Here is a 72,089-nt window from a genome sequence, read left to right as displayed (position 1 = left end):
GGTACAGCTGCCATCGACGCAGTATAATGGGGATGGGGTGGGGTAAAACCCCCCCTCCCAATAATTTTTTCTATATATATCCTTTTTAAAATTAAAACCAACGGCCTTTTTTTTTAAAATCAAACGTTTCTACATTCCTTGCAATAACAATTTTCTTTTAATGATTTTGAGATAATGAATTTGGTTCTAAACTAAATTTATTTTAAAAGAATATATATATATATATATATATATATATATATATATATATATATATATATATATATATATATATATATATATATATATATATATATATATATATATATATATATATATATATATATATATATATATATATATATATATATATATATATATATATATATATATATATATATATATATATATATATATATATATTCTTTTATCAAAACTTTGAAATAAATCTGATAGACGAATACTAGGTACCCATTCTTTATTTCTTTATTATTATTATTTTTAAAGAAGATTTTTCAATAAAATTCAACCCTTCTTGGTAAGTTTTCTCACACTATAATCTACTGGAGAGAAATTATATTGAACAATTAAAACATTCCATGTACAGAATAATTTCCCAATATCCAGAATCCACAACATGATATATATTTTTCACCAGAATTATCTAGACAATCATCTAACAAACACGAAGAAGACAGGAATTAAAAGAACATATTTAAATTATGCAAATTTTTCACAAGCGTCTACCTGGACACTAATGCTAATTTGCTGCGCTCCATAAATCTATAGAGAACAATTCCCCTTTCAAAACTTTCTCCTTCTCTAAAAATTTCCTTCTCCTCCAAAATTCCCAGTCCCTTGAAAATGAACCCCCAAATTGTGATAAGGAGTTCTCTCCCTAAAATCGGGGCACTAATTGTGTGTTCACCCCAGAGAACTCTTTGCTCACACCTTCTAACTCATTATTAACTTTTATTTGTCTTTCTTTTATCTTTTCCATGCACATAGAATAATCCATTAAATTACTTTATTTGATTTATAAAAGACCTTTTTAAATTACTTTATTTAATTTAGTCTCATGCACGTATTATGCAATCATGAAACTTTTAATAAATTAATTTCTTTTCCCACTTCTAAATTTATTTTTGAACATTAATTTTGATAACTATCTATTATTTTAAATAATAATATTATTTAGCATTTATTTAAAAATGTACTCCAAATATGTATATTATTATTAAATTAACTAAATATTATCATGCCCCAAATTAAAACTTATATATTTATCCTCAAATTAATTTTAATTCTTTTTATTTAATTAATTTCTCAATTAATTAAATAAAATATTAACATTACATATAATTTTCCATTTAATTAAATCTTTTTAATTAGACTTAATTAATAGAAAGTTCACCAAAAACTCATAAAGTAAAATACAAAAACCCATCATAGTAAAACACATACAAAATCAAACTAAGGGTTTAAAATCATGAATTTACGTCATCTGATGCATTCGAAAGATACACGACTCAGATACTTGTCCTAATTGTCAATTAGGATAAATGGCTCAAAGGTTTAGGATTTGGACTTAAGAATTTATCTCCCCTCTCTTACTATTGAGATAATGTGATAGGGTATGCTCATCCTGACAATTCAGGGAAGTTGATACTCGGTACCTACAACTTGCATAAAATCCACGCATGTACATACACAATATAAACTAAGCTAAATAGGCAATGGCAGGAAGTGGTGCATCGTGTAGATTCCAACTAGCAAGTGACTATGACTCCCTTCCTTAACCACATCATAAACACCATACATAAAGAAAACAAACACGCACACCATTCACATACAATATGGGGTAAGTATCCATAAGAAAACACATATGATAATCGATCTAACTAAACATCATGCATAATTTAACAGCATTGTAATTAATCATCATGCACACATGAAGTATAAAGTACCAAGTAATCTCATCATTTATCAATTGAGTCTGAAACAATATCTAATAATCTCAAGATAATGCTACTAATCATCAAACATAAAACTGGCCTTAAAAAGTTTGGCAATAATAGTAGAAACGTAAACTAGGCAAAATGTAGACTAGGGGCAGGCACTATAGTTAAAGTTAGTAATGTTAGATGTTAGAAAATTATTTAGTATTATTATTTGTTTAAATATTTAGTTAAAGTTTATGTTAGGTGTTGAAATATGTTTTAAAGTTAGTAAAGGTTGGCTTTATTTTGTGTTAAGTTATTTTAATTAGTTTACATTATAGTTGATTTGTTTGTTTTAGTTTAAATAAAGTTTGGTCAATTTATAGATTTATCATAAAGGTATTTAATTTGTTAAATGTTAGGGTATTATTAAAGATCAGATGTTAATATTAGTGTGGTTAGTTATTTTATTTTTATTGTAATATTTTGATTGGTTAGATTTAGATTTGTTAATTTGTTACTGAAGTAATTTAATTATGTTGTTAATTAGTGTCTTGTTTAATTAATATCACATTGGTTAAGTTAATATTATTTTGAATTAGTTTTAGTTTTAATTTATGTTTTAGTAGTTGGTTAGTTTGTAAATTTAGTGTATGGTTATTTAACGTGTGTAATAATTTAGAGGTAAGTAAAATTAATATTATTTTAGATTAATTGAAATTTAAGTTAAAATATATATTATTTTTGCCATGAAATATTTAATTAATATTAGTGACTTTTTAAAAGCAATTGATAACATAAATCTTATTAAAGCTATTTTAGTGAAAATTAAGATTGATTTTGAAAAGGTGAGCTAGTATGCTTAAATCGTATATGATTTGAAAGTATGATGCTTAGACCTTTTAATTAATTTTATTGGTTTGCATATGTTAAATGATCAATTAAATAAAGAATGTTTAAATATAACGAATTATTCCTATACGATGGTTACAAACTAAAATGAAATGTCAAGGTATTGTTAGAGGAACTTATATTCACCCTTCAACGTACCTATAGTGCAATTTATGAAATATATATATATATATATATATATATATATATATATATATATATATATATATATATTCTATCACAAACCTTTGAGTCATGTAAGTCATAGTCAACCATATATCAAACTTAGAAGATTAATTAATTTATAAAAAAAAAAAAATGTTTGTTTTTGCCCCAATATTTTGGGCATGACAGAGAGAAGGCACCATAGAAAGAAAGAAGGTTGGAGTATGTTAGCACTAAAGATCAGATTGCAGATATCTTTACGAATCCTTTTCCTAAAAATACTTTTGAGTACCTAAGAGGTATGCTAGGGATTATGCCCCTACCTACTTCAGAATAGATAATGCAAGGAGTGCATCAGTTTAGTGGTACAAAGCACTATGGTTAGACTGGACTGAATGCTAATGCTTCTTGAATCACGGATTATCTAGTATATACTAAGTCATAAAGGACTCTTGATAATTAGTATTGAACAATGTCTTTGGACACTCAAGTTGGTTGATGATTCGAGCAGCTGATTAGCAATTGGTATATAACAATTGGTATTATGATTGACACCTTTAACATTGATGTCAATGGGGGAGAAAATGTACATGAAAAACATATTGAGAGAATGTACATAAGCAATGGAAGAGAAGCACCTATTGAGATGGAAATGGGGGAAGTTATCACTCTAGGGAGATTTAGAAAGATTCATGTAAGTGCACAGTCAGAAGTGCAAATGCGTAGATGTAGCAAGAAAGTATTGTATGTTGTTCACTGTGAACAACTATTGCTAATCCTAAAAGAAGAAGAAGAACAATATAGTGTTCCACAAGATTTCAAGTTGATGAAGAGGATTTGAGAAGATGACAACAACAAAGTACAATTTGGTATTCTTGGAACTTAGATATTTTTCATCTATGTTTCCATCAATGCCAAAGGACGAGATTGTTAGAATGAATGTTGATCATACTACATTGGGGGAGTATCCTAAGCATTATAGAGTATTGATATGTTGCATTCATGACTATACTTATCATTGATGTCAACATAGCAGTAATTTTGTTAAGACTAGAAAAATAACAGTCAATAATCTTACTATGCATAAAAGCTTATGAAATTTTAGATGATGCATAGTGGAGGACATGTTCTTGAGGTTGTCTTGATGACATGGTTAAAAGGACTAAGTCTGATTCAATGTTGTACGTAAGTTACAATTGTTTTATTGGAAGCAATGCAAAAATAGAGCATTGGAAAACAAAGTTCTGATGATCTATCGCTATCTTTCATCTGAGATGTAATGAATAGATACATAGTTACACAGTGATAGAGGATAGTCGTGTAATGACGCCAACATATGCACAAGTTATGGTTTGACACGTATGAATTTTTTTAGTGTTGTTACAATTGTGAATTAATTAATTATCTTATTTTAATTAAGTGGGAAAGCCTCAAGGCTGACTCAAGGAATTATTATAAAGACATGGTATAAAGGAAAGTTGTTTTCCTTATTTGTATGAGATCAAAATAGAGAGGATCAAGTGGAATGTGAAGTATTAGTGCATAGTTCAAGAAGGAGCATAATGCTTACTGAATGTGTGTAAGCAATCCAAGGGATCATTAGTTGCACAGTATGAGATCTGGTTAGAAGATCTAAAGGAGCAGAAGTCAGGTTGATAGGAAAAATACAAAGGAAGGAAGTAAATTTTAGTTCTATTATTTTGCAAGGAATAATATAGAGATCATTTGGATAGTGGGTTCTTTGATCTTAACCTTGAAGCTATTTGGGCAGTGGGTCCAATTGTCTTCCACAACTCTTAACAAGGATTCAAAGTCTCCTAACAGGGACTCATATGTACTGAATGTTGTAATAGAATCCTAATAGGGTCTATCCTCTAACAAGGAATATTTATATTAGTACATCATCTTGTGGGTACGATCCCCACCAAGGTTTTCCCACCAAGGTTTTAGTTAACATATCTGGTGTTAATTGTGTATGAGTATCTTATTGTGGTTTCAATTAATATTACTCATATGGTTAAGATTGTTTAAAGTTAATGATTGTGATAATAGTTGTGTAACTGATTTACTCTAATAGACTATATATTCTAACAAAAATAGATAGGGTACATCTTCTCACAGAGTTCTTTTAGGTAGACAAGCCTATGAACTCAAAATTGAAGTACCAAAATTTAAAGTTATATAGTTTTTGAATTTTTTTATTCAAATACTAAATATCCTAAAAAAAAATATTTACCTAACCGATGTAGGAGTTGGTGTTGATATAATATTTAGAATTAATGATCACTATTTATATTATTTCATTGTATATTTATAAAATATTTAAACATAAGTAAAATGTATTTTGTTACCAAAAGCGATCTTAAATCACAACCCTTCATAGAACATTTAGTTTCTAAGGTGTGTTTAATTTTTAATTTTTAACTTAGTATTAGCATAATATTATTTTTTAAATTTTTAAAAATTATATTCTTTATAAAAAAAAAGATTAAAATTATCTTTTTTTGGTCGATTAAGAATATTTTTATTGTTATTACTTTTGAATCATTAATTATTTTTATTGTTCAATCATATTTAACATTTTCTTAATTAGTTAAAATATTAAAAAAATCGTGATTTTTAAAGATATACCATATATCCAATAATTGATTATTATTTTATTAGTATATATTAATACTGTCTAATTATATTTCAAAATTTAGATTTATAAATATGGTTGTTCAACCTAGCAAAGATTTAAAATAGTTAAATGTATATAACACAATAATATTACATCATTAAAAAGTGTGGCAAAACTATTTTATTTTCTACATTTTCATGGAAAATATTTCTTATAGGTAGGAAGTTGTACACATCTATCCATAATAACCATGGAAAAGATGTTTGTAAGGTTTTAATAGGAAATTGAACAGGCCTAAGACATGGAAAATAGAAGAATACCAAGAGATGTTATAAGTATTTTGAGTGACATTTATGAGACAAATACATCGACACCAGTAGTTGATGGGAATGAGGCACTTGGAGTTGATAACACATCCATAAATTGGCCAAGAATATAGTGAATTAATATTGACTATCTTGCTAACAACATTAGTATGAATTCCTAGGAGCTAATAAGGGAGGTGAGTGTTGGAAGGATCTAATGGGACACAACATACTGAGAGGGGGGTGAATCAGAATCTTAAACTTTTACTTGCAAAAAGAAATTACTAATTTCACACCTAATTCATCTCATATCTTAGGTCTAACATCAAAACTATAATGTTGAAATGTAAATTTAAACATCACATCCATGAAATTATTCAACACATAACAAAAATGATTTAGTTACCCAAAAACACTTCAATGTGAAGGTAAAATTGGGGTGGGGATGAAACCCACAAATCTTCACTGTTGCAATAATAAAGTTAACCTTTTAGGGTTACAATATTTGATCATAATATATGATCTATCTTGTGAGGGGTCTGCCCTGTTAAAATATAAAAAATGCTAGGTCTTACCCTATTAAAGGATTTTACACTTACAATCAACGAAGGAATTTGTTAGGAAATTTACATAGATCTATTAGGATCACTCAGTTCAGAGATTTACCTTGACTCAATCCTATTAAAACTTATTCAATACCTGATCCTCAGTTTTCTCTATAAGATGATTTTGGATCTCCTCTATACAATGTCTCAATCTGATCTTTTAATCTAAAATCTTTGTTATGTCCTTTATTGCTTGAATTGCTTTGTCTGGCCTCTTTTCAGATTTAGCCCTTCTTGCCCTATTCACAATTCATTTCTTTTGTCATTTCCCTTTTGATTTTCTGATTGGTTGATCTGCTTTCCTCAGGATAATTACCTTCTATAAAGATGTGTAAACTACATCTTAAATTTCTCTATAATCATTAAATGTATATAGAAGTTGACCAAAAATAGTATACATGGGTGTCTGTGTGATTACAAACTCATATGAAAAAACTAGTTTGCTTGGCATCTAAATATTCTAACACTCGATTGTAACTAAAATTCATGCTGGCACTTAGATTCTATACACTTGATCTATTTTTTTCACTCGACAAGAACTGTTTTACAATGTACTTGGTCTTAACTGTATAGCTCAACTTTTGTGTGTGTGTGTGTGCATGCGCATGCACATGCGCATGCATGTGTGCACTCGTTCTCAATTGGGGTGCTTGACAATCTCTAACTTGCTCGACATGAATTACAAAAATAAACAAGTCCATATGTACTCAACCTCTAGATGAATTGGTTACAGTGATGACCGTTCAACCTTGCCTAGTAAATGACCAAGTGTTTGGATACTAATAAGAAACTTAGGTGTAGAGGTCAACAATCTCCCCCTTTGACATTAGTGGCAAAAATACTTTGTCATGAATTATCATTCCATGCAATAATACTCCCCCTGAGACTATAATATGGATCTACAATTTTGATTTGTTGATACTATTCAAATATGAGTATATTTTCCCCTTGTTATATTACTTTGCCTCTTATTTCCCTTTTTTTTGTGAACTCAATACTTTCCCCCTTATTTTTTCCACTTATGGATTTGGGTTAGCTGGGGCTATCATATATTTCTCAAAAAATCTCATGATTTGCCAAAGTTTTCGCTAAGCCTTTATTCCATTGCTTCTTTACTTTCTCCAAAATTAAAATGTGAATTTCTAGCTTGTCAACTAGATAAATTAGACTTTCAATGTGTGAGAAATGTGTGTATTTTGTCATGATATTTGTGCTATAGACACTTCCTTATGAATAATATCTAAATGTGATAGCAACTGGAATTGAATTAATATCAACCTATTCCTCATTTCACTATAATGAGCTATGAGCTCAGCTATTCTCTGTTGTCCAAATGTTTACTTATTATACGAGGATGATCTTGAACTTGCATCCTTGCCCAATGAAACTGTACATTCCCTCAAGTTAGCATGTATTAAATCAATAGATAGTTGATTCTCCAATTTAAAGAACTCAACATTACAAAGCTTCATATACAAAGTATGAATACTCTTCAAAATTTCTTCTAACTGTGTGACTATATTAGAAAGCTTTTCTTTTCTATGTACAAGTTCTCGAGAGACTTTCTCCAATACTTTGTGCTCAAATTTTCTCTTAGACCATTGCATCAATTTGTCATTGGTCTCAATAACTTCTTACTTAAACTTATCAATTATATACACTAACTAATGCAAAATTTGATGCTGATTATTCAAGTTAGTTATGCCAAATGCATTAACAAAAATATCTATAACAATATCTAGTACCTATTTCTTTTTGTGTTATCTCCTTAGTTTTTCTTACTCTGCCTTGTGGCTTAACAAAGTTTTCAATTCCTACATTTGCTTCAATGTCAAATTGTTTAAGCCATACATGGGTAAAGTGATTACCTCATCTAGACTTATTGACTCATCTGTCATCTCTTCTAATTGAGTCATAATCTAAGATGATGGGGTTGTATCACTAGGTAGTGATATTTGCAATTGTTTACCCTTCTCAATCGATCTAGATGCTTGTTGTTGCTCCTATTGAGTAGGTGTCACATGTTGTTCAGGTGTTTCAGTCAATGGTTCTAATGGTTTTGCACTCAAAAACTATATAAGAGCTTGTGTATCTTCTTTCTCTTTTGGTTTCTCATGCTCTTCTACCGACTATGTTTGCTTGACCTCTGTATTCTTCACTTCAGTCTAAAGTATAGGCATACAAGTGAATTCTGGATACATAATTATAGCTTTTCCTTATTGCTCGACAATTGTATCCTTAGTAACTGATGTAACCTTAGAATTATTAGTCTTTGGACTGTCAATCCTTGGATAATCTATGATTTGTAACAAGACTAGATTGGTGCTAGGTAGAGATGTATCCGGCTCAACATTTTGTAGGTCTTCATCTATCAACACTTTTTGATTATGTGGTGATGAATCAAGAATTTCTTCAATGGTGACAACATCTTGTTGTTCACAACCTTCTATCAATTGCCTCATTTCCTCTAGAAGTTTGGCAATTTCTTCTACTTCATCCTCTTCTTCTTTGAATTCTCCATCTCTTTCCTCTTCCTTTGCATCTTCTTTATTATCTAGTGGATTGAGTAGTTCAAATGCTTCTCTTCATACATTAAGGCTCTCTTGCTCAAAATCATGAGCTTTATTCTTTAAAAAATTATATTTCCTTTCTTTTGGTATGAACTTCTTCACAAAATCTTTTAGGGAAATAGACATATGTGTCTTCCCTAAATCTAGCATTGTTTGTGCTAGAGTGGTCTCCTATATCTATCTCTCAGTAGATAATGCCCACTTCCACTTAGCATCAACCTTTTCATACAAGTTTTTTGGAATGCCTTCTCCCAACTCTATAGGTGTAGTCTTAAATTGTATCATCATTTATATCATATATTTTCAAGTTTTTCTTGATCTTCTTTATTCATGGAATCAAAATTGCTATCTTTGGAACCTGTCAAGCTTGCAACTTCAGTAATTTATTGACATATCTTATCTAGAATTGTAGGAGGTAGTCTCGATACAATCTAAATTTTTCTCAAATTGTCAAACTTGATCTCTTCATCATCTTCATCCTCCTCTACTACAACTATTTTCCTCTTTGGCCTCTTAGGAATGTTTTGTTGGGGTAAACTACTCTATTTTCTCTTTTCTTGACTTCCTTTTGTTTTGGCAGTTGGGGGCTCAGTTGTCTTTGATCTCATTATCATTTTTCTTTTAGGCTCCTGAGATGTAGCAACCTTTTGCACACCTTTCCTGAGATCAAATTTAACTTTGGGATCAACAATTATCACTTTCTTTTGCTTGGTTACCTTGGGCTCAACAGTAGCTACCTCTTTGCCTTTACCTTCCTTAGCTTCAACTATATTTTCATATTCTTCTTCTTTTTCATCTTCTCTATCCTCAAGACTTTTCTTCTTCCTTTTCTTTTTTATCTTGGGCTCACTTGATTCTACATTCATTCAATCCTTTACAATGTCATATGTGTCGAATGGCTCAACATTTTCATCAACATCTTCTAACAAAAGTGTAGTCAATGCTATTGTGAATTCATCAACATTAGCCTCATAAGGCATAGGCCTCAACCATGTAATTCTAGGTATCACTTCTTGTGCATAAACAAAATTTGTGTCTACCATAAAACATATTTCATCCTAATATTTATCCACAATAGATTTGGGAATCCTCATTCAATTTTATTTTTCTTTTGAATTCCTCAAAGTAGTTTCCATAATTGTTTCAAAATTCTCTCTCAGCTGACTTATAATTTCATTTATCTATTCCATAGTTCACTTGTTCCTATCCCATACTATTGTACCAATTGTAGGAAATGAATTTTATACATAAAAGAATATAGAGACTAACACAGATTTAAACTTACATAATGTGTTCTTTTCTTTTCTAATTGCTCTCATATTCTCTATTAGTTGTTGTAATTGGATCTTGACAAGATCATAAGTATGATCATTTTTAACAATTTTTTAACCTAGGTCTACTGCAATGCATGACACATTGCTTAATATGCTAGATTAGAAGAATTTGTGTGCTATCACTCATACTAAAAATTCAATCATAGGATCATCAATCCCATCAATTGACATCCCTTGACCATTCCACTTTATTTTGGTGGATTTTTCAATCTCATTTCGTGTTGTACTCCTTATGCTCTTTGGTCTATCCAAGGTAATGTATCTAGTAACTCAGCATATTATGGCCTTGTTAACATTGATTGGTCCTCCTTCTAACCACACCTTCATATCATGAACCCAACTTAGGGAAATCTTTATTCACTCAACTTTGAAAACTTTAGGAAAACTTGGGGCATGGGTAAGCCCTTTCTTAGCAATGATGTTGTATTCAACCCTTAGTACTCTATTGCTGCATAGCTTCTCATAAGCTTCTCTTATCTAGAAATCTCCAATTTCTCCGATTATACACATGTAATAGGATCTCACATCCTGTACAATCAAAACTCTAGATGGAATTGACAACAGGGTGCAAATATCATCTTCAGTCTCTTCAAAATTCACACTATTCCTGAAATTTGATGGAGGACACAGGTTGTTCTTCACAATTTGATCGTCGCTCACTTTCAACATTTCACTTGCTGATGCCATTTCAACCTAGGGTTCTTTAAAATAAACTCTTATATGAATCCTTGTAAAACAATTTACTCAACACTAAAAGTAACACTTACTGTCTTTATCAAATTCATCAATGCTTCACTATGATTCACTTGTCCTTTCGCTAAATTTGCGTTGATCACCTTTGAATCTCTTGTGAACTCTGAAATCACTAGGTAAAATAGAAATCAATGCCCAAGTTTGGTAGATACCTTTGAATTTCTATTTTAGTTCTACAATAAATGTATTCATACTTGGTAGGTGTACGACAATTGTCCCCATCTCCATGCTTACCTACAATTACTTGGTTAATATTACTTTACTCTACCAATACCAATTCGGTCAGTCAACGCATCACCTCCAATGATCACTTAGTCTATATTGCTATCCTCAATCATTACATATTGTATTATTGATGCTCAGTACTCCATGTAGTTAATGATTCTCTATCTCTTTTCTCTCTATTGATCTGTTCTGTATGCATCCTTTCTTTTTCAAATATGAACTTTTTAGCATGTTTATGTTAGGAACTGATGTAAGATATATCATTGAGTTTACAATTCCTACATACGTTCTTCACTTAGTTAGTTGTGGTGTGATCACTTGATCCATTGGATTGGGCGATCTTAGCTTTTCTTGTTCCACTACTTCTAGCTTCCACTATTTCTTTCCATGTTTTCTTTACCTCAACCTTTTCTTTACCATTTTCATTCCCATTATTTGGTATTGGTGCTTCTATTTTGTAGTTTCTACTAACATGTTCAACTTTGAGATAACTAAAACAAACTAGTTCTCCATTCAACCATTTCTTGTAATTTCCTCTGAAATGTGTCTTAATACAATTATCTGGAATGTGCCTATATTCTCCACAATAATGAAAAATATACTGTTTATTGTAATCCCAATGATGGGCATTACCTTTTCTTGGTGCATGTTTTTTTTTTCTTCAAATGTCCAGTTAGATTTTGTCTTGGATCTGCACTCATGAGCTCTATATCCATATTTCTGATAGTTATAGTAATGTCCTTCAGATCTAAATGTAGTCGGTGTAATGCCTACCCCTAGTTTAGTTTCATCTTTCTTGTAGGCTTCCAGGAGTAAGCCTAAGTCTAGGGCGAGTGGATTTAATGCCTACCCCTTGTTGACTTTTTTGATTGTATTGTCAGATTCTTTTAGGCCTATTTTATGTTTATGTTTATGATTATCGGTATTTTGTTACTAGATTAGATTAAATGTATTTCATATTCAATTGATATATGTGTCAAGTTACTTAGTTATTTCATATGTTTGGGATTACTTCAATGATGATACGTGTATGTTCATTTAGTGATTTCAATTATCTCACGAAGATTACTTAGTTGAATGATTTATATATAGTCATATGATTATTTACCCCATATTTGCATGTGTATGGTGTACATGTATGTTTTCTTTTATACTTGCTAGTCAGGCTCTACATTATGCACCATTCCTCGCCATTGCCTATTTACTTTAGAATATATGTGTATGTACATGCTTAGATTTTATGTAGATTGTAGGTACCATGTATCAACTTCCCTAAATTGCTGAGATAAGCATGCCCTATAGCAATATCTCAATGGTATAAGTGGGGAGATAATTCTTGAGTCTGAATCCTAACCTAAGCCAATTGTCCTAGAAAGTAGGACAAGTATCTGAGTTGTTTACCAATCCAATTTCGTCAAGTGATGTAAATTCATGATTTTGACTCTAGAGTTTGATTATGTTCTTTGTCCTTACTTGAGTTTTCGTATTTGATTTTGGTGGGCCTGTTGTGATTTTCAGTTATAATTAAATCAAATTAAAAAACTATTTAACGGAAATTTTATGAAAAAAATTCAATATTTAATTACATTTAATTATTTGAGAAATTATTTAAATAAAAGAATTAAATTTAAAAGATTTGATTAAAGTTCTAGTGTTGGCATATTTATATTTGTTTAATTTATTGACATTTATTTAGGAGTCTTATTTTAATAATCAACTCTAAATAATGTTATTAATTAAATTAATAAATATATTATTAAAAATGTCTTGAGAATTAATTAAAGAGAGAAAGCATTAATTTAATAAAGATTATTTTAATTTAATTGCAAAAAGCTTATGCATGAAAATTAAAATATAATAAAATAATAAAAGATAAAGGGTTTCTTTATGATTGCACAATCAAAGCCCTAATCTGGGGAAAAACTCTTTATTAGGAAATCAGAGCTCATTTCTCCAATATAGGTTTGGAGGAGTTGATTTTCGAGAAGAGGGTTTTTGAAAGAGGAAGAAAATTTTGTGTGCTTGGTGCATTCATTATTTAGCATCAGACCCAGGTAAGATCTCGTGAGTTTTGTGTTGTAGTTCTTGCATTGAAAATATTTTTCTTTTCTGGTGTAAATAAATATTTACTATTTACACTTTACTTAAGTTTAATTAGGTTAATGCATTAACTTATTAGTTGTCATGTAGACACCTAGGAGTTTGTAGATTCATATGAGTTGTCATGTTGACAACACAGTAGTTTGCACTCTAATTGAGCACATGTTGTCTACTACATCTCTTTATGAGAAACACCTTTGCATTCTTATCCTCTCATTTTTGCATGTACATTCATGCACAATGGAGGATAATCCACTCTTGGTGGACATGTGCTTAGTTGGTATGCTTATCTCTTTGCTGACTCCTAGTCATATCAGTTGCCTTTATATACAAGGCACTTCTAAAATGTATTCATCCAATAACCTGATATCCATTTTCATTTGATCATCATTTGCCTCTCTTGTGCTATCTACTGAGCTTCTTGATCTTGGTGTTGAATTATTTCCTTAGAAAAATTCTTACATGGTGTCAAAGCTATACCAAATTATTACAATCTTCTTTGTGTTTGTTGTGTCTCTGTTTTTAGAATTCCTTTGGCTTGAAACCCTTGTATATGATTTTATCATTCTTCATTTGAGAAACCTCTATATATGAATTGAGAATATGAAACTCTCATTGTGATTCTATTGTTTTTCAATTCTAAATCGTTTGTAAACAAATGAAGATTGAAACCCTTGTATATGATTGTTCTTCATTTTCAAAAACCTCTGTAAGGGATTTGATGATTTAAAAACCTTGTTTTATAAGTAGAGATTTGTATTTTGGTTTTGATAAGATTTGGAAAAGAAATCAGAATTTAATATACAAATTTGTTTGGCTCTTTGCAATCTTTGCATTAGATCTATTTTTAAATTTGGTTGTGTGTGTGTGTGTGTGTGTGTGTGTGTGTGTGTGTGTGTGTTTGTGTGTGTGTGTGTGTGTATTGTAATAGAATTTGCAAAGTTATCATGAGGGCATTGTTATTTTGTTTGTTTTAATATAAAACAAATTTTATTAAAAAAAATAAAATAAAAATGAATAAGGGTTGAAACTTGCAATTTTGTACGGAGTTGGGGGTGCAGGCTGTTGTTTTTATTTTGTGAAAGAAATTGAAATAGTGGGCGGGGGCCACCACTCCACCCCACCCACCTTCCTCCTTATCTCTACACCACTGGTGGTAGACAAGGTTGCACATGGAAAGCTTGCTACTGACACAGTAGGTACTGATGATGCAGATCTGTCGCAGCGACAGCAGGGTTACCACGACACCCTATGTTAGCCGACAGGCTTTAAACATAGTTTGTAAGGTTTTTCTTTTTATGTACTTTTATTTTTTATTTAATAATTTAATATATTAAAACATATATATATATAATAGTATTAAATGTTAAATGTTTTATTATTAATTATTTAATGTTGTAAATATTATTAATAGTAATCATCATTGCTTTATTAATAGATAAGAAATTATTTTATTAATAAATTAATTGAAAATTATTTTAGTAATAATAATTACATTATAAATAATAGTTATCATCAATAGTTTGTTTATTTATTTATTTATTTATTTATTTTGATCGATAAACAGTCGAAGCCTTGTATTATAATATAATAAATGAAAAGAATTACATGGTTCCTCCATTCAAATGAGCATTGGTAGGAAAGAAAGGCATAAGAAACCTCTAGTCTTACCTAGGACAGAAGTCCTATATTATACATTTTAAAGGGGGCATACCCTAGTTTACATAATCTCTTTTTATTTTACATGAATGAGTCATAATCAAAGCACTTCCTTAAGAAGATAAGAATAAAGATAAGCCTTATCTATAGCATTAAATATCCTTCCTAGATTGAGGGATTTAATTGAAATTTGCATAAAAAATATGGCTAGCTTCCTAGATGTTAGCTTCCAAGATAATCTTAATACATAATCCATCCATAATCCAAAGAAGGGGCTCCGAATAAATAATCCATCCCCTATATTACCTTACAAGTTAATCATAATATTGTTCACGAGAGGGTATTCCCCTTATAAGTTAATGATATATAGATTGATCAAGTAAGTTTAATTATATCTTATTTCCAGATCTTACAATCTCCCCTTAAGTTTCAAGACTATCTGATGATTAGAAAGTATTCTAGAAATCTAACATCTTCTAGATATACATACCTTATGGACTGTAAAATTTTTAAGGATATCAAACTCATTTACTATTTTTTCATGTATCTTATCGATTATAGGTTCTAGAATCTACTACCTTAATATTTAGATGAGTCTACCCATTCAGTGATGGTTCTTAACTATTCTTGATAATAGGAAATGATCAAAACCAAAGGGGGGAAAGTTGATAAAAAGGTTTCCATCTTCCTTAGCTTGCAAGAAACCATCACCCATTGGTACTAACATCACTAGATGCGGAAGCCTAATAAACAGACAACTAACTATTCTATTCTTTGGCTATGTTGTTAATTTAGATACTTCACATTTGATGTTTATGCTTAATGATATAAAATTCTACCCTAAAACAATGAAAACCAATTTTAAATCCTTGTTTCAGCTATCTAGACATGTTAGCTAATGATATGATAGCCCAACCTTCTAAAGCCTAATTTATGTTAGTTAGAATTTGTTCTTTTGCATACAGATGAGGCTATATTTTGATTCCTAGTTTAATCCCTTTTTAGATTCATAATTTAATATTTCTTGCAAACCATCCTCTATTTCAATATACTGCCAATTGAAAAAACTTGAATACATCAGATATATTTTAATAGTGATCTTCTAAAAGGTAAAAATTGAGAGCAAAGCACTTCCAAAAAGAGACGTAGGATAAGCTATTAAACTATATACAAAGATTTTGTTATATTAATATGTTTACAGCTTGCTCCATACAAAAAACATAACTATAATTAAGAATACAAGCTTAGAAGACCTAATAGAAGATAATAGAAGAAGTCCAGAAAAAAACCTAATAAGTTATAGGCTTACAGGAGATCCAAAACATAACAAAAAGGGCCTTTGACAACACCCACAAAACTCCATGAACTAAAACATTAACCCTGAAACCAAAATCCTACACATAGGAGTCATTGCATATAACTCTAAAGACTAACTGTCTATATGTCATCCATTTTTATACATACCATGATGATCTCTATTGCTTCTTTTTTGTTTGTTACTTGGTATTTTGGAGGAATTATTAAAGCAGTATGCTCTTTACCTGATTTGTGCAGATTGGGGAGAATGATTTCCACATTCTCCAAATTTTCTAGATCAACCTTGGGTTCAACATATGCATTATAGAGATTCAAATAGCTCTAGAGCCATTCCATATTTGGCTCAATCACTACTCTTCTCTAACACCTGCCAAGCTAGGTAAACTTTGACATTGTCCCTGATTGTTAGAATTGGGCACCTAAAGACCTTAGCTTGACCTAAGCTACCAGGTGGGTGGATCATATATACCTCCGGGAGTTGAATCTTCTGGTTAATAATACTTAATATTGCATGTTCCAGCCCTTCCAACCAGGTTAAGTCAAATATGTCACGACACATGTTAATGATTATACCATGTTGTATGTTTTCCCTAGCTAGAAAAGCTATGAATGACCCTATAACAGAATTGTTCATCTGCCAAGTGTAGTCATAGTTGAAGATTTTCTCTCCTAAAACTCTACTGACCACTACCCTTGGAAGATCATCCATGGGATTTAGAATCCTATTCCATCTTTCAAGTTTGACGTTACCCCTGAGAGCCATTGTCCTAGCTTCTAATGCATGGAAAACCACCATAGCAATTCCCATTCTTAACCCTACACTTCCAAAAAGTGACAGACATATGAGAAATTCCATTCAAGGAAAGAGACACTACCTTTATAGATATAAAAGGAACTGAAAACTCTAGAAGACTCACTTACTAATGATAGTTAATGATAAATAATTCCATCATTTTCTGACGATTCTAGAATATTAGCTTTATTTTGTTATTAATTTTAGGATTTTCCATTAATTATGGAGATTAATATTGGTTTTAAATTTCTTGATAACTCTTAATATTTCTTCTCCATCAACCCCTATATTTTCGAAATGGTTAATTTTTTGGTTTCCTTCTCTAAATATGTGTTGAATTTTAGTTTCCTCAAAGAGATCAAATATCTTTAATACTTCTTCTAATTTTGATTTTAATACCCAATTAGGGGTATTCCTTTTCCTTAAAGCGTTAAGAACTATCTAGAAATCCCCTTCAATAATAAGTCTTTCAATTCCTAAATTAATGCCTAATCTGAGTCCTTCTTGGAGGGCTTCAAGTTCAGCTAAATTATTCGTCATATTTCTCGTATGTCTAGCTCTTTTGATGATCTATTTTTTAGAGTCCTTGTTTATTATATAACCTCTCCTTAATACACCAGGGTTGCCTCTTGAAGCCCCATCAAAGTTAAGTTTTGTCCAACCTAAGGGGGTTGGTTCCCATTTAAAATCATCCCTTGCCTGATGACTCCTTTTTTGTGCATTAATGCAGGGTTGATCAATTTGTTCCAATTTCTTTTCATCATTCCATCCCAATCTCAAAATGCTCCTTCTTCTTTTGAAGTTTTTCTTAGATGCATGTTGATCACTTCTACTATGCATGTTTCTATTTTATTAAGTAACATAGAACTTGTAAATTCATTTTCATAGAATATCCTTCTATTTCTTTCTTTCCAGATTTCCCACATAAGGATAGAAGGACTAATATTCCAAAGTTTATTAAAGCTATTATGAAATTTGTCATTTGGCCAACCTTTCATATTACTCTCTAGATTGCTAGGTAATGGTGTGGACCAATCAAGCTTTTGCCTAAACCATTCCCAAAAATCCTATGAAAACTTGCATTGAAATAATAGGTGATCAATAGATTCACTATCTTTCTTACATAAAACACATCTTGATGGCCCCTCAACGGCTATTTTTCTGAGCCTGCCTACTGTCATTATTCTCTTTTGGAGTACAATCCAAAGGAAGATACCTACTTTTGGGAGGCAAGAAAAATCCCAACATAGTTTTAGAGGCATTTCTACCTCTTCCCATCTCTGTGATTGAATAATGATGTTGAAACCTTTTTTAACACTATATTTTCCATCTTTGGAGGCTCCCCATATGATTTTATCTACTCTTTCCATTTGATTAACTTTTCTCTCTCTAAGAATCTTTTCAAAATCCTCCTTTCCTATAGAATCCAGGTTTATATTTCCTAGATTTTTCCACTTCCAAATTTCTATGTCATTTTACTCTATCAAATGCTTATAATTACTCACTTTAGTCCCCCATAAATTTACTAATTCATTTTTAACATTTTCCAAAATGCCAAAGTTGTCTAGAGGGGGGGGGTGACCATCCCATGAGTCCTCTTAGAAAAAGGTTTCTTCTCCCCTTCCTGTGTCCCAAGTGATTTATTTACTGGTCAATGCTCTACATTCGATTATGAAATTCCAACACACATATCCTTTGGGTAACTGATGCATCCTAAAAAGGGAAGTGGGATCTGCTACATTTAAGTATTTTTTTATATAGAATCTTAGCCCATTTTTGTTCCTTTTCATTATAAATTCTCCATACTAGCTTAGCTCCTAAGGCTTCATTCTACCAGTTCAAATTTTTAATCCCAAGCCTCCTATTCCTTGTGTTTTCTTATGTTTTCCCATTTTATTAACGCCATCTTCTTATGTTCCTTTGTGTCATTCCAAAAGAATTTTTTGAGCTTTGCTTCTATTTTCTTGTTCATTTTTTGGTTTAGTGGTAGGCAAGATAGTTGATATGTAGGTAGAGTTGAAAGGATTGCTTTAATCTTTGTTACTTTACCCTCTTTTATTAACCACTTCCCTTTCCAACTTCATATTCTCTTATCCATTCTTCCTAAAATACTTTTCAAACCTTTATTGCTACCTGAACCTCTTTCAAGTTCTATACCTAGATACTTGCATGGAAATGTTCCTTTTTTATAACCCATTATATTACAGATCTAATCTTCTATATCAAGTTTGGTATTAAGAAAGAAAATTTCTGATTTCTTTGAATTCACTTTCTAACCTGATGTTTCTGTGTATAACTGGATTATATTTTTGAGGTTTTGAGCCTCTTCCATTGTGCTTTCCCTAGGAAAAATAGTTTCATTTGCAAATTGTTGATGGGTGATGTTTGGGATATTGTTAGTCATTGTTGTTCCTTTAATATTGCCTTTTGTCTAAGTTTTTTTAATATACCTCTCAAAAGCTTCTACCATGATTATGAACAGAAAAGGAGATAATGGATCTCCTTGCCTTATGCCTCTTGATATGTCAAAGTACCCTTTAGGGGTCCCATTGATGAGGAGTGAAATTTTAGGAGAAGATATGCATTTGAAAATAAAGTTGATCCATTGATGGGAAAAAGAAAAGGCTTCTGGTGTTTTGCACATGAATCTCTAATCTACCATGCCATATGCTTTCTATATGTTTAATTTCATAAACATACTTGCATCTTTGTTTTTGTTTGTTGAATGCATCATTTCTTGTATAATTATTATACTGTATAGAATAGATCTACCTAGGACAAATCCCATTTGTTCCTCTGAGATTATTTTGGGAAGAATCAATTTAGTCCTTCTAGTTAGTATTTTCGATACAATTTTTAAAATGGTGTTACAAATATCTATTAGTGTAAAGTCCCTTGGACTTACAACTTTAGATTTTGTGGGTATGAGAGTTAAGAAAGTATGATTGATTTCTGTTAATAAGGATCCCCCATTCCTAGATGCTTCTATAGATCTCCATAAATCTATCTTGATGATATCCCAACATTTCTGATAAAAGAAGGCTTGAAATCCATTGAGCCCTGGAGATTTATCCGGGTTCATACTAAACAGTGTTGATTTAACTTCTTCTAGGGTGATAGGCTTGTTCAACAATTTGTTGTCCTTTGAAGATACTATTTTTGGGATAGACTCCAAAATTTTAATTTGCATTGATCTATTAGAACTTTCATTATTATTAAGAAGGTTTTTGAAATAATCTATAAATATTTTTGCTATATCTGTGCGATTTTCATATTCAATACTTGGAGAGTCTTTGACTCTTGTTATCTTATTATTGGATCTATTAAACATGGTGATGTTATGAAATAATTTTGTGTTTTGGTCCCCTTCTATTAACCAAATTTCTCTCGATTTTTGTCTCCAGTATATTTCTTCTTTTGCCAATATGTCCTCTTGTTTGGCAAGAAACTCTTTTTCTTTTAGGTATTTTTCATTATCCATTCCCTTAATTATTATTTCTTCGTTTATTTTCTTTAGATTTTCTTCATTGTCTATTTTTTCTTTAAATATATTGTCAAAGTGAGTTTTATTCCATTTAAGAATGTTCTCCTTTAACATTTTCATTTTTGCCGCAAAAAAAAACATTTTGGATCCTTCAAAGTTGCCTTGCGTCCAACATAATTTGATCTGGTCCATAAAGCTATTGTCAAGGAACCACATTTTTTTGCATTTAAAAGGGTTTCTGTATGGTTTCTTAGGTTCAATTGATTTGATTCTTACCAGATGACGGTCTGACCTAGCTATAGGCAAGATGGTTGATTGTAGATTCCTATCTATGTTTCTTAATTCTCCTTTAAGGAAGAATCTGTTCAATTTTTATGCTATATAGGTGAAGTTTTTCCTTCTATTGTTCCAAGTATATGTTCCATTATTAGTGTGAATATCTAATAATTTATTAGTTTTTATCCACTTCTTGAAATCTGTGGAGGCTTGCAAGATATGTTGCATACCTGCATATTTTTCCTATATGTTTAAGATTACATTAAAGTCTCCCCCTAATAATATATATTCATTACTATGGTTTCTCAAAAATAGGCTAATTTCTTTCCATAATAGTTTTTTGTCTACACTTTGAGTTGGGCCATATATGTTAATTATTATTATTTTTAGATCATTTCTAACACTCTTAACTTTACAACTTATCTAGTTTTGATTAGAGTTCATTAAGTCTAGATTAATCTTCCTTGGGTTCCATATTATTCCTAACCCTCCTAATGCTCCTCTACATACTTGTAGGATTATATTCCAACTACCTAAACTCTTTTCTAGTTTAAGGCCTTCTTCTTTGTTTTGTTTAGTTTTTTGTAGTAATATAATTTATTATTCGAATTGTGTTAAGTTTCTTTTTATTAATCATTTTTTACTAGGAGCATTAAGATCTCTAGCATTCCAAGTTGTTATTATCATACTAACCTGGGAAGGCTCTTCCCCTTCCCCACCTTAAGGATCTGATTGATCTTTTGTTATTCTTTTTCCTACCCATCTTCTTCTCTTAGCTCTCTTAGAGATTTCCTTCCTCGCTTCATCTTTTGGTTGCCACATTTTTGAGTTTTAATACCTCCTTGATTGATAGATATGCCTAGGTATTCTAGAATTTCCTAGGCATTGATGATACTATCTATTTGCTTTCCTTCTTACTCCTCATCCTTTTCTCTTTCTAGCTCTTTTATAATCTATTTTGCTAAATCTATCTACTCTTTATTTTGTATTCTTCTATTTGTTTTGTATCCATTAATATACCATATTCTTCCCATTTTTTCCATAGATCTATCTCCTTCTCTTCCACTGTATTATGATCATTGTTCTATTTTGAGTACTCTATAACATTCTTTTTATCATATATACTCTTTTTTTCTTTTTTTTTTACTATTGTTTCTTCCTTTTCTAAACTTGTATTGTTTTGTGCTTCGAATGGATCTTCTCCATTCTTTGGAGTTTCCCATAATTTATAGCTTCATTTTTTAGCTCTTTTCTAATGGTAACATTGCACTATTGATTTGAAGTTGCTAGAGTTATTGTTTCTTGCCTGTTCCATTCTCCAATTATTTCTCTAGTTGCTTCAATTAGTTTTTCCATTGTTGATTTTGCTTTAAATTGTATAGATCCACTTCTGTCTAGTCTTTTAGGAGTCTTGAAGAGCCAAGAATTTTCTGCATCCTCTATTCTCTAGTTTTGCTCTTGTCCCTACTCTTTATCAATGTCAAGATGCCCTGCCTGTGTCTGATCTTATTTAGTCTGCCAAATTTCTTTTTCTTTATTCTGTAGGTACCTATTCCTTTGTTCCTCTCTATTTTTGGAAGGAGTTTTATCTTTATCTGTGTCTATTGATGTCTTCATTATTTCCATTTGATCTATGACATCATTAATTTTTAGTGTTACTTCTTCATTAATTTTTTTGATTTCTTTAATGTTCTCTTCTAGTTCAACTATTTCCGACTCTGAGTACTTTGGATCTTCTCAATTAGGTTTTCAAATTTTTTCCTTAGTGCATTCAACAGTTGGATTCCTTCCCTATATCTCCTTTGAGTAACTAGGTTAGTGTCCTCTTTCTCTATTGTTTTTTATTTATTTTCTATACTTCTTAGCACACTCTACATGATTTCATGTTTCGTTATCTCCCCTTCTTAAGTCTCCTTGTTCTCTATGATTATTATGTTGTCTATTTTGTTCTACATTTTTCCTTTCTTGTTGTCATGTTTCTTCAATATCTCTACTGTGTTTATCTCTTTTGTGATGTTTTCCTCTATATGGTCTTCCATTCTTACTTCCTCAATATCTTTGTTGTTCAATGTCCTTCTTATTCCTTCTTTTAGATAATTCACATATTTGATTTTTCCAGTATAGATCATGTATTTGATTGTGTATATTGATTGATTTATAATTATTTTGATTTGATATTTGATTGTAGCTATCTGGTTTGAGATTAACCAGTAATTCCAAAGTAGTTGTTTTTGAGTGACGAGGTTCATATCCCTTTAATTCTCCTAGCTTTTCTCCAATTTTAATGAACATATCTATATCACAGAGTTCTACTGGGATATTTTTTATTGCTACCCATTTTGGTACATTGAGATTTTTAATCTCTATGTCATTGAAATTTGGCTTCCATTTGACGAAGTTTAAATTATAAACATTGATCATTTTTAGTTTACTTCTAAGAAAATTTGCTCTAAATTTTAAATCTTTACAATTCATATAAATTAAGAAATCTGAAAGGAAGAAAATAATTACCTGATTTGAATCCATCAATTTGAGCCATTTCATCATTTTTGATCTTTTTGTTTGTGGGCCAGTCCAGATAGCATATAGTCCACTTCTTTCACATTCAAACCATTTTTCTTCTATAGTTTTGTTACTTATTATGATCATATTGTCCATCTTCATTTCTGTTTTATGGTTTGTTTGCTGCCGATTGTCTATTTTGCCATAATAAAATTTTGCAAGATGAAAGGGTTCTATGGCTTTCTCTACCAAGAGATCTTTCAATGTTATTTTTATGCTTATTTTAGGGTTAAAATTTAATAGGATGTTTTTGGATTCAGAAATAATGGAGGGTTTGGGGAATAAATGAGCAATAGGGTTATTTAGGGTTTGTTTTTCTAAAATTAACATTCCCCATTTTACACTCAACTTTTGAATCACTTTTGCATACCTAGTTTTTTTTGAAGAAGAGGGCTTATTTTTTTAGATTTTCTTCCTTGTTTTCACCATTGTTCTTGTTTGTTCCCCCTCAAATTTTTTTATGCTTTGAGATGCTATGTTTGTAGTGTCAAGCATGTATCCATCCTTCCTCTTCATTTGATATTTTTTTATGGTTGCTCTGTTTGTTTGATTTGATGATGGGGTTCTGAGAAGTTCTAAAATCCTTTTTTCTCTGCTAAGCCACTATTTCTTTGATGTTCTCTTTAGGCCTCTCTACCAGGATGTCAAATTTTTTTTTTAAAACAATCTGCTCTATTTTAGGGCTTTTCTCTGTCTGCATTTTTCCATGCATGTCATACTTTCTGTAAATCTACTTTGATCATCGGTGATTGGAAGTGATCGGTTCATTTTTAATCATATTTTTTATGCTCTTCAATATTTTTGCTATTCTCGATAAGTCTGTCATATTTTTCTTATAATTAGTTTATCTTTTATCATCAATAGTTTATTGATTGTTATTGTGAGTTTTAATAATATGCAAATTGAAGGATTTTATTATTAAGACATATTGGAAAATAAATTCGATAATTGAAAATGGGGTTTATTTTTTAACTTTTTTTTTACTGAATGTTGAATCTTTTGAGGTTCTTGTTAACTCAAAAACCTTAATGAATATGGCATCTAGAGAAATGGAAACAAAAACTTTGATTGAAATCGAAAACATTATCAACTGTAATACTTGAAAACAAAAATGGAAACTTGGAAACCTTTAGTGAAAATTGAACTTTAGTATTTTCAAAACCTAATGAATTATGAAACCTACTTCTGTATATACTTTATGTGACGTGTGATTTACTAATGTTGGGTTCAGGTTGACTTAGTTTTTTGACCGAATTAGGATTTTTACCAGAGGCTTGGGGGTTTTGTTATGTGATGATGTTATGCACATGATCTTTTATACCCAACCATGGTGATGTGTCATGTTGCTTTCCAGTTTCTCTTGTGTAGAGCTGAGGTGAATGGTGTGACTTTTCTGGTATAACCTTTGAGTCTTCGATCAATTATCTTTGGATTGCTTCCCAATTTCTTGTATATGACTGAGGTGGTTATATGATTTTTTTTTGGTGATGTTGTATTATGGCATGGTTTGGTATATGTGTACTATGTTTTGGATCGGTTCTGTTAAAATGATTGTATTGGTGAAATTTGTGATTTTGATCACTGATATTTTAGTACTTTCCAGTTGCTTGTTTAAGAACTGATGTGTGGTTTATGATCATATGAGACCTTTTGCTTTTGCCGATCTTAGGGTAGGTTATCCATATGTCATGTTGGGAAGTGACTTACAATGGAGGTTAGAGCCCTAAGTGGCTACCTGGGTAACCCATTTTAGGTTTTTTAATAAGTGATAACATTTTATTAAATGGGTTTAAAATAAATTAATAAGATATCAGTGCCACATAAAGTCACTAGGGGGCTAGAGTCCTAAGAGACTGTCAGGGTAACCTTAGAGTTGACTCGTTACTATGCCCGGTCCGTACGAAAGGATATTGATGCCGCATAGAGACAATAGGGGGATGGAGTCCAAAGAGGTTACCATGGTAACCTTAGAGTTGGCTCATGTGATGACACTTGCCCACTTACATAATAGATTTCCTACGTGTCTTTGTTGCCTCTATAATTGGATGATACTTGTGTCTTGGTACCCTTTAGATAGTTTGTTTTCAAGTGTTTCCTTGACCTAGATGTTGGTTTTGACTTGTGGTTTGATATCTCCTCATCGTGGTGGGAGTGAGCTATTTAGGTTCCACGAGGTCAGGTGTTAGTGCATTTTTCTTATACCATTGAGATCTGACTGTTGGATGTTGTTGTTGGGTGTACCTGTGTAGCTGTACCTTTCATTTTGTTCTTGTGTACTATGATGGATGGTTATACTCTATTGCACTATGTTTGATTTCATAGATCTTACAAGATGGTGTAATATATTTTATGATGTATATTCTTTCCGGTTTTCATACCCTATGACTTGTACAGTGGATGATTGTGCATTCTGATTATTGCCAAGTGGCATTCGAGATAATTGTATATTATTTGAATGGATTCATACTTGTAGTTATTCTTTAATGTGGTTTGTTATATATTGGTTTTAGTATTAATTAAATTTAAATGTGATTCTATGTCATGGGACCCTTAAGAAATGTAATTTGTTTTATGGTATGTGTTTATGTGCATGTTATTACTTCTGCTATATTATATCTATTGTTGTTAAGTTATTAACTTTCAAAAAAAATGTTTGGAAAACTTAGTGAAACTTTAGGTTAATTTATTTTGAGTTCCTTGGTGGGGCATTACAGTGGGTGAGTTACTCTTCTTTGATCTACATTCATGGGCTTGGTGTCCTACCTTCTTACAATTGAAGCAATTACAAATAAACTTAGGTCTAGAAGTTTCCATATCTAAGTTTGCCACAATGATGACATGTAGGCTTGCCTTTAGTTTTTTCATTTCTTTGTTCTCCACTCTTTGATGATTCTCCTTCTTCAGTAGATGAAATGTGCTTTTTGTATCCTAGTCCAGAAGTATCTCTTGTTGACCTATGTGATCTCATCAATTCTTCAAAGTATTTGATAGCTTCTCTTGGTTTGTTTATTCTTTCTAGAAGTTCTTTTTCAATCCTCAACTCATTTCTTAGTTTTTCATCCTATGACCTTAAAATTGTGATCTCAACATCCTTCCTATTTTATTTTTGAGTGGTAATTATCAACTGATTCATCATATCCAACTTATTGTTTGTGAGCTTTTGTAATTCAAATGATCTTTCTTCTAGTTTGGCTACCATATGTCTCTTATCCTCTTTAGCCATCATATTGTCTTCTTATGTTTTCTTCTTTTTCTCTATCACTTCACATATTTTCATTGATTGGGTTTCTTGTTCTCTCATGATTTCTTTTACCTCTTTGTTTAGAATGTTGTTCTTCTCTAGTAGCTCAACTGTCGCTGCAATATTGTCACTAATTTTTCAACTTTCAAATAGTCCTTTTGTATCAACTTCTTTGTATTGTGTGTCATTTTGTTGAATTGCCAACTCTTTCCTTTTTGTCAAGGATTTCTTTAACTCTTCTCTCACTCCTTCAAGTTATTGCAATATGATCTGGATTTCAATCATCTCATTCTCAAGGACTTTCCCCATCAAGTATTTCTCCATCCCTATTTGATCCTCACAATTTGTTAGAATTCTTCCAAGAGAACTAAGTTTTGATACCAATTGTTGGAAGGATTTAATGGGAAACAAAATACGGGGGGGAGTGGGGGGGAGGGTTCAAAATCTTAAACTTTTACTTGCAAAAATAAATTATTGATTTCACACCTAATTCATCTCATATATTAGATCTAACATCAAAATTGTAATGCTGAAATGTAAATTAAATCAATGCATCCATGAAAAGATTCAACACATTAGATAAATGATTTGGTCACCCTGAAATACTTCAATGTGAAGGTAAAACTAGGATGGGGCTGAAACCCACAAATCTTCACTGTTGCAACAATAAAGTTAACTTGTTAGGGTTACAATGTTTGATCATAATATATGATCTACCCTATGAGGGGTCTACCTTGTTAAAACCTTTAAGACTACTAGGTCTTACCCTATTAAAGGATTTTACACTTACAATCAACTAAGCACTCAGTTAGGATATTTACATAGATCTATAAGGATCACTCAGTTAAGAGAATTACCCTAACTTTATGCTGTTAAAATTGATTTAGTACCCGACCATCGATTTGCTCTGTAAGCTGATTTTGGATCTCCTCTATACAATGTCTCAATCTAATCTCTTAATCTAATATCTTCATTCTATCATTTACTTCTTGAATCACTTTGTTTGATCTCCTTTCAGACTTAGCCTTTCTTGATTTGTTCTATCCTTGTTTGCTCCTTCACTTGTGCATTCACCCATTCATTCATACATATGCTTCTTCTTCATTCATTCACTTCACACACTTATCCTAGGGTTAGAATCCTCTTTAAATAGATGATCTTCGATAGTTTTGGATCATAATCAACGGTTCACAATTCATCTCATTGGTTCTTTCCCTTCTAATTTTTTGATTGGTTGATTTTCTTTCCTCGGGATCATTACCTTCTATAAAGACATGTAAACTCCATCTTAGCTATCTCTACAATCATTAAATGTATATAGAAGTCAACCGAAAATGGTTTACATAGGTATCTGTGTGACTACAAACTCATGACAAAACTAGTATTCTTAGCATTTGAATGTTCTGACACTCAGTAGTAACTAACATTCATGCCAACACTCGACTTTTATACACTTGATCTATTTTGTTCACTCGATAAAAATTATCTTACAGTGTACTCGGTCTTAACTATATAAGCTCGACTAACATATATGTGTTCGGTCTCAACAGGGGTGCTCAACAATCTCTGACTTGCTCGACATGAACTACAAAATAAAACAAGTCCTTATGTACTCGACCTTTACTAGATGACTCGGTCACAATGAGGGCCATTCAACCTCTCCTAGTAAATGACTAAGTGTTTGGATGAGTAGGATAAACTATTCAATGCAAAGTATGCATGGCAGTGAGATAGAAGTGTTTGAGGAAGTTATGCAAGATCACCCCGAATCATGCGGGATGCTAGATTGATACATTAATCTAAAGTGAGAATTAAGATATGATGAATGTTGGATAAATTGTTCCAACAGATATCGAAGAAACCAAATGAGAGATAACTACAATCTACCTACATACAAACATATATTCAAAGGACCCATGAAATGGAGAGAATATCCCTAAGTTAGGATCGGCAAGATCTTAAACCTATGTTGCAAATTGAAAGCATTATAAACTCAATATAGTTATTTTCTACTAATGATGCAGTAAAGCTACATAGTAGAAAGATATCAAAACAATTGATTTGTTAGTAGTAATAAGCATTGCAACAAGTACAAGGAGTGCAACAAAGAATGCAATGAGTGAAGATCAAATTGAGAAAGAAATATTACTTTGCAGAAGCCAGTGCATAATGCTAACAACAAATGTATGGAAAAAATCAAACCTCATCAATAAAGATTTTCAGAAAATAATGCAAATTATTTATAATCTTGGATGCAACCCATCTGACATTTTGATATATGTTACAATGAGAATTGAGAATTATTGCAGGCCTCCATGGGACAAAATTTACCCCACAGTTGTGTCGATAGTTCTCATGTTATTAGGGAGTGGACGTCAAACACCAATCACAATAGTATGGGCTATACCATACACGATACACAAATCCTAAAGCCTAACACTACAAAAAACAACAATGAACATTGGTAAGGTTGAGAGATAGGGTTTTCCTTTTACAAGCATGACAAGAGTCAAGTCACTCAACAAACTCCACATTTAACTAATGTTTTCCTTTGAGAGATACACAAAGATGCAACACTCGCTTGCCTAAACTTTAGTGTGAATGAAGTGGAGACCAAAATCAAAGCAATCATTCCTTCTATGTACCTTTTAATATACATTTAACACTATGAAAATACTAACTATGCACATGTTGTCTAAATCTATTATAATGTTTCATAAATTTAAAAGACAATGTGATTTAAATACATCTCTATTAATGTAATGTTTGCACTGTCTTTTACTTCTAATGCTAGTTTAAATGGCGTTGACTATTCTCTAGACAAAATGCACCAAAAGTCAAAAATAAAATTAAAAAATCTCCAAATCTTTGAAATTACAGCAATTTTTTCTCAAATTTTTTTTTTGTTTTTTATTACATAATATACACATCATGAAGAACAAATGCTAACAAATTCAACAAAATTCGTTATGTTTTCAGTTTTTTCAATTTTGATCAAAGGTGAATTTTGTGTGAAGGATATCCGCATCGATTTTAAATCATATTTAACCAATAGGCTTTCCTTCTCGAGTCGCCTCCAGCTAGAAATTGACTCATGCTAGAATTAGTTATAGTCAGATACTGTTGAGATTCCTGAAAACTTGTCGTGTGTTGTTTGTCTTGTAGATGAATTTTATCTCTAGAGATAGAAAAGTCAGAGCCAGTCCTCCTTGCATACAAAAACATGTTTACCATAGCAATAACTTCATCCTGCCTCCAGCCAGAAATTGACTCATGCTAGAATTAGTTATAGTCAGATATTGTTGAGATGCCTGAAAACTTCTCGTGTGTTGTTTGTCTTGTAGATGAATTTTATCTCTAGAGATAGAAAAGTTAGAGCCAGTCCTCCTTGCATACAAAAACATGTTTACCATAGCAATAACTTCATCCATTTACTCAATGCTATGACATCAACAAAATTGAATTTCGCGAGGTTTTCAAACCATCCATCACACATTCAGATTGATGGTTTGAGTTAGTCATTAATGTTGATCTCAAGTTGGTTTTGACAAGTGAGTGTCAACACACTTAAGCCATTTACTTAGTTCATGTCGAACTAGTAATACACGTTGAGCACAAAATGTAAATATTAGACCGTGCCAAGTAAACAGTGGATGCTAAGTAATGTAGGTGTCGAGTTACTGTATAAAGAATAGTGCATGCCGAGTGACATAGTTTTGACATATTTGTTTATAATAGCACAAACAACTATGTAAACAATTTTTGAGTCGAGTTAAGATGAAATTGTGATATTTTTGAGATAAGGATGAATCTCTATTTAGATTCCCTATGCAATTACATGCGGCCAATTAGAAAATGAGAAGGATTAAGCGGCAAAATGGATGAATCTCAGCTGTAGATTCATACCTAACACTAAGCCACTAATGTCTTCTTAAGGAGAACGAAGCCCTAAAATCTTTATGGTATGGATGAGAATTGAATGAGAAAAGAAGATAGTTCGCATGCAGAGCATTCATGGTGACTTAGAAGTTATGAAGAAAGAGTGAATTATAGAATCAATTAGAGAAGAACAAAGGATAGAGAAAAGGATACAACATTGAGACATCTAATTGTGAAGGATCAAGAAGACATTGTTTAGAGGTGATCTATCATCAAAAAAGCAAGTGCCAACCATAGGATCTATGCTGAGACATTTTAACAGGTGATTTCAATCAAATCTCTTAACAAAGTAGTCCTAGCAGGTTGTATGAAATGCTTTAATAGGGTGCTTACTTAGTTGTAAGTTGAAGTCCTCTAACAAGGCACACTTCTAATAGGGTGTTGAAATCCTCTAACAAGGTGAGACCTAACAGTCTTTGTAAGCCTTTAACAGAGTAGACCTTTCATAGGGTAGATCATGTTTCATGGTCAAAACATTGTAACCTTCATTGGATACACTTTATTACTATATTAGTGAAGATTTGTGGGTGTCATCCCCGACCCTGTTTTACCTTCTCACTTGGAGGGTTATTGGGTAATCATATTTGGTGTTATGTGTGTGAATGCTTACATGGTTGTATGATTTAGATGATTATGTTTTACATGTTATTTCAGTTTATTCATTGAATGCATGTGATGGATGTGTGGTGAAAGCTTTATGGGTCCAAGTTTAAACTACTGATTCACACACTCCCTCAGAAGTTTACCTTTCCTATTGTAATTCCAACAATTAAAACCTATTATTTTCCTTTTGCGTTATTTTCTTTTTATTCTTTGCATGCTGGCAGAATGAAGGTGGCTAGGGTTATATGAAAATGATAGTAGAAGAGGGCACTTTTACAAGAGCAGTTGGAAGTGGGAGTTATCAAATGGAGGTTTGTGTCCCCTTGTGGCTTAGAGTGGTGTTTTGTTGAGCTTGGCACCACACTAAAATCTCCAAGCTCCATTTGCTATTGTATTTTGAGAGTACAATGTTATTTTAATAAGGCTAATATTTTTTTAGCTATTTTTTAGCCGATAAGCTATTGAAAGAGAACTTTGTTCCCAGATATTGATTTTTTGATGGAAAAGTTGTCAGTTTGACCTAAAAATTGTAAATCCTTCCCGTTAGTTATTTATCAGTCAATTTATCACTCCACATTTAACTCTTGTTTTGATATTTATTAGTTGTTATCTCCACTTTTAACTATTGTTTTTATTTTAATATTTATTTTTAAAAAAATTACTTGTGATCTCCACATTAACTAACGTTGTGATCTCTATTTATTTAACTTTTGATTTTAAAAATTAATTTAGATATAAGTTTTTAAATTTTTTAACTTTTTTTTAATATTAGTTTAGTTTTTTCTTTAAATATCATTTTTTATTTCTCTTATTAATTTTTCATAATAGATTTTTTGATGGAGTTTTTTTAATAATTTTTTTTCATATTTGATAAATTGAATTTAAATAAATAATATTTATTAATCTATTTAAAATATTTTAGTAAATATTATGTTATTTAAAATTAAAATTATTAATAATCTAATTTGTTCACATAAGATTATATTTTAAATCTCAACTTTTAACTATTGTTTTATTTTTTCTATTTATTTAAACAGTAATTACTTGTGATCTCCACATTAGCTCATGTTGTGATCTCTATTTATTTAACTTTTAATTTTTCAAATTGATTTAGGTTTTAATTTTTAAATTATTTTAATTTATATCTAATATTACTTTAGTTTTTTCTTTAAATATTATTTTTTAGTTTCTATAATTTATTTAGTCAATAAAATATTTGTTAGAATATTATTTTTCATAATAGATTTTTTTATAGGGTTTTAAAAAAATAAATCATATTTGATAAATTGAATTTAAATAAATAATATCTATTAATCTATTTAAAATATTTTAGTAAACATTATGTTATTTAAAATAAAAACTATTAATAATCTAATTTGTTCACATAAGATTATATTTTAAGTCTCCACTTTTAACTATTATTTTGCTTTTCCTATTTATTTAAAAAATAATTACTTGTGATCTCCATATTAGCTCATGTTGTGATTTCTATTTATTTAAGTTTTGTTTTTTTAAATGGATTTAGGTTTTAGTTTTTGAATTATTTTAATTTTTTTTTAATATTAGTTTAATTTTCTCTTTAAATATTATTTTTAAATTTCTATAATTTATTTAGTCAATAGAATATTTGTTAGAATGTTATTTTTTCATATTTCTCTTATTAATTTTTCGTGATAGATTTTTCGATGGGGTTTTTTTTTAAATGATATATTTAAAAGATTTTAGTAAAATTATGTTATTTAAAATTAAAATTATTAATAATCTTTTTTTTTCACATAAGATTGTACTTAAAAATATTATTTTATTATCAAGCACCTATTGGCTTATTGTTGCAAGCATAAAAGTGTGCAACTGGTAGTTAGAGTGATTCTTGCAATTGGATACATAAAAAATGTGCCCTCATGGCTAAAGATACTAAAAACACCCAAATCAAAAGCCCCAAAGCCCTAAATTCTAGTCTTCTTTCTTCTCTTGTTTAGGATTATGATTTTTTGTCGACATATGTGCTTCCCAAGACACCCTTTCACAAGATATGATCTGTAGAATGTTAAATTCAGATCCTTACACTAGGAGATTAGACCAGATAATTGAAAAGTTTTTTCTCATAAGTAATTAAAAATGCTTATTTCAAACTACACATTATCAATCCTCAAATTAGTAGCCCCATTAAGTGTACACTAAATACTTAGTTTCCAAAAGCCATGATACTTAGTTTTTGTTACTGTACAATGTATGATATGTTGTGAGCAACTTGATACTTTGAAAGCAGATCTCTTCTAAAGACAAATCCAATAATCCCACTCCCCAAAAATAGACTCCATCTGACATGAACACAACTTGTGTTACACTTTAACATCATATTTCATAATGCATTCCTTTTATTCATAAGAGGATTAAAGCCTCATTCCAAAGCTTCAAGTAGTCTTCCTAAGTGTTTGCATAAGCATTAGATAGTATGTGGTATTTTTGACCCTTGCGAATATTTTTATCAAATTTTTTTTAATGAAAATAGATCTCAACATTGTTTTTCAATGCAGTTGAGTCAAAAAATTGATTGGATGCAATTTCTTGATATTAAATAAGATCCATTATTAGTTTGAATTTAGTAGGATTTCACATCCAACTTCTAAATGAGGCAAGGGTGAGCGAGAGGGGGAGGTTGGGCTATGAACATTCAATCAATGTGTTGTTATAGATTTGTAGCATAAACAACATGATGATTATTTTTAAACGGGGGAAAACAATCCTATCTAAGCTACATATTCAAATTGTATAATAAGATTTGCCTTTTACATCATATACTTGGTGTGGTTGCCAACTCCACACTACTTTACATGTAGAGAATCCATAATGACCTATTATCTCAATTGAAATGGAGTAGAAAGTAGGCGTTCAATCCATCCTTAATGTGGGTTTTTTTTTTTTGTTACAATAACAAAAAATTGTATCTTAAAATCTTAATTAAGTTTTTATTCATTTTAGTTGCATCTCCCTTTCTAACTCTTATTCTTGTGGTGTATCTTGTCCACCTAACATTTTTTTTTATTTAGGACTGTCAATGATAAAAATAAAAGGCATGAAACATCTTAACCTACAAAAGCTACAATATTACACTATTAAAACTTTAACTCATCCAAAATAAATGCTTCTATGAAGCACACCATTTGCTGATTCTTGATTAGCTGAATTACTTGGTGTTGGATACATTGGACCTGATATGTTATTGTGGTACTCTTCCTAGAATCCACCTGCAATTGAGAGAAAATAGAAGCAAGACAATAAAATATGTTTGAATAAAGTTTTAGAAAAGCAAATTCCTAATGATCATAGGAGTTATCAAAAGCTACTTTACAACGAACTCTCCAGATGTGCAATAAGATGGTTTATCGAACACTTTCAACAATGACATTGTTCGAAGCCCAACTCCAAGTAAAGCTTCCTTCCAGTTAAGGCCAAAAGATAGCAGGAAGACAATGAAAAACAGAGTTCCATAACTTCTTCGCAAAAGAACAGCCCCAAAAGATGTGATGCATGTCTTCAAATTTCTTGCAAAAAGGACAATTAATGGGATTAACCATGATACATTTTAGCCTGCTACCAACTGGTAACTTCCAATTGTGCTCTCTTCTCTATGTACCCTTGTGGGTTGTTTTGCCTCTTGTTTCTCCACTGTAATGTTGTCTTATTCTTTCAAGCAGTTTTCTGTGATCTGCTCTTCTTACCTTTGTAATTTGCATTATTTCAATAAATTTATAAAAAAAAATGCTTCTAACTCTATGTACAATACTTCTTTATAAAATACTATTTATTTGTAGATCATTAACTTTTATACACTTTTTATTATTATTTAATCTTCTTTTGTAGTTTCAAATAAAAAATCTGACTTATCCCTTGCACTTCCTTTAGGTGGAAGTGCTAGTCAATAGAGCCATACATTATTAGGTAACCGCAAATTAAGGCGAGAAAATATTTGTAAGGTCCTTAGTAAAAGCCAAGTCACCACTTGATCTGGACAAAGACGTGGGACAATGACATATTATAATGACCGTCGATTTCGCTCTTTTTGGGGGTAATCTGAACCGTTCATTTCTCCCCTGAATTTCTTTAAATCGCATTTACATTTCGTTTGGGATGTTCATAACCCCCGTATCAGTCTGGCAGGGTTCGAATCTGTGGACGAGAAGCTGATGAAGATGTCGAAGCAACGGTAATTTTTCCTTGTGGACTTTCGGCGACTTCTCTGCAGGAGTTTCTGCGAAGCTTTCATATCCATTTACTTCTGGCGAATAAATCCATGGCTTTGTGTTTGTAATGTTTCCAGATCTGTTAGATTGGCTCAAATTTACAGATCTGGAAGCAAAGTGCGCTCTAATGGCTGTGATTTACCATATTGTTTGAAATAGAAGTAAATACAGCCGATCTATGTAAATATTCACCGGTTTGCAGGATTTTGGTTGTATATGGCGTTGCCTTTGCAGGTGCGCTTGCAGGCAGGCCATGCTATCTTAATATAATATTTTTTTTGTTTGTCTGGGGAAGGGATGACACCTTTCCCCGCCCTTCCTCTTTCTTAGTAGGCAGGGCCTTTCTGTGTGTTGTTTGCTTGGTTGTTTTTTTGTTTGTTCTTATGCTTCTCCACTGCACATTCAAAAGTTGATAATAATCTTCAAACAACTTAGGCTACTATATCCTTACCAGGTGTGTAGTCTCGCACTATTCCTCTCTGCATTAAATTATTGCTAATTTTCTCTCTAATTTTCAGTTTCTAAATTGGAGATGCTATAGGGTTTGAAAGCTTATTTGGGGTATCTGCCCGTACAGTCAGCACGTTTCAATCTTTCAATTTCTTCGCGTTGGTACTACTTGCGCTACGCTTGATTGTAGAATATGATTTCTAACCCTGTTGTCGGTATTTCTCCTCTTTAAATTGTTTACTGTTGTACAAATCAGAATTTGAGAAAACTTGAAAGCAGAATGTTGATAGATGCAGATCGGAGGATTGATTTTATCATTAAGGCTTTGTAACATCATTGACAAAGTTTTGTTGCAATGCTGAATCTTAACACTTTATTTACAGGTGAAATGGGTATCTTTATTTTAGGAGCCATTAGTAAGCAGTAACTAAAAACTAGTATTGTATCTGTCAGAGGGTCAAGGGATAAGCTGATAGAGTATTTTAAGAAAATTACCATTAAATGAAATTGCATAAATTAGTAAAGAGTTAAACATATTTTTCTTATGATATATAGCATTATTTGTCGAGAGAGTATAATGTTTACGGTGGTTCAAAGGTGCTTTACAATAATGGTATTTTAGAATAAATTGTCATTAGAAACATGGATAATGTTTGATAAAAATGCTTAACAACAAAGGTATTTGTGAAGTTAAATAGTGGTTAACAATATAATTATATATTGTCATTTGAAACATGCATAATATTTGATAGAAACATTGTATGTAAGTAAAAGTAAGTGTGCCAAATTTGATGGCATATCCACTCCACATGTATTCCTCTTTAGAGGCTTGAGTTTCAAATTGTTTAAAACACAATTTTTTTATTTGTTTATGTATTTATTATTAATATTGATATTTGATCTATGGTAGATGGCTATTTTTTACCATATCTATAATGGTTACAACTATCTTTTGTTCCCTACGAAATCTAATTCGCTGTATAACACATTCTTCTCTTTTCTACATGGCCAGAATAACTAGAACATGTTCTGGTGTACTTTGTAGTGTGTAAAAGAGAGAATTTGTTTTCCACTAAAATTAATCATATTTGTTTAAGTTTATGTTTTTTTGGATCATAGATATGTATTAAAGAAACAAAATTCCAAAGTATAAGTGGGTAATTCAGATTTTAAAGACAACCTCAATACTAAACTAAATTAAAAGAGGAAAGTTATTTGAAATGGGAAAAAGATGAAAATCATCCCCTAAATTTATATTGTTCTCAAAATTGAATTTGCAGGTAGAAGGGAAATAAACTTATGCAAGTGTACCTAAGAACATATATTTTGCTGTTGATAAAAAATTCCTTTAGAAAAATTTATCGCTTATTGATATAGTAAGGACAATACAAGAAACAGTAAGCTTCGAAATTGAACAAAATTATGAAGAGTGAAGGACGAGCAAGCAAAACTCTAGTATGTGGATGGACTAAAATATATTCAAGATTTGCACAAATGTTTGAATTTGAAAATAATAGCTACGAATTTAATTAAATACTTTTATTTTCTTTGAGATTGGATCAAACACCCCGAGAAGTCACAATTGAGAAATGAACATATAATAGCAAGAACACAGCGGTCCACGGTGATAGACTGTTGGTTGGTTACAACAACAGACAAAGTTGAAAAATAATTATGAAGAAAAATAGTCACACATAAGCATCGTCAAAGTGTCAGAACTACAACAAGAAAGTCGATTCAAAACCATATCAGTAACTTCCTATTGAAAGAAAAACATTGAAATAAAGTACATAAATACTTGTGATTGCAGATGAATTAAAAAGGTAATGAAGAGCTTTTGATCCAATGCTGGGTCTATATAGGGGGATCTAGTTATATTGTTGTTGTGCAAAATTTCGTTGTCTATGTCACTTAAGCCTTCATACTTGAATGCAAAATACGTGACACATGTAACATAAGTAGAGAGTAAACACCACCTCTGGTAGTAGTTATTTTAAAGCAAATCTTCTTCAAGCTTCTATCCACATTTTAATGATTTTGTTATGTAATAGTTTCCTAAACAAGTTTGGCTTCCTTAATGTTGTTGAGATTGAGGTTGTATCTATTAAGAAGTAATCCAATTAAAATGACTCAAGAAGACCAAAAGAGTTTCAACTGCACATTTTGAAAGCACACTACAAACACTACTTAATTGGATTTGGCTTTCTAGTTCCTAGATTGAATCCACAAACATAACATTATCTCGTATTCACAAAATTCATCGATGGAAATAGAGAAATTTGAGCGCATTTCATAAACAGATCTGCCAAGGCCAAACAAAACACATTTCATAAACAGATCTACCAAGGCCAAACAAAATGGTAGGATAGAGAAGATTTTTATGCATGCCGTTGGTTTTTAATTTTCCTTTTCCTTTTGGCAGAAACTCAAAAGAATTTATGTATCGTATTACTATGATGGGTTCTATTTATACTTTGGCAATGCATTAATTATAAAGCAAGCTTGACTCAGTGATTAAATTTTTTGAAATGCAATATCACTATTCTCTGGTCAATTCGAAAATGCCACCAGATCAGCACAATTAATCATTGACAACCCAGATTCACAGCTGTCACAACATTGAATTAACAATGAGTAGAGTGTTGAAGGAGGTCAAACTTTATACTATGTTAGTTATAATTCATACTGGGTGTCCTTTAATTCAAGGCAACACTTAAGAAATCTTTGCCACTTCATTAATATTTGATGGTGTGTGGACTCTACGAAAAATCTGTATGAAGGAAATTGTGGGGAGTCGCATTGGTGTGATTCATATTGATTTTCGTACATAACTATCTCATTAAATAGTTGGTTATTTCTTTTGACACATAACAATCCCTTAGTTGTGAGATTTCCATAAACAATGATTTGATTCCAAGTTATTATTTGCCATCTATTCTTCAGCCTGAATGCAATGACTAAATAGAGTTGGAATATTGAGCTTAAGATGCAAAGGGCATCATAAACCATGTGCTAAAACCAAGGAATCTACAACGGTCAAATAGATATTTCTATACCACCACAAGATTTTTTTTATTTTCCCATTAAACAGCTGACTATACGTGAGACAATTAATGCATTTAATTTGGAGTGTCACTCCATAGGAGAAGCCTATCGGCTTAATAAGGGATGGATGCTCATGTAGGGACATGTGTTGTAATTTACAATCATTTTATGCGAATATATAAAAGTAAAAATACATGGCATATACAACAAGTTATTTTACAACTATATAGTAACATAAAATAGATATTATAAACATTATTAATCAATTTAGTATCTTAATGGATATTTTTAAAAGTAAAGTCTTGCGTGAATTTGAATTTATCATGTTTTTTCTATTGTTTATGCATTTATTGGGTTTTGAGTTGCATATTCATTTTGTTGAAATAATTGTTATTATGAATACAAATGAATTATGTCTATTTTTGAATAACTATGGTTTAGTATTATATATGTAATTTTGGGATGTTGTGTTGTGTATTTATTTCTTTTGTTTAGTTGATATTTTTGGTAGCCTTGGTTTTTGTTCATTAATAATTATTAGTACAAGATGCAATGTTTATGTTGATAGAAGTATACTTGTAGACAATGAAAATATTATAAAATATTAAATAAAATAAAAATGACATTAGAATGATAAATTTAAAGAGCAGTTAAATTTATGACCTTTGATTTTTAAATATAATTTTGCTCTCATTCATTCATTTGTTAATAATATAAGTGAAATATCATTTAATTCCTTCTTGGAATTTAAGTAAAAGAGTGATGCATGTTGTACTCGACATTTGTAGGATATCTTTTATTTTTTGTATGTTAATATTTGGCAGCTTCAGTTAAATAAACTCATGAGACTAAATTGAAGATTTTATATATATATATATATATATATAGTTGAATATTTAATTGTTGTATCAATTAGATAATAATGAAAAGACATGTTCTATTGAGGGACATGGCTCTCCATGTATTTTCCACAATATACAAGAGAGATTTGGAAAATACATATCGAAGAGGCAATGTTGTGACTCTTAAGCTTGTTAGTTATAAGGTCAAATAAAGACGGAGTTGAAGACTATTGAATTTGTAGTGGCTTTACAAGTTAGAGTACCCAACTTTATATGGACATGCTCAATGGTAGTTTGTAGGGTTTTTTTTTTTTTTTTTTTTTTGTGTGTTTTTCTTTTTTCTTTTGGGGATGCATTAAAGCTTGATTTCCGTGTTGAAGCAATGTTAAAAGTGGACTAATTGATATCATTGTAGGAAATATTTTCATCCCACATTTGATGTCAATATTGATGTATTGGATTGCACTTGGCTAAGGCTATGACTTATTGACTATAAATGTCGTATTGTTGAAAGTAAAATGTTGTTTGTAGTTTGAACACATTCAGAAATTGATGTTTTCCAGTTGACTCAAGGGCACTCATGATGTTGTTGGCGCGGAGTTGTTGAGTAATGTTATTTGCTTGAATTGAACAATTTACTCATCTCTATGTTGATATATTTCCAATACATTGTAACGACCCATATGTTTTATTGGGCAATTGCCCACAAGAAGAAGTGTTAAAACTTGAATGGTGAATATGTCTAATTATAGATTAAGGAAATCACATGGTTGTCTCATCTCTTGAGACAAAAATATTGATGAATATGCATTTTAAAGCATAGTATGTCTTCCTATTTTGGGTAACGATAGGTTTCAATAAACCTCGTCCTTTGGTAAATCTATTACCATCAAATTAATGTCAATCTTCAACAATGCTACTCAAGGTTGACTGATGACCTCGTGGGGGATTAGAATGAGACGTGATTGAATGCTTTGTTTGCCAAAGACACAACTGAATTATCCACATTGGTCTTGATATGATTTCTCTCCTTTGCTTGGCTCCCCATTTCATTTGTTCCTCAAATTCCCGAGCTAGTGCCTGAGTAATACACAAGTGCACATAATTCTAAAGGTTTTCCTTTGTTACATGTTTTCTAAACACTAGGTTTTCTATTACATAAAGGTTAAGTTGTATGAACAACAAAACAAAAAATTAATTGGGTAAAAGGAAAATTTGTACAATTAGCGGTTCTACAGTTCAAATAGGCAATTTAAAAAATAACAAATAATTATGTTTAAGAAAAAATGACAAACTTGTGTCAATATCCTATTTTTTTTCGAAGTGGGAAAAAAGCTCCTCAAAATACTAGAATCAAACACATTGAATCAATTTTAAAACTGTTGGATTTCATAGCCTTGAGTAGCGAGCCCATGCCCTAAAAGAATTTGATTCGTAGGTAAGATTTATTTCTCACCTAGTTACAAGATGATCCACTTGAACAAAATTCACAACTACAATATCATTTGTAAAATGCATAGAATAAATAAAATGTTATGTCATTAAATAAGAAGTTATAGAAAATCAATAGGTACGTACAACAAAGGTGGACACTCATATAAAATCCTCTTGTTCTTTTTGCTAGTACTCTACCTTTATTAATAGTACATCTGGTACAAAGGGCATTGATAAGTTAACCAATAGCTTGGTTATTGAAGGATTTGAGCAATACAAATCCACAAAACCCTAAGAGCACCTACATGCAAGAACCTGTCATAGAGAAGAAAAGACAAAGAAGACGCAATGGTTTGGGTCTGAGAATATGTAAACTATATTATTAGACTGAAAAGAATGAATGAAATTTACAATTGATTAATCCTTATAGAAGGAGATCGTAAAACCTAAAAGGGAAACCCTAAGAGGTAAATGACATTTAATAATTAAATAAAAATGCAAATGTATAAAGGGAAATCTTAAGAAAGGAGTAAAGGTAATTTAATAAATTAAATTAAATTAACGCTATACTCTAACACCCTCCTTGAGATGAGCAATAATGCGACTACAAACACTACATGAAAATGAACTCATTTACAAAGCCTAGTAATTTCCAAAGAGATGAAGATAATGCTGACATATGTCATTGAACCATTCTTAGCCTCTTGTTGAGTCAATCCAACTTACCAAACACAAATTATAAGTATTCCTCCCATAGTCTACCACATTAGACATGGAATACATCCCCTATTTAGTCCCACAAAAATTGTTCATAATTTTTTTGGACCACACTTTTAGGTACAAATGTTACAGTGTAAATTTCATTTTAAATTATTCCAAGACTCTTCTCAACTAATTTTTGTCTGAATAATAGTCATTGTCATTATCATTGACCTACACTGCAAACAATTGAAGCTCTCATGCCATTTTTATTTGTTACTTATTTTCTCAAAAAAATTAATTCTACAAAGGCGAAAGAGTTCAAGGCTCATAGAAGGAATACATAGTAAGAAGTGATAGCTCAGGCGATGAAATTTTGCCTTCAAAAGTAGAGGATTATGATGACTTGACAGTGACTATTAAAACCCTAGAAGAGGAAGCCACAATGTTGGTCAAGGAGCATTCACTTTCACTTTCTCATAAATTGTTGTTAGCTATGATCTATTTTCAATATTTCAGCTCTTCTTTAATTAAAGGACAAAGTTTGTGGGGCAAAGTTTAATTAGCAATTTCGCAATTTCTTATTTGAAAATTGGGCATTTTCATTAAAACCTGCTTGTGCAATTTTTTTTCAACATTTTATTTGCGTTCTCTTGTTACCTTTTCCAATATGTCTTGTTCAAGATCATTTCCTTTATGTCCAAAGAATAAGATATATTTAGGAGTAGTATGCTTATTCCTTTGTCACAATGATCGTGTTGAGGGTTTGTGACACCATGCCTTCATTTGAATCCTAAATGTTAGGTTCCTAATAAGAATCAGGCATATTGTTAAGCAGTAAAACACGAATCATTATGCAATTGTCCTGCAACATCCTCAATCCAAATGCACTCCTGCAATGTAGGAGAAAATATATAGGGTACTTCTTCTCGTAGAGTTTGTTTTGGGCAGACAAGCCCATTAACTCAAATTTTAAGTAACACAATTTTAAGTTACATAGTTTTTTAAAATCTTTATTCAAAGATTAAATATCCTAAAAAATAGATTTACCTAGCTGATGTAGGAGTTGGTGTTGATATCCTATTTAGAATTAATAATCACTATTTATATTATTTTATTGTTTGTAATTTAAAATTAAACACAAGTAAAATTTATTTTTCTACCAAAAGTGATCTTAAATCACAACCCTTGAGAGAACATTTAGTTTCTAAGGTGTGTCTAATTTTTAATTTTTAACTTAGTATTAGCATAATATTATTATTTAAATTTTAAAATTTTGTATCCTTTTATAATAAAAATTAAGATTAAGAATATATTTTTTTGGGTTGATTAAGTTTTTTTTTTTAAATTACTTTTGAATCATTAATTATTTGCATTGTTCTATCGTATTTAACATTTGCTTCATTTGCATTTAATAGTGGAAGACTCATTGAAGATAAAGGCTCTCGCTCATCCTCACACGACAACTCTGGCTCTTGTGCCTGGTTCTACTTGGTCCCCTACGTTTGCTTTGGCTCGGGCTCCTACACCTGCTTCTGATCTCGCTGCTTCTGCTGGGGCTTTTCCGACTGTCTCTCCTGACCTTCATCCTTTAACTTCTACCAGGGATTCTTCTCCTATAGCATCTAGGGTTGTTGTGGGGAGATCTGCTATTTCTTATGCGGATGTGGTTGTATTTGAGGCGGGTATCGATGATCTTGTTCTAACGATGGGGCCTAGTTCGGCTGTACCCTCTATTAGTCGATTGGTAGTGCCTATTTCTATAAGTAAATCGCTTGTGCTTCATCTACATTCTGATATTGTTGATGAGGTTTCTACATATGCAAAAGATTTTTCTTCCACTGCTGCTATTTTTAAGTTTAATGGCTTTTGGCCCTCTCTTTTAGCTTTGCATGCTTGGATCTCTAAATTCTGGGAACCAATCATTTCATATTCGGCTTAGATTTACCCTGTGGCAAGGGGAATTTTATTGTGAAATTTGCTAGTGATGATGCCATAAATTCCATCCTGAGTTGTGGCTTCTCTTGGGACGAAAAGTTCCTTATGATGGTTATGCCTTCCTATCTGACTTTTAATCTGAATACTGAAACCTTTTATTGGATTCATCTTTGGGTTTGGCTACCGAATCTTCCCCTTCATTTTTGGCTAGATTTAGTCTTGGAGGCTGTGGGGTATGCCCTTGGGGATTTTTGATGGTTGATTCAGCTTCCTCCAATATTTATAGGACTACGTATGCCCGCATCCTTGTGGAGATAGATGTTTCCAAGGGGCTTCCAGAAAAGATAAAGTTGGCTACTCCAAATGGTTCTTTGATTTAGCTTGTGTATTATGAGGGTATTCCCTTTCGATGCAGGAAATGTCATTTGACTAGCCATCTCACTACACGTTCCTCCTCTGACAAGGTTCATTCAAAAAAAATCATCTTCTTGGTGGTTGGGGGTTTTGGATGATCACTATACGATTCAAAAAGTATCCACAAAGGTGGATGGGTTGGATAGCTCTTCTCAGGTTGATTTGGCTAAGGAGTCTATTGCTGTGTCTAGGATAAAAACACAAACCTGTGTCACCCTTTTATAAAGGAAAAGGCTAAGAAAAGGCTAACTATTCATCTTCAATGACATAAAAATGGTAGTATTATTTAGAATTTGATAATGAAGTAAACTAATGAAATGTGTAGAAATGGATGAATTTTAGGATTATAATTTTTAATAATTATTTTGAATAAAAATTGATATATTTTCCTAATTTTTAAAGATAATTTTTTACTTGATGAAAATCGTTGAAAATTAGGGGTCTAGTTCCCACCACAAAATAATGTGGAAATAAACTTATTTCCCTTCGATCTTAGATTATGTTATAAATAACATATATAGCTAAAACAATCAAAAATAAAAATTGGCTTTAGAGCTATATTTTATCTTTTATAACAATTTAGAATTACCTCATTTGAAATCGATAGTTTTCATCTCTCACCACTTTTTTGAAAACAAATCTTTTCTAATCAAAAGAAAAATTACACATTCATGAAGAGGACTCTCTCCTCTAGAACGTCATGTAATTTTAAAAAAATTTTGATATCATTTAATATCTTTTCCTTTCTCAAACTTGACATCTTCTCGAATGTTAAAGTATGTACTTGTAAAAAAATTTTATTACAATATACTAGATCTAATTAAAACACTATAAACTCTATATGAGAATATTCTTGACTTTGAACTCTATAAAATGATATTTATATGTTATTAAAAAATTTATAAAAATTAGTAAGAGTTATTGAAATGTCAGTTTTCTAAAATAATTTTATTTCTTTAGTAATTAGATACAAACTAGTATAAAACATGCATTTAATAGACATTTCCAATTGGAAAAGAGTGAGACCATATATAACTTAGCTAGAGTGAATTTGTCTAGATCATATGTTTCAACAAAATTTATTTTTAGATAGAAATACTCAAATTCAGTCGTTCTGATAAGTCAGCCTAAAAGGTGACACAACTTTGTACTTTTACCCTCTGGTGATTTGAATACCATCCCTTCAATGGTTTTGACTCAGAATGCTGCTACTAACACTTCTCGTGTCACTAACCCTGTTGACTCGATTGTTGTCCCCTTGGCGGTTTTAAGTCAGAATGTTGATGCTATCCCTTTTTTGGTTGCTGACTCTGTCCAAAACTCTGCTACTAGAGCTTCTCCTACAGCGAGGGTTTTGGGGGTTAGAGGGGATTGGTAGAAGGAAGTTGGGAAGGTGGAGGATGGTTGGGCATCAATTAAAGGAAAAAAAAGGCAAATCCTCCAAACCTTCATTTGTTATGTATTTACGTTCTCAAAAGTCAGGACCAAAATGTAAATCTTGATGGTTTGTGGTTTCTTGGGTTGTTGCCCTCTTGTGGGGAACTTGGTGGTGTCCCCCTAGTTTGTCGGGTGGTTTTCCATAGTTGTTTTCTGATCCTCTTTGTTATATCTTTCTTGTCCCTTTGTACAAGGTTTTAGGTCCTTTCAAAATCTGTTTTTACTTAATCAAAACATTTGCTTCATTAGTTAAAATATTAAAAAGCATCATGATTTTTAAAGATATAATGTATATCCAATAAATAATTATTATTTTATTAGTGTAATACTAATACTATCTAATTATGTTTCAAAATTTATATTTATAAATATGCTTGTTCAAGCTAGCAAAGATTTAAAAGGATTAACATGTATATAACACAATAATATTACATCATAAAAATTTGTGGTAAAACTATTTTATTTTCTACATTTTCATAAAAAATATTCCTTATAGGTGGGAAGTTGTACACATCTATTCACAATAACCATGGAAAAGATGTTTGTAGGGTTTTAACAAGAAACTGAAGAGGAATAAGACATGGCAAATAAAAGAATACCAAGAGATGTTATAAATATTTTGAGTGACATTTATGAGACAAATACATTGACACCAGTGGTTGATGGGAATGAGACACTTGGTGCTGATAATGCATCCATAAATTGGCCAAGAATATAGTGAAATAATCTTGAATGTCTTGCTAACAACATTAGTATGAATTCTTAGGAGATAATAAGGGAGGTGAGTAGGATAAATTATTCAATGCAAAGTATGCATGGTAGTGAGATAGAAGTGTTTAAGGAAGCTATGCAAGAACACCGCACATCATGTGGGGTGCTAGATGGATACATTAGTCTAAAGTTAGAATTAAGATATGATGAATGTTGGAAATAAAGTGTTCCAACATATATCAGACAAACCAAATGAAATCTAACTACAATCTACCTACATACAAACATATATTTAAAGAACCCATGAAATGGAGAGAATATCCCTAAGTTAGAATTTGCAAGATCTTATACCTATGCTACAAATTGAAAGAAATGAAAGTGGAAAGAGAGAAAAGATAAAGCCAATATCAGTATTTTTCCAAAGATCTTTTGCATTCCATATGAGAACTCCAATTAATTTGATATATTCTTCTAGAGTGAGTTGCTATTTATAAGCACTTTCACAATATAAATAATGTAATAGGTCTTATGAAAGATTCAATAGTTACAAACTAGAGGAAGATAAATGAAGAAGGTGATCAAATAAGGCATGTCAATCACGTTGCTTAGAAGGAATCAAGCTCAGAAGAGGAAGAGAGTGATAGTGATAGTAACAAGGGAGAAATGAAAGAGATAAATGGATGGCAATTATTATTACAAAAGTGACCTTCAAATGACCTCAAATAGATCATCCAAGGACCATAAGGCATAGGAAGGTCTTACTTAATACCTTGCATAATAAATGCACAAAACAATGAGTTTTTAGGAAGAAAAACAAATGCTCACCCTAGCATCTACATGGGTGTCCCCGTTTAAAATGCATGCATCAACAATACATTGAGTCCTCATAATTTCCATAAAAGAAATGCAAAAATTGCAAGAGAAAATGATGAAAGATTTCAAGAAGAATTAAAGGATCCAAGATATATCTTAATCGTTGAAATGGACTTCATAGGGTCAAAGCTATTGTTAAAAATAGAGAGCAAATTAAAACAAGCCTTTCCTCACTTTCAACACATGCACTTTGGAGGAGCCTCAATAATCCTTGTTAGTGACCTCACACAATTACCACATGTGATGGAAAAGCCTATCTACACAACACAATCAACTAGTAAAACATTTATGGGAATAGTTCACGACAATGGACACCTTAAAGACAATGTTTTGACAAGAAGATGAAAATACAAGACACACACAATTTTTTCATAATTAGAGAACATACATGAAGTAGAGCCAAGACAAGATGTTTGACAGATCTTGATGACATGTACATACAAAAAAATAACAATAATGGAAAATCAAGAATTTGACAACTCAATGCAATTATTTTCTACTAATGATGCAGTAAAGCTACATGGTAGAAAGATTTTAAAACAACTGAATTGCCAGTAGTAATAAGCATTGCAACAAGTACAAGGTGTGCGACAAAGAATGCAATGAGTGAAGATCAACTTGAGACAGAAATATTACTTTGCAAATGCCAGTGCAATTTTCCTAACAACAATTGTATGGACAAAAACAAACCTTGTTAGTGGAGCTTTTCAGGAAATATACAGAATGCACCAAAACTATAAAAAAAAAAAAAAAAAATCTTGAGATTTCATAAATTACAGTCTGTTTTTCTCAATTTTTTTGTTGTTTTCGATTACATAATATACATATCATGAAGAAAAAATGATGAAAATTCCAACAAAATCTGTTATGTTTTTTATTTTCTCAATTTTGATCAAAGATGCATTTTGTGTAAAGGATACTTGCATCCAATTTAAATTATATCTAATCGATAGACTTTACTTGTCGAGTCGTCTCCAACTAAAAATCTACTGATGTCAGAATTAATTATAGTCAAATATTTTTGAGATGCCTGAAAACTTGTTGTGTGTTGTTTGTCCTACAGATGAATTTTTTCTCTAGAGATAGTAAAGTTAGGGCGAATCTTCTTTGCATACAAAAATGTGTTTTCTAGAGCAATAACTTCATCCGTCTACTCAATGCTATGACATCGAAAAAATTGAATTTTTTGAGGCATCCGAACCATCCATCACACATCCAGATCAATGGTTGGAGTTAGTTATTAAAACCTATTGTTTTCCTTCTGCATTATTTTCTTTTTACTCTTTGTATGTTGGCATAATGAAGGTGGCTAGGGTTATAGGAAAATGATAGCAGAAGAGGGTTCTTCCATAGTAGCAGTCAGAAGTGCGAGTTACAAATGGATGTTTGCCTCCCCTTGTGGGTTAGAGTGGCAGTTTTTTGAGCTTAATACCATATCAAAATCTCTGAGCTTATTTTTCTATTGTATTTAGGGATTACAATGCTATTTTAATGATTCTTGGCTAAAGATAGTGCCCTCTTGGCTAAAGATAGTGAAACCACCCAAATCAAAAGCCCTAAAGCTGAAAATTTTGATCTTCTTTCTTCTCTTGTTCAAAATTGTGATTTCTTTTTGGGAAATGTGCTTCCCAAGACACCATTTCACAAGATATGATCTGAAAAATGTGAAATTTAGATCTATAATTGAAAAGGGTTTTCTCAAAAGTAATTAAAAACACTCATTTCAAACTACAAATTAAAATCAATCCTTAAATTAGTAGCTCCATTAAGTGTACACTAAATATTTAGTTTCCAAAAGCCATGATACTTAGTTTTTGTTATGATAGCTTGTGAGCAACTTGATACTTAGTTTTTGTGACTGTAAAATATATGACAGGCCTGCGAGCAACCAGTCAGGGACAAAAGTGGGCTTCTGAGAGTAAACGAGACGACTAAGAAGAGGTACAAGTCTGCTATAACTGAAATGGATATATAATTGTTATAGCTATAAAAAAAAATTCTTGAGGCTATTGTATATGATTTTATAATGATGCTATTCTTCAAATAGTCTACCAAAGCTTCTTATCGATGTGCCATATGGTACTCCTGCACAATATTACACAAAATTATGACATTTTACTTCTGATGGGACTAGGCATTAAAGCGACTCTTTTCAACAGCATTTTGGAGGACATGCTCCATAACATCAGACGAAGATAATACTTGAATGTGAGTAGAAATAGAGAATTGTGTTTATTATTATTATCTATATAGGGAACAAATTTGATGATGGATTTTTTCTTCTCAGCAGATGGGCAAGATTGGTGGGTGTTATTCCTTGTACATAAATAGTCTTTTGATATCTCTAATGCAACTATTTCTTTTAATTTGAATAGTTTGGTCATCATATTACACCAATTTGGACCAATTGCGCAATTTTAAAATTTCATTGAATTTTGTCTAATGGTATTGAAGATGTTACAAATGTTCATGGCTTGTGTTGTTAGAATACCTGATTAGAGGTCCAAAATGCTAGAGGTGGCTAGAATGATTAAGTAAGACAATTCGAAAGCAGATCTCTTCTGAAGACAAATCCAATAATCCCACTCATCAAAAATAGACTCCATCTGATAGGAACACAACTTGTGTTACACTTTAACATCATATTTCATAACACATTCCTTTTATTCATAAGATGATTGAAGCTTCATTCCAAAGCTTCAAATAGTCTTCCTAAGTGTAAGTGTTTGCATAAGAATTAAATAGTATGTGGTATTTTTGACCCTTGCAAATATTTTTATCAATTTATTTTTTTAATGAAAAGAGATCTCAGCATTGTGTTTCAACGCAGTTGAGTCAAAAATTTGATTGGATGTGATTTCTTGATATTTAATAAGATCCATTATCCGTTTGATTTTAGTAGGATTTCACACTCAACTTCTAAATTAGGCCAGGATGAGTGAGAGGGGGAGGTTGGGTTGTGAACATTCAATCAATGTGTTGTTATAGATTTTTAGCATAAACAACATGATGATTATTTTTAAGAGGGGGGAAACAAGCCTATCTAAGTTATAGATTCAAATTGTATAATAAGATTTGCCTTGTTGCATCATATACTTGGTGTGGTTTCCAACTCCCTATTACTTTACATGCAAATAGTCCACAATGACCTATTATCTCAATTGAAGTGGAGTAGAAAGTAGGCATTCAATCCATCTTTAGTGTGGGTTTTTTTTTGTTATAATAACAAAAAATTGTATCTTAAAATCTTGATTATATTTTTATTCATTTTACTTGAATCTCCCTTTCTAACTCCTATTCTTATGGTGTATCTTGTTCACCAAACATTTAATTTTTATAACACGTGTCAATGATAAAAAATGGCATGAAACATTTTCCACCCATTTTATGTTTATATTTTCTCAATGATAAAAAAGGCATGAAACATCTTAACCTGCAAAAGCTACAATAAGACACTATTACAACTTTAACTCATCCAAAATAGATGTTTCTATGTACAATACTTCCTTCTAAAATACCACATGTTTCTAGACTATTAATTTTTATACTCTTTCTTTGATTATTTAGCCGATAGGTTATATGTGGGAACTTTGTTCTTGTAAAATCACTTTTTGGTCAGAAAATTGTCAGCCTTTGACCAGAAAAATGTTAGCTAGCCAGTTTTATGTCACCTCAACTTTTTCTTTTTTTTTTCCTATTTATTTAATTTACTTAGCTATTATCTACATTGTTAATTTTTTTTTCTTATTTATTTATATATCTCTATTTTTAACTCTTGTATTTAATTTATAAATTAATTTATCTAGACTCTGAACTCTTTTTTTTTCTATTTATTTAGAAAATTAATTAGTTGTTATCTCCACTTTTAACTCATGTTTTTCTTTCTTTTTATTTTATTTTTATTTTTAATATTGATTGAAGTTTTAGTTTTTAAATTATTTTAATTAGTTTAGGTTTTTTGACTTTAAATATTAATCTTTAGTTTAGCCAATAAAATATTTGTGGGAGGAGTTCCTATTTTTAATTATAGTTTTTAACATTTCTCATATTAATTTTTTATATTAATTTTTGGAGATTTTTTAAAATAATTATTTTATTCATAAATTTAAGCTAATAGACTTTAAATTAGTTTAGTTTTTTGTTTTTATAATTATTTTTTTAAAGTTTTAGTTTTTTATTTATAAGATTAGCAATTAGGATATTTGTATGATTGAAGTTTTCATTTTTAAATTGTTTTAATTTATTTTTTAAATTAGTATAACCTTTTTCATTTATATATTGAATTTTAGTTTAGCCAATATGATATGATATTTGTGGGAGTTGCTCTTTATATATATATATATATATAATATTTTTCATATTAATTTTTCATAAAAAATTTATAGAGATCATTTTTAAATAATTATTTTTTCATATATTTAAGTTCGTAGATTTTAAATTAGTTTTTTTTTTTTTTTTTAATGATTTAGGCTAATAGACTTTAAATTAATAAGTAGAAGATATTTTTCTACAACAAGTTAAATTGTCATATTGTTATTAGGGTTTAACTATGTAATTTTTTAGTCAAACTCATTGACTTATGTTTAATGAGTAGTGATTTATAAGAATTCATCTCTCATGATAATAAATAGAACACTTAATAGTCATTGGATCTGGGTGATGCTCACAGAGGTGAAGCACCGAGACTTCCCTTAACTATGCTCTACTGGTTGTGATTTACCATATTGTTTGAAATAGAAGTAAATACAGCTGATCTATGTAAATATTCACCAGTTTGCAGAATTTTGGGTATATATGGTGTTGTCTTTGCAAGTGCACTTGCATATAGGCCATGCTATCTTAATATAATATTTTTTTGTTTGTTTGGGGAAGGGATGACACCTTTCCCCGCCCTGCTTCTTTCTTAGTAGGCAAGCCTTTCTGTGTGGTTTTTGCTTGGTTGTTTTTTTGTTTGTTCATTTCATGGATTATGCTTCTCCACTGCACATTCAAAAGTTGATAATAAAGAATCTTCAAACAACTTAGGCTACTATATCCTTACCAGGTGTGTAGTCTCGCACTATTCCTCCTTGCACTAAATTATAACTACTTTTGTCTCTAATTTTTAGTTTCTGAATTGGAGATGCTAGGGTTTAAAATTTATTTGGGGTATCTATCCGTATAGTCAGTACGTTTCAATCTTTCAATTTCTTCACGTTGGTACTACTTACGCTACGCTTGATTGTAGAAAATGATTTCTAACCCTGTTGACGGTATTTCTCCTCTTTATTTAAATTTTTTTACTGTTGTAGAAGCCAGAATTTGAGAAAAATTGAACGCATAATGTTGATAGATGCATATTAGAGGATTGATTTTATCATAAAGGATTTGTAACGAAGTGAACATCATTAACAATTTTTTATCACAATGCTAAATCATAACAATTTATTTACAAATGAAATGAGCATCTTTATTTTAGGAGCCACTGGAAGCAGTAAGTAAAAACTAGCATACCTAAATTTATTTATTTTTATTTTTTTGTAAATTAAGCTGAGAGATATCTAATTTCAAGATATCTAAAGTTCACAAATATAAATAGTTCATCAAATTATGTATTACAAAAGTTAGAAGGTTGCAAATACTAAAAAAAAAGATTACTAAAAAATTTCAGTTTCACAAATGTATATCTACAATATACATCAAATGAATAAGATCCAATATTTTTGAATGATATGACGGATCTATTACTCAAAATTTGGATGTGCTAACTTGCACATATCCAAGTATTTTATCGGTACATTTGAAAATATTTTTAGCTAGAAGCAAACACATAGAAGGAAATAAACAGAGTAGAACCTAAATACTTTGCTTTTAGATGCATAGTTAAACTTTTCAACTTTTATGACCATACACTTAACCCTTTATTTATCATTTTAAGTCTCTTCTTTCACGAAAACTTTAAATATGAATTTATTGAAAATGACCTTCCGTATGATTTCTCCTAGTTTGTCATCATCTTGTTCTGCATCCTTCAATATTTTTAATTCCTTTGTTGTAGCACCCATAATCTCTTCTACTGCTTTCCCAAAAATAGTAACCCAAGTGAATGTTGTGTGACCTTGCACTATATGTTAAAGCATGTATATGCAATCACATTCAAAAAAACTCTTATCACATCTTTGACAATACCAATTACCATTCCTATCATTGTTCACCTTCTTTTTGCATTGTCTATCTTCAAATTTTAAGGGGCAAACTGTATAATAATTTTTTTCCACCTTTATAAAACATAGGGTAGCTTTTATCACACCCCAACAATGTGCATTAGATTGACCAAGTCCCAAATCATTAACTTGTGTCACAATTTTTAGCATTTAAGCTTGTCTAACAGATGATATTTTCTTTGTAATAAAAGGGGAAGCAAGACCTTTCCCTTCTGTATCAAACCACGATTTCAATTGATGTGCCTCTAGAAGATCTAGATTTATAAAAAGTTGGGTTGTGCTAATTGTCCCTATAGATTTTCCTCCAAAATCATTGAGTTGTCTAACCTTTATAGCAAGAATAGGAAAACTTTCTAAGTCACATAGGTTTTTGAGTTGTTGGCCTTCCTTATTGCAAAAGTCACCCCACATTGATATCATTGGAGTTGTTGGCCATCCTGACCTATCTTTCAATTGAAGAGTTCTTTTTTGAGTTTGTGTGGCATTCTTTTTTAATATCAAACTTGATGGATCAATTGCAAAAACAACACCAATGATATCAACTATAGAATTGCTTTCCATGGCATCAACTTCACTTATTGATATAAAATTGAAATTTTGTTTAGGTATAAAATTGTCTTCCTCCAAACATAATTCAACTATGGAATTAATTTGTAGTAGAATTTCCCAATCATTCTTCAAATGATTAAATTTTTTATGTGTAGGTTTAAGGCTCCCTTTTGAGTTTGTAAGCAGTTTTCCAATCTCTATGCATTCATAAAATTTATCTGCAACAACATTGAAACATGTAACTCATACTTCTCCACCATCAAAATAAACCAAATCAAAACTAAAAGCTTTTCCATCTCCTCTTGCATTATTGAACTGATGAAGATGAGTCTTTGTAGTAACTTTAGCCTTGATTGTCCATACACACCTATAAGGATGTAATGCTGCAATAAAATGATTTTTGCAACAACTTTATTTCTTGCAACATTTAGTTGATCACATGAATTGTTGGTAGAGTCCATGCTTGCATCATTATAACACAAACAAAATAATAAAACATTAAGAATCATTAAACATTATGAGATTTATGAAATAAAATAAAAATTTACTAATAGAAAATTATGTTTGCAAAATATAGAAAAGAACTATATAGATAACACAAAATAATTAATTTCATATAATTCTTCCATACAAAGAGGTGGCAAATATAATTTCAATAGAAATCACAAAGGTACTAATATAATTTTAATATTCGATAAAAAAATGAAATTAAATATCCGACACAAAAATTTAATTTACTAATTAAATATAAAAAAAAAAAATGAAGTTAAATACATTATTTAACAAGTGGTTGAGTGGATTTCAAACTTACTTGATCTCAATAGAAAAGGAAATAGTGAGTGATTCAAGAATACTTCAAATAGTAGTATTTAGTAAAGAATAATAGATCTCAATTCAAAGACAAAAAGAACTCAAAATTATCTATCAAGTAGTTAATCTCAATACAAAAATATAGTGAGTTGATCACATCAACCTCCAACCCATTCTTGTGTTGGTCATAATTGGGAGTGTAAAAATGATAGTATGGTATGACTGTCAATAAAATATATTTCATATAACTCTTTCATACTAAGAGGTGACTCAAATATATCAACAATCACTCCCCTCCACCAACAGTCATTTTCTAGTACTTCCACACGAAGGCCAACTTCTATAATTGAAGGCAATGCTAGTTGAGGTGGAATTGGACACATATATTTAGGAAAGAACTCTTCCTCAAGAAGCTCTCGAACCACTTAATCAGTTGTGAAATGGTCATATCTAATATAATACTTGATTTTTGTAGTATTATCAACACGTCCTATGACAGTTGCTTCAAACCAAGCACCCTTAAAAGCATTCTCATCAGAAGAGACTTCAACCTTCATCCCTATATGCACATCCATGTCTTATACCTTTTGCATAGTCAAAACAATAGAAAACATTACTCTTTTAAATCATAAGATAAACATAATTATTAATAGTAAATACACTTTATATTATTCATATTAGGGGGAAAAATATTTCTTAAAACATAGAAATAAGTGTATAGGTAACAAAAAGTAATAGAAAAAATATTAAGTTTATTTTTAAAAATTCAACATTGTAGGGAAAATTTTAATCTTGTTAAAGAACCAAGATTTAAAGAATATTATTTTTATAAATTCAATATTATTGGAGATATAATTCTTTTATTTTAGGCTTTCTTAATTTTTGGCATTTCATCAGCCTAAATGTGTTATAGCATGTTACAATTTAATAAATAAATTCTAATGAAAGATACAATTAATGCATATATGTTACACACTTATTATAGACCCTTTATAGATTTGCTTGAGATCCTTTTTATGTTTTGTATTCCAAGAAGCAAGCTTTGCAAACTTACTGTATAAGGAACAAACAAACTTTCAATGATTGGGATTCAAATATCTCCTGATGTTTATAATGTATGAGGATTTAGATTTCTTAATAAAGAAGACAAAAATGAATAAAATCTGTTTCATATTGAGTGTGGTGAACAACTGTGTAATGTCCCTTTTGAGGACATTAGAAATATTAAAGGGGACATCTTTATAATATTAAAATTGACTATGAGAGCTAAGACTTTATTTATTAAAGGTCAAATTAATATTCCAAGTGGGTAAAAGATGACAAGGAAAGATAAGACGAAAAGCCAAAAAGGAAGTCGAAGAGTCACAACTGCGAGAATAAAAGGAGAAGAAACCATCTCATTTGGTATACTTGATTTATTATTCAGATTTTCAATTCTCTCTTGTGAGAGTTATTCAGAAAAGCTTCAACTTTGAACCAGTGTGAGGATGTAGTGCCTTGTGTTGGCAGGCAGTGTATGTAAACCTTTTGTCTACGAAGATATCACTTCAGGTGTCTCGTATGGACTTATAGGTTCTTCACTTAGTTTCTCCAATTTGAATGTAAAACTATAAGTAAGATTGGATTATGATTTGTTGGTTATTTTATTGTTGTTGTATAATGCAATAATGTGTTTTAGGAGTGTCGAAGGACTACTAGTTTTATCCGACTGATTTGTAATGCATTTTCATATGCTTGAATATTTAATATCATTCTAAGGTAGACAAATTTATTTAAGAAAATATTGGTTTTCTATTGTTGTTCGTATTACATCTGCCTGTGCATGCATTCTGAATATTATATTCAAGAAAGAGTTGGTCGAATATCTATCTAGGTTATTGTTTGTATTTTACCATTGCTAGTTATTTGCAAGGAAATTTTGTATATTCATGATTCTGAGGTTAACTTGAAGGAAAATAAGGAAAATTTTGGTTTAGGACAGTACAGTGCTAGTTCGAGTTATTACAGTGTTGGTACGGGTCATTACAAAGTGGGACTCCTAAGGGAGGGAGCACAATATCTGAGTGAGAATTTTAAAGAATTTTTTTTTTATAAGGTTTCATATCTAAGAAGAATAAAAAATGCAATGTAATATTCAGTTGACTATCTAGAGAATGGAAGTGACGGAGGTGTATATTCCCCTTTCCTATAAAATATAACATACTTGCATTTACAGTCTTTTCCTGCTATTTGTGATAACTAATACAAGCTCTCCTTCAAACTGCTTTGTGCCTACAAAAAATAAAATTAGATTATCTATGACTGAATATAGAAGAAGATAAAATAAATACAGCGAGGGAATGGAAATTCTTACCTGCATAATGCAAAAGATTCGAATGTATTGTCACAATTGCCATAAAAATGTGAATTTATAGAGAATAACATTTGAAATGTTTGATATGTCTGATGTTGTAACTAAAAATTCCTTTCATTTCATATGCTTGTTGTTGTAATGGAAATATTTAATTAAGTTGTGGAGTCATTCCATTATGGAGTCATGGGAGATGGGGCAGCAGTGGGGAGTTTTGTTCACCAGTTGGCATCTTGGGCGTTAAAGCTTGATTTTCGCAACGAAGCAATGCTAATAGTGGACTCATTGATATCACTGTAGGAAATATTTTTATTGTTTGTATAACCCCACATTTGATGTTGATATTGATTTTGTGGATCGCACTTGGTTGAGGCTATGACTTATTGACTATAAATGTCGTATTGTTGAAACTAAAATGTTCTCAATAGTTTGAACACATTCATAAATCGATGTCTTCCAATTGACTCGAGGGCACTCATGATGTGTTTTGAAATTATTAGATTTACTCTTGTGACATTATGTGTGTTCACTAGAAAAATGAAATTGGTATCTAGTGTTAAAATCAGAGTCATCATAACATATGATGTAGTCGCTCATCTACACCCAAGCACTCATGTTGTTGGTGCAGAGTTGTTGAGTAATGTTATTTTCTTGCATTGAACAATTTATGCATCTCTATGTTGATATATTTCCAATACATTGTAACAACTCATAGGTTTTATTGGGAGATTGACCACAACAGGAAGTGTTAAAAATTTAATGGTAAACATGTGTAGGCACAAAGGTACTAATATAATTTTAATATTTGATAGAGGAATGAAATTAAATATCCAACACAAAAAATTAATTTATTAATTAAATATAAAAAACAAAATTGAAGTTAAGTACATTATTTAACAAGTGGTTGAGTGGATTTCAAACTTACTTGATCTCAATAGAAAAGGAAATAGTTATTCAATAAAGAATAATAGATCTCAATTCAAAGACAAAAAGAACTCAAAATTATCTATCAATTAGTTAATCTCAATACAAAAGTATAGTGAGTTGATCACATCGACCTCCAACCCATTCTTGTGCTAGTCATAATTGGGAGTGTAAAAATGATAGTAGGGTATGACTATCAATAAAATATATTTCATATAACTCTTTCATACTAAGAGCTGACTCAAATATATCAACAATCACTCCCCTCCACCAATAGTCATTTTCTAGTACTTCCACACGAAGGTCAACTTCTATAATTGAAGGCAATGCTAGTTGAGGTGGCATTGGACACATATATTCAGGAAAGACCTCTTTCTCAAGGGGCTCTGGAACCACTTCATCAGTTATGAAATGGTCATATCTAACATAATACTTGATTTTAGTAGTATTATCAACACATCCCATGATAGTTGCTTCAAACCAAGCACCCTCAAAACCATTCTCATTAGAAGAGAGTTCAACCTTCATCCTTATATGCACATCCATGTCTTATTCCTTTTGCACAATTAAAATAATAGAAAACATTACTTTTTTAAATCATAAGATAAAAATAATAATTATTAATAGTAAATACACTTTATATTATTCATATTAGGTGAACACATATTTTTTAAAACATAGAAATAAGTGTATAGGTAACAAAAAGTAATAGAAAAAATATTAAGTTTATTTCAAAAAATTCAACATTGTAGGGACAATTTTAATCCTGTACTTCTAATTTACTATTGATTACTTTTTATTTCAAGTCTTGATCACAAGAACCAAGATTTAAAGAACATTTTTTTTATAGATTTAGTGTTCTTGGAGATATAATTCTTTTATTTTAGGCTTTCTTAATTTTTTGCATTTCATCAGGCTAAATGTGTTATAGCACATTACAATTTAATAAATAAATGCTAATGAAAGATAAAATTAATCATATACATTACATAATTATTATAGACCCTCTATAGATTTGCTTGAGATCCTTTTTATGTTCTGTATTCCAAGAATCAAGCTTTACAAACTTATTGTATCAGGAACAAACAAACTTTCAATGATTGGGATTCAAATATCTCGTGATGTTTATAATGTATGAGGCTTTAGATTTCTTAATAAAGAAGACAAAAATGAATAAAATCTATTTCATATTGAGTGTTGTGAACAACTATGTAATGCCCCTTTTTGGGGACATTAGAAATATTAAAGGGGGCATCTTTATAATATTAAAATTGACTATGAGAGCTAAGACTTTATTTATTAAAGGTTAAATTAATATTCCAAGTGGGCAAAAGATGACAAGGAAAGATAAGATGAAAAGCTAGAAAGGAAGTTGAAGAGTCGCAACTAAGAGAATAAAAGGAGAAGAAACCCTTTCATTTGGTATACTTGATTTATTATTCAAATTTTCAATTCTCTGTTGTGAGAGTTATTGAGAAAGCTTCAACTTTCAGCCAGTGGGAGGATTTAGCCCCTCATGCTGGCAGGCAGTGGATGCAAACCCATTGTCCTGGAAGATATCACTTCAAGTGTCTTGTTTGTGCTTATAGGTTCTTCACTTAGTTTCTCCAATTTGAATGTAAAACTATATGTAAGATTGAATTATGATTTGTTGGTTACTGTTTTATTGTTGTATAATGCAATAATGTGTTATACATATTTGTAATGCATTTTTATATGCTTGAATCTTTAATAGCATTATAAGGTAGATGGATTTATTTAAGAAAATATTGGTTTTCTATTGTTGTTTGTATTACATCTGCATGTGCATGCATTTTGAATATTATTTTCAAGAAAGAGTTGGTCAAATATCTATCTAGGTTATTGTTTGTATTTTACCATTGCTAGTTATTTGCAAGGCAATTTTGTATATTCATGATTCTGAGGTTAACTTGAAGGAAAATAAGGAAAAATCTAGTTTAGGACAGTACAATGTTAGTTTGAGTTATTACAGTGCTGGTACAGGTCATTACAAACTTGGATGACTAAGAGAGGGAGCACAATATCTAAATGAGAATTTTAAAGAAACAATTTTATCAGGTTTCATATCTAAGAAGAATAAAAAATGTAGTGTAATCTCTGATTTCATTCACTTGACTATCTAGAGAACAGGAGTGACTGAGGTGTACATTACCCTTTCCTATAAAATATAACATACCTGCAAATATCGTCTTTTCCTGTTGCTTGTGATGACTAATACGAGCTCTCCTTCAAACTACTTTGTGCATACAAAAAATAAAATTAGATTATCTACAACTAAATATAGAAGAAGATAAACTAAATACAGTGAGGGAATGGAAATTCTTACTTGCAAAATGTAAAAGATTCAAATGTACTGTCACAATTGCCATAAAAATGTGAATTTATAGAGAATAACATTTGAAATATTTGATACATCTGATGTTATAACCAAACAATCCTTTCATTTTGTATGCTTTTTATTGTAATGGAAACATTTAATTAAGTTGTCGAGTCATTCCATTATGGAGTCATGGGAGATGGGGTGGCAGTGGGGAGTTTTGTTCACCAGTTGGCATCTTGGGGATTAAAGCTTAATTTTCACATTGAAGCAATGCTAATAGTGGACTCATTGATATCACTGTAGGAAATATTTTCATTGTTTGTATAACCCCACATTTGATGTCGATATTGATTTCGTGGATCACACTTGGTTGAGGCTATGACTTATTGACTATAAATTTCATATTGTTGAAACTAAAATGTTCTTAGTAGTTTGAACAAATTCATAAACTGATATCTTCCAATCGACTCAAGGGCACTCATGATGTGTTTTGAAGTTATCAGATTTACTCTTGTGACATTATGTGTGTTCATTAGAAAAATGAAATTTGTATCTAGTGTTAAAATTGGAGTCATCATAACATATGACGTAGTTGCTCATCTACACCCAAGCACTTATGTTGTTGGCACAGAGTTGTTGAGTAATGTTATTTGCTTGCATTGAACAATTTACACATCTCTATGTTGATATATTTCCAATACATTGTAACAACCCATAGGTTTTATTGGGAAATTGATCACGAGAAGTGTCAAAACTTTAATGGTAAACATGTCTAAGAACTACAGACTTGGTAAAGTAATGCCTTATATATATATATATATATATATATATATATATTCGAGGTCAAATAAAATTGTATCTCTATTGTTGTTACCGTGTCTAGAGGAAAATTTCTCTATATGTTTGTTGAGGAAGTATTTGACCTTTGATGAGTTCTTAACCAATATATTTAAAAGTAGCTAGAGACACTTCATGTATGGACATCGTTACTTATTATTTTCAATCAACGTGTCAATAAGAAGACTTGTCACAACATAAACATATACAGAGAAATTCATTTAGAGGAAGGGCACTATGAAATACTACATACTCCTCCCAGTACTAGGAAAATAGCTACTCCCTTAACATATGCATCCATCATTGTTGCTCAAAATAAGGAAAAACTAGACAAACTCTCTGCACTAATGTTAATTAATCTTTCAAGAAAGTAAGACAATCATGAGACTCGACGTGATAAGGTAAAATAATGTATTAATATATCAATATTGTATGAGGAGTGTGATCCACACTATACAATGCTTATTATTAATTTCATTTATATGGATAGATAAAAATGTGTATGTGTCTATATATATATGATGATTATATATGTATATAAAGTAATAAGATGTGAAAACATATATTAGAGATATATACTTAGAAGATTTAAAATTATATATATGCATAAATGTTCAAAGTATATATTTGAATTAGATTTTTATCTACATTAAATTGGAATGATCTTATATAATTATGTAGAATTATCCGCGAATATTATGTTAGTCTATCTCTTGTTCCTTTATTTCAATGCATACTATAAGAGCTATTTGCCTTGATCTTTTTCGAGGATGCTCTTGCAAGAGAAGGAGGATTGATATTAGATTTTGAGGGAATTTGATGCTCCATCAGAAGCATTATTAGATGAGGAGCTCATATTATTGATATTCAAAGGGAGTTTGAAAGTCCATATGTGTGATTGTATGATTTTATTGGGCCTAATCCTTGTGTACATCGTGATGAAGTGATGATTTCCAAATGATTATGATGTGTATTTGCAGAAGTTATTGGAAGGTGGCGATCTTACAATAATTTAAATCATGATATAAATTTTATGTCAATGTGTAAATAGATCACGATAAACTATATCTTATAAATCAACAACTAATTGTTAGATGTGATTCACTTGACATATATATATATACATATATGTATGTACATATTTATGTATGTATGTATGTGTATGTGTCTATATGTATATATAAATGTATATATACATATATGTATATGTATATATAAATGTATATATACATATATGTATATGTATACATTTTTTTTTATATGTATGTGTATGTATATATATACATACACAAATGTATACACACACACACACACACATATATGGATGAGTGCACCAAGATGGTGTACAAAAAAGTGGAAACCCCACCCCAAACAAAGCAAAATTTTCAATAACTCGATCGAGTTTTTAAAAACCTAATCAGGTTATTTAAAAGTGAAATGTCGGCCAGGCTTGGTATCCAAGCCTATCCATTATACTTTACAAAACCTGATCAGGTTTTGTAAAGTATATATTTTACTATTGTTCGCATTTGAGGGTATTTTTATACCCTTGAATGACAACAATAGTGTGGATTACTCAATGAGAACACCAAAACCCGATTAGGTTGACCATAGAAATCAATTTTTGATTGCATGTTCATCCATGGCTCCCCACAAACAAGGTAAATCTTCATTCAATTCCTCATTTATGTATGTTTTATCAAATTTCATATTTGGTTTTGTAATTTTTTTTTTAAAAATTAATATAGATGGATCAAGGAATCCAAGAAAATGAAGGAGAGAAGAAAGACCACCTCCTACACAATCAAACCCTCCACCCATCATGACCCAACCACAAAACACTCCACCCATTGTGACACAACCACAAAAACCTCCACCTGTTGTGACACAACCACAAAACCCTCCACCCATAGTGACACAACCACAAAACCCTCCACTCAATATTCTCGTTCAATAGCCACCGCCTCCTACAAACCCTTTGTGCATACAATTACATCATTTAACTAATACACAAAAGGACCTCATAAAACACCTCTCACAAAATAGTGCTAAAATTACCCAAATTGTCAATAGGTTGTGGTCATCTACACTTGATCACTACTTAACCCTAGTGAATACACTTGAACAAATGGTCCAAAATGGATATGAGGTGTCTAGGGAGATTGTAAAATGGGGTAAATGGAGGGATAGGTGTCATGCATTTTGTGTTGATGGGTTATCATATTAGCAAGTGAAAGATAAATACATAAAGAAAGGTACTATATGTTCTATTTTCACTGATCCTATATCCAGCAACTCCCTATTAGACACAACAAAAACTTTTTCTATTCATTGGTGCACTCATGCTAGGATGAGATCATGTTTTTGGGAGAGGTGGTATATGGTATTTGACCTATCACCATGTAATAATTATGAGGTTCCTCTATATTTTTTGAGAAAGCTATATTGTGAGTTCATCCTTGGTGAGAAGCCAAATTACTTTGACATCGGTCAGTTCCAGGGTAGAGGGAGAGGCTCTACGTAGGATAGGCCTTGGGCTCACTGGGTGGTACTACAACATGAGAGGAGACATACAACATGAAAAACCATGCCTCATGGAGTCTATTGATTTAAAGACTCTTCATGTGGTTGCATCATTGATAGATGTTATCATTAAGCATGACTCATAGTTAGGTGTTTTTCCTTCACCTATGACACCTCGACCATCATCAGATGCACCTTTAGGGTCATCATAGCATGTGATAGCTCCATCATCATAACATATGGCACCAAGGTCATCACAACATGCGACAACTCCATCATCATCACCTATGGCACCTCGATCATCACATCCTATGACAACTCCATCAACATCACCTATTCCACCAGTGTCATCTCCACTTGTGTCACATGTACCACTAATGTCATCTCTACTTGTGTCACCTACACCACTAGTGTCATCTCCACTTGTGTCACCTACACCACCAGTGTAATCCTCACTTGTGCCACTTGCATCATCATCATGTGCATCATTATAGTCTTCAGGGCCCAATCAACATTTTTATTTTAGTTGTTAGCACATGTGTGATGGGATAGATATGGATAAGTCTTAGTATGGAGTGTCATCTAATCCATGTGTACATTGTGGGAATAATTTTTATTCATATGAAGGTGGGGATTTCACACTCATAGATGATTTGATGGCAATGGTCTTCGGTGGACAAGGGACATAGGTTTCTTTGTTTGTTTGAGTTTTGACATGATATTATTTAATCACCTAAATATCACAAAAGTTTTTTTTTTTTAAATGTATAGATCATTGTAGATCTATATGTGAACAATATGCAATGTAGGGTGCAACAAGCAATACGAGAACACAACAGAGTACTCATTCTGCTAGAGGTGCAAGGCTAGGAGCAAGAACACCCGAGGTAAAGTTTTTTAAATATTCTTAAAAGTACAATAATATATTGGCTAAAAAATATTTTTTCTTAATTGGTATGACACTAACAACCTTCTTATGGATCCTCTTCCATCTCCTACCATCATTGAAACCCTCTCATTGACCAAATTCATCCAATTCTCGTCCACATCTCTTGCTCCTAGCATTACCCAAATCTCATCTAATGAACCTCATGAGTTTTGACATGATATTATTTAATCACCTAGAAATATCATTAAAGTAAATATTTTTTAATTTTATAGAGCACTTTAGATTGATATGTTCAAACAATATGCAATGCAGGGTGCAGCAAGCGATACGAGAACATCGCATAGTACTCGTTTTGCTAGAGGTGTGAGGCTAAGAGCAAGAACTCCTAAGGTAAAGTTTTTTAAATATATTAAAAAGTAAAATAATACATTATATTTGAAATATTTTTTCTTAATTAGTATTCTTAAAAGTACAATAATACCTTTCCATCTCCTAGCATCATTGAAACCCTCCCAAATTCATCAAATCCATCCAATTCCCATCCACATATCTTGCTCCTAGCATACCTGAACTCCATCTAATGAGCCTCATGTGAGTTCATCCTCCATATACCCATCCACATCAAAGAAACTCCATATCACATAGGGTGTCTTGTAGGAGTGTGGAGATCATGAATCTCCAATTTTATTTTTTGACAAGGTGCCAAAAGTGCATTCGCATCTCTCTTTTCCTTCTCGGTCTCTTTGTTTTCAATTTCTAGGCCTTGTGTTGTCCTTCCAATATCATACTTCAAGTCCTTTTTTCTTCTTTCCCTCATATGATATTTTTTTTGTTATTGCTCCTTCTTTCCATTTATAATATTATCTGATATATATAACAATACTCTTTACTATTTTATAGGGCTTGTCGAGGGCTGAAATTTCTCAAATTGATGATGCCATGCTTTCTGCCATTAACTTTGGCCTCAAGAGCTATGTGGTATCATAGCTTGCACACCTATCAAGTTTACAATTCGAGTTGAACTCATGATGTGTTTTATTGATTCCTCTTATGTTATATTTGTTTCTTCTTTAGGGTACTTGACATAGCTCAAGGTCTAGAGGAAAGGGGGTAAAAATCAGCAAAAACAACAAAACAAAAAGAATGTATTAAATACAACTCAAGTTTATATTTTGAAATTTATTACAAATGAATGTATATACGTGTGCTCAATATTGATGAATACATGTTGACTTGTTTGTTGAATATATGTAGAAACAATTTAGTTTTGTAGAGTTGATGAATGCTCCCGAGACTACCAATGTTGAGGGAATGGAAGAGGTAAAATTTCATATTTTCCTTCTCATAAATTTTAGGTTATAGTATGCATTTGTTCTATGTACATTTTAAACAATTGCATTTACAAATGAGTACATGTTTTTTTTTTCAGTTTTATAACAATTATCAACAATTTGTCTTATTAACACGTATTATTTATCTTTTACCTATTATAACACTCTTTGATACTTCGTGCAAATCCTTTCCCATTTCATTTTGTTAGGTCTCCCAAGTGTTAAAGATAGGGTCAAACACAATATAGGCCAAAGGTATGTATGTATAGTCTTAGTTGAATCCCTTTTGTGATCTCAATTTGGATTGCTTGTGTATGTGATAGAAATACCTAACGCCTACTCTGCAATTCTAACATTTTAATGCTTACCATACAGGTTGTGCCTCATAGTAGCATTGATTCATCAATTCTTTTACTTCTTGCTAGCATGGGAGATCTAGCTCAGGCTACAGTGCATTTTTTGTTTTTTACTCTATTTGTAATCCCTAATGCCACTCTATAATGCTAAGATTTCATCGCTTATCATACAAGTTGTGCCTCATACTAGTATTGATTCATTTTTTCTTGTACCTCTTGCTATCATGAGAGATCTAGCTCAGTCTTGAGTAATTTTTTTTTAACTCTATTTGTAATCCCTAATGCCACTCTATAGTGCTAACATTTTATCAGTTATCATACAAGTTGTGCCTCTCATGAACATTGATTCATCGGTAGTTGTGTCTTCCATCGTCAATCTACCTCATCATTTTGTGAGGACTTTCACCCATTGACAAAGGAGCCCATTACTACCATCATTTAGTCCAAATGTGGAACAAAGGGATGAGGTAATGAACAACTCAACTATCCATAATTTAGAACCCAATTTCTAGTTATTTTCATATTACTTATAGATAAGATATTTGATAGTGCATTTTAATTTTTCTTCTGTAGACACTTGGAAAGCCACAAACTATATCAAAGAGGATCAATTTTGATGATTCTGCATATTTTTAGTTGTGGTCATCACGTGACATTGACATATATTTGAGTTTCGTATTGTATATACTCAAGATTTGTGTTCTGCACATTTGATATTTATATTGTACACATTCCACATTTGTCGAGTATTCGACTTTTGTATTGTACTGATGAGACATAACATTTTTTTGTACATCTATGATTGATATGTCATAATATATTGCTCATTTTTATATACATTAAACTTTGATTTTCATCCAACTTGTTCAATGTGTGCATACAAACTTATATTTCAGCTTACTTTCTTGCAATTAATCAAACACGTGAACATTCATTATTTTATATAGAAAATGTAACATGCTTATCAAATTCATTATAACATGTAATCATATGTCACTTATTTTGATGTAATAAGACATTAAAAGTAAACATATGTCATAATTTTTGTATTTGTGTCAAAGATTGCAACCTGATAGTGCATAGAGACCCTTAGGGACACTTCCATTCAGTGTGGTTGGTACTGTCAGAGGAACATTATGGCTGAAACAATGTTGGTCCTAGGCTAAACCTAACAAACCAGAGCTTATGGAGCAAATGATTCGATCCTAGGACCAATGGTCTAAAATATACACAACCTTGCTCATTTTAACTTAGCAACATTGCAATTTTTGGCAATAGGCAAGATAGGAATGCCAAATCTTAAAAAAGTTGAATCTCTAAAAAGTGAGATAGGTTGTAGGCCTAGATAATGTGATCCTGTAGCACCTGATAGTTTATCAATAGCTTGCACGAGCTCAGAGAAATGACCAATTAAAGATTGCAGGCCAATGGTACTTAGGGACCCTTAGGGAAGCTTCCATTTAGTGTGTTCGATACCATCGGAGAGACATTATGGCTGAAATAAGGTTGGTCCTAGGCTAAACCCAACCAACTGGAGCTAATTGGGTAGACAGTTTGATCCTAGGACCAACACTTTGAAATATACACAACCTTGCTCATTTTAACTTAGCAACATTGCAACTTTTGGTAATAGGTGAGATACAAATGCCAAATCCAAACAAATTCAAATCTCTAAAAACTAAGATAAGTTGTTTTAGGCCTAGATAACATGATCCTGTAGCACTAACAATTCGTCAATACCTTGCATGAGCTTAGAGAAATGCCCAATCAAATATCGAAGCCTAATGATGCTTAGAGACCCTTAGACATGCTTCCATTCAGTGTGTCTGATACTGTCAGAGGGATGTTGTGGCTGAAATGAGATTGGTCCTAGGCTAAATTTGACCAACTAGAGCTAACGGAGCAAACGGTTCAATCCTAGCACCAAAAATTTGAAATATACACAACCTTGCTCATTTTAACTAAGCAACATTGCAACTTTTGGCAATAGGTGAGATATAGATGCAAAATCCAAACAAAGTCAAATATCTAAAAATTGAGATATGTTGTTGTGGGCCTAGATAACACAATCATGTAGCACCTAACAGTTCATCAATACCTTGCACGAGCTCAGAGAAATGCCTGATCAAAGATCGTAGCCCAATGGTGCTTAGAGACCCTTAGGGATGCTTTTGTCTAGTGTGGTTGATACCATTCGAGGGATTTTGTGCATGAAATGAGGTTGTTCCTAGCCTAAACTCGACAAACCTGAGCTAATGGAGTAGTCGTGGATTGCTAGGAAAAGCCAAAATTGTTGATTAAGTCCTAAGTTGGTTAAAAGTTGCTCAATGAGCCAAAATTTGTTGAATAGGTTAAAATTTGTTAGGAATGGGAAACTAAGGTATTAGGTTACTTAATACATACTAGGGATCTTAACTAGGGTCCTAGAATAGTCCTAGATGGACCAAAAGATGTCAAGAGCAAAAATTGCTCAAAAAGTTGCTTAAGCAACTTTTGAAATTTTGACCCTACCTTATTTGTATTATGCTCCCTAACCATCTCCATGGAATATAGATTCATAATTAGTAGTTTTTTATGTCATGTTAGATTAGGATATTAGTTGTTTCATTTTATGTTGTTAGATTTTCTATTAAGATCATGTTGACCAAGTTCTTCTTTAAGCATTATGGGTCATAGTGAGTCAAAAGTGGTAAAATGTCATGCAATGGAATAAATGGAGTATAATGTAGTATTAAAAGGTCATAATAAGTTTTTAAACCTATTTAGGGTGTCTAGGAAGCATGAGAATTCATAAAATTCAAAATATGCAAAAAAAAGTGTAAAATTTTCAAAAGTTGCAATCAACAATTTTTATGCAAGATGGAAAGTTTTAGAAGGTGAATTTTTGTGGAATATGGCAAGTTTTAGATGGATCTTTGTATTCATAGTTTGAGTAGTAAATGTGTATTTTTAGGTTAAGTGGTTATAGTTGTTGCATGTTATCTATATATCGAGTAGAGTAAGATATCAAGGCTCCTTCTGGTTGTTTTAGTTTTCCATCTAATAAGTGAAACCATACCTTTGTTTCTTATTATTAATTACTTTCTTTTGTAATTAATCACAATGGATCAACACCCTTGGAAAAAATGTGATAGTGGCAGATATGATTAGTGTTGCATATGTATTATAAAGTTAGTATAGGCTCTTAGGATGTTGTAGAACCATTTGCAAGCTAAGTTGACACCTTATCTTGTTTCTTGTAATGGAGATGCCCATGAATCAGTAAGTTGTTGCTGCGTGTATTAACAATAAATCTAAAATCTAAAAATAAAGAAAATGTGAAAGAAGTTAGTGTATGGTCTGCATAAAGGTTTAGAAGATTGTGTTCATTCATAGGAGGTTGGAGAACTATTTGGAAGTGAAGAAAAGGTGAGATATTGTAGTTTAGGAACCAATCATGGTAGTCAACAAGGAAACCCTCATCAATACAAGGGTTTGAAAGTTTAACCATCTACTCCAAGCCAAGGAGCCCAAGAATCAGCATTTTGAAGACTTTTAATAACAAGAGTTTGATTCCTTACCTATTTCCCAAGGAAGGGATACAAGGAAGAGCCTCCTTAGGTATGTTTATTGAAATTGGTGTTTGGAGTCCAAGGGATATAGAATCTTGTGAATGTTTGGAAATCACTTAGTTGTCCATGAGTTAAGTCTTTTGAAAGATTATTGCGTATGGTGTTGATAAAGGTTCTGGAGGGTGTAAGGTGGTGGAGGTGTTGTGAGGTGTGAGAGTTAGTGTTGGGGTTTCAGTGAAGGTATAGGTAGAGACATTTGGATTAGATGAGGAGGCATAAGGAAATTTAGATTAGGTGAGGTGGCATTTCAATGTTGTGAGGTGTTTTGGGAAATTTGGAAGAAAAATGCAAGAGGACAGCCATCTAAATCCATATAAGTTGAAGATAATTAAATATTTTTCTAAGGATATCATCAAACCCACAAAAAAGAATATATGACATACCACTATGCACATGTTACATGTTTTCTCTTTTTTATATACAAAATTTGGCATCTAAATATGCACATGTGACATCTCTTATCGGATTTTTATACAAAATATGGCATACAAATATGCACATGTTACATGTCTTCTCTTTTATATATATAAAATTTGGCATCTAAATATGCACATGTGACATCTCTTATCGGATTTTTATACAAAATATGACATACAAAGATGCACATGTTACATGTCTTCTCTTTTTTATATACAAAATTTGGCATTTACATATGCACATTACTGCGAAGTTACAACATTTCACATAACATATATACAAAAAATTTAAAATTATTCTACCATATGTAGAATGATTCAACTATATATCACACAATCAATCAAGAGAACCTTCTAGATCAACTCTAATCCTTATTGTATCAAGTATTGCCCTATGATCAGATTCACATACTTTCCACAACTTCTTGTTAAGAGGCCTACCACAATATGATATCAATTGAATATTTGTTGCAACAATAAGGTTAGAGTAATTAAGAATATGTATGTGTGTCTCAAAATCTCAAATAACCACATGGTAGATTTTCTTGATAGGGTACCTACATATAATTGTAAAGATAATTTAAAGTCAAAATTTCAATGAACTATACATGAGAAATTGACTCAAATAGATATTTATGGTAGCCTAGGACAAAAATATACTACTTTCTAAGCCATGTGCCTGTCACAAGGACGGATCCTATTCGGTACTCAATATCCTCACCATCAATGATTGCAGCTATCAGTTTCTTTTTGGGCTCAATACACCAACATAGAAAGTAATTTGTTCCTTCATCATTATTCTCATATGCAATAACTGCATATACACGACCTACATTACATAGAAGGATAAGTTAATGGAAAACTTTAAAGTAATCTATTTTAATCAAGTATTAAATTGATAACTTAGTAGCTGGTTCAACAAGGTTAGATACATGATTAAAATCTATTGATGCTTCAAACTGGTTGATTTGTAGTGTTTTCAGAAGTTAATATGAATCAATTGGATGCAAAAGTCTACACGACTATTGGTCAACCCCCTCTTTTGATTCACATTCATCCATAAATGATGCATACACGAAGAGCAAAAGCATGCAAGCTTTCTAGTATGATTACCTAGTGACATTGCATTTGAACTTCAAAATAAATGCATCTTTGTTGATCCTATAATTGTACAACAATCGTTCAAATTTTCAATGTTAGATTCACGTATCAACCAAAAATATCTAGAAACCATAGACTTACGTGTATTACCTAGTCCCATCATAGAATTGCACCACTAGACAATTGTTTCGTTATTTTCTAATGTTGTGCCACCTTCATACTTTAATTCCTCTCCATTGAGGGCTCTTTTCACACATGTTCCAACACCATCATGCTCTCCCTTTCCATGTCCTACCTCGATGACATTCCAAAAATGTTGCACTCCACTTGTCACATTCATCCTACTCAACCAATAGAACATCCTTGCATTCTTGAATTATGTGGTGTAATTTTCTAACCA

General features: G+C 31.2%; 1 protein-coding gene and 2 pseudogenes across 1 annotated transcript; 1 reads left to right on the top strand and 2 right to left on the bottom strand.

Moving 5' to 3' along the window:
• The window catches only part of LOC149566292 (replication protein A 70 kDa DNA-binding subunit A-like), a 162,049-nt pseudogene extending 162,035 nt beyond the window's left edge, over positions 1 to 14 (bottom strand).
• A 35,461-nt stretch (positions 15 to 35,475) lies between these two features.
• Positions 35,476 to 44,180, top strand: LOC149566291 (uncharacterized). The gene is made up of 2 exons (XM_089819696.1): positions 35,476 to 36,438; positions 43,494 to 44,180. Exons 1-2 carry the CDS (start codon positions 36,411 to 36,413, stop codon positions 44,015 to 44,017), a joined length of 552 nt encoding a protein of 183 aa, XP_089675822.1. The 5' UTR covers positions 35,476 to 36,410; the 3' UTR covers positions 44,018 to 44,180.
• Positions 44,181 to 53,243: 9,063 nt separating this feature from the next.
• On the bottom strand, positions 53,244 to 54,661 carry LOC149566290 (replication protein A 70 kDa DNA-binding subunit A pseudogene; annotated as a pseudogene).
• Positions 54,662 to 72,089: the final 17,428 nt, after the last annotated feature.

The sequence above is a fragment of the Cupressus sempervirens genome, chromosome 3, assembly GCF_028749045.1.
Source record: "Cupressus sempervirens isolate cs-2001-9-10 chromosome 3, ASM2874904v1, whole genome shotgun sequence".
Classification (NCBI taxonomy): domain Eukaryota; kingdom Viridiplantae; phylum Streptophyta; class Pinopsida; order Cupressales; family Cupressaceae; genus Cupressus; species Cupressus sempervirens.
This window is presented reverse-complemented; position numbering and strand designations above follow the sequence as displayed.

Bases quoted from the DNA above. Each gene is read 5' to 3' on its own strand.
- LOC149566291 (XM_089819696.1), top strand. From the start codon at position 36,411: ATGCTGAATCTTAACACTTTATTTACAG. The intron at 36,439-43,493 runs GTGAAATGGGTA...TGCATTTAATAG, and splicing joins TCTTAACACTTTATTTACAG to TGGAAGACTCATTGAAGATA.